The sequence below is a fragment of the Pezoporus wallicus genome, unplaced genomic scaffold (genome assembly GCF_028554395.1).
Source record: "Pezoporus wallicus isolate ANWC-B61680 ecotype Strahan unplaced genomic scaffold, APGP_CSIRO_Pwel_v1 contig_2012, whole genome shotgun sequence".
NCBI lineage: Eukaryota > Metazoa > Chordata > Aves > Psittaciformes > Psittacidae > Pezoporus > Pezoporus wallicus.
Window position 1 is genome coordinate 4871277 of NW_026639840.1, and position 72089 is coordinate 4943365.

At 38.6% G+C, this 72089-nt stretch overlaps 1 long non-coding RNA gene across 1 annotated transcript; it reads left to right on the forward strand.

The window, feature by feature from the left end:
- Positions 1-17775: 17775 nt before the first annotated feature.
- On the forward strand, positions 17776-27538 carry LOC130602988 (uncharacterized). Its single transcript, XR_008973035.1, has 3 exons — positions 17776-18211; positions 26396-26468; positions 27279-27538. It is a non-coding gene; the product is annotated as an uncharacterized LOC130602988 (long non-coding RNA).
- Positions 27539-72089: the final 44551 nt, after the last annotated feature.

Below are 72089 nucleotides of genomic sequence, written 5' to 3' on the forward strand. Positions count from 1 at the left end.
TTATCTGTGCCATGCACTTCTGAACTATCTTAACTTCCTAATACCTGTTCTGTTAATCATTTATTTCTAGTTTTCTTCAGATTATTTATTGAGCAATACCTCAAATCTTGCAGATTATGCAGAGCTTTGTTTTTATTTTCTACATATCTAATATTTGGAAACACTACCTTCTGAAAGCTCTTGTTAGAATGATGTCAATATAAATCAGACCCTACTAATAGCTGTGATACTGAGTAATTAACACATACTGTATTTAGGTTTCCAGGCCTCCCCCTCTTTGTTAAAAGGAGATAGGCATGAATGATAGCCATGTGATCTGCTTTGGCTGCCATTTCTGCCAATTGTGTGAAAGTTTCAGCAGTTTGAGATACAATTCATTAAGAACACACCAGGTTTACTAAATCTGTTACAGTTTAGACTGTTCTGTCTTCCGCAGTTTGGTAATCAGATGTGATGGTTTGTATTATAATTTTCGTATTCAGAAGTTGGATTCAAATGTGTGCAAGAATTCTAATAGTAAATCCCATTTTAATTTCATGAGAATGGTGTGAGAAGATATAGTACGAGAAGCACTTGTAACTGACAACTTGGCATATATGAAGTAATTTTCACCTTTGAAAATTTATTGCTTCATTAACTTCTGTTAAATGTAGTATATAATGGCAACTAAAATAATTGTTTCAGGAAATGTTAGTAGTGTAAAATAACAAAGCTCTGCATAAAACAAATTTGGGTGATTAGTGAATAAATAACCTGAAGAATAATAGAAATAAATGATATTTCTAATTCTCATATACATTATAGTCATTAAATAACAGGTTATGGAATGTTGTGGCAAACTGGTGTTGCAGAGAGGAATATCTTGTTTTGGTAGCATTTTACACTGGCAAAATCCAAATTGTTGATGACTTTATAAATTTCATATTTTTAGTCATTTTTTATTGCATCTTTTTTCCTCATGTAATGTTTAATATATTGCTATTTAAAAAGAATCAGCTCTAGAAATATGTGGGATTTTCAGGCATTTAAATTGCTATTTCAAGAGCAAGTCACATAATAGAGGATGAATAGCAGCTTCTACTCCACTGCTCATCCTCTGTCCCAGAATTGGGATGCACTGAGCTGTTCAGTTTGATTAACAACAAGCAAAAGCTGAAATATCACCATTTCAGAGCACAGTGTACTGAGGTAAACCGAAACTGACCTTTGGTTTTCTATAATACATCAGGCTGTAATTTGTGGTCATTCAGTAGCTGTCACACAAGTAGCTGCGCTTTCACTATAGTCAGCTGGAGGAGGATTCCACAACTGCCATCTCCCTGGTCAGGAATCAGACCCTGAATATTTTAGAAACCTAAGATTGAGCAAATTATTGCTCTCACTCTTCTCTCCTGACTAGTTTTAACAAGTGATGAGGTGAATAATGCTTTGGGGTTTTTTTTGTGACTATAAGTAGTTCATGCGCAGAAGCTTTGTCCAGCTGAAATGTCAGAGAGAAAAGTGTAAAACATTGTGATATGTAAACTGTGCTTCAAAGAGAACCACTGCTCAGGTCACATAGTTTAAACCAGATTGGGATCAAAACGCTTTACTGAATACTTAACAGCATGTAGTTAATATACAATCAGTGAACTATACTCAGGATCAATATCAGATAAGCCCCAAAACTAGACACAAAATGTTTCTAAATACCCTTATGTAAGGAATCCACAAAGTTTTCATATCCCCAGTGATCAGCTGAGAATCCCCCAACCTTTCCACCCTCCCCCAGGGATATACACCCACTCCAAGTGTGGGTCCCTACTTTGTGCACCACGAGGTCTCACTCTCCTGGCTGGCGTGTCATGGGTCAGCATGTCTGATAATGAAGATTCTCTGTCAGGCCTTGATAGAGGATGCTTCGCTTGTGGGACAACTTGTGGCAGCATCAACGCAGGTTTTGATTACCTCTGTGTCATCCTCAAGGTTTCCTCTCTCTTATAAATGTTCAGGCTTGTATAATCCTTTTCAGGCTGACTTCTTTGTTTCAGAAGTCTCTGCAATTTCTCAGTTAATCCAGCTGATGGTTCTCCTTTGCTTTATCATGAACACTTTGGGGCAAATGTCCTCCCAGATAGTTTTGTGTAATTTGATTCACTCATCCTGTTTACACCTGCATTCCTACCTTTACAAGTGATGTTATCCAGGCTGTTTGTCAAAGGTGGAACATAGGAGCACTCTCATACTATACAGTTGAAAAGAAATATTGACAGTAAGTGTTTTGAAAGCTTTTGGTTAGTTTTCAGCTGTGGGCAGATGAAAGCATTGGTGTTGAAAATGTTGATTTAGATCTTAAAAGATGGATTTAGATCTTAAAAGATGAATGTGAATGCTTTGGAAATTTTCACCCTGTCATAGCTTTGTCATGTACTTGCCCATGCTTGTCTGTTGGCACATTTCATCCTTCTGTTCTTAATAGAACAGAACTATATTGAAAAATCAAGGATATATGTAGGTGGTTTTGTGTGTCCTTGATAATAGCTATATGGCTCCTATACTAGCCAATTGTAGTAACTGTTACGTTAACATACTTCCCAGTTTGGTCTTTAATTTATATTTTACAGTGCACTAGGGCACTTCATGTCTTGCATCATGTTTACATAATAAGCTGTTGATAAGATGTATTATGCTGCATTCTATGGCTTAGATGAATTAATTAACATTGTATTTTCCACCTGGAAGGACATTTGCTATCTGTTCTATTGTAACTTTCCTGTGTCTGCTTTGTAGTGGTATTTTGTAAAAGCTTCCAAATTGAATTCTATCTGTGTGTTCAGACATATGTATTACAGTAATATCAAAATCTCTTTTCACCCCTGAGTAGGAGCCCTTTTAAGTCACTTTTTGCTTAGCAGAGGCAAATAAAGGGATATTTAAATGCTTGGTCAAGTTAATTTGCACTTTCTTGTGTTTTACAAATTTGTTTATTTATAAAAGTTAAATGGTGAGTAGGAAAGAGCAAGTGTAGAACTCATGAGAGTCTTGCTTTTTTCCTAGCTTACCTGTGTAGGCACATTAAAGGATATAGAAAGGTGAACAGAGACTCATTTCTGTATTTTATTTTAGCTCCAGGCCTTTAGTACATTACCTAGAGGAGAATTTAGGTATTATTTGCAGTGTCAGTAATATGTAGGAGTGAAAGAACTCATGTTTAGCACAAGGCTGAGTACATTCAACACTCATGATAATATTATAGCTAGAAAATATTACAGCCTCTATTAGGGACACCATGAAAATTGTCTGCAGTGTTTTGGTAAAAGACTGAAAAAAAATGCGTGCAAAGAGAAAGGCTTCAAATAAATGTGAAGAGCAAAACAAAGTCATGGACTTTACAGTCCAGAGCAGTGAACTTTTCTTCTCTCTATACCAAAAGAGTCAGAAAATAGGAGGAATACATTTGTGTTGTAAAAGCAGTTGAAGTACCTTGGGAGTAAAGAAAACTGCTCTCTCCAGTGCTGTCAGAAGAGGGAATAATGTACCTTGCTGCAACAAGGCAAGTACTTTTTCCTTTGGTTCATGGCTGGCATTTTTGCAACAGTGTGTATATCATATGTTCTAGTAGGAGAAATAACTTTCTGGCTTCTTGAGGCTTCCAGGGTATTTTTCAGTCCCTAGTATTGCTGTGTATTTCTTGTTTTACTTTAGGCAAAGCAACTGATAGCTTTTTATCTCCTTAGTCTGTAAAATGGATTCTACAGCATTTCCTTTGTCTTTTTCTATTGTAAACTCTTGTGCATGTAAAAGAGAGCTGTTTGTTTTAGCTTCTTATATTTATTTTAGTATAAATTACAAAAAAAAAAAAATCCAGGAGGAAAGGAATGATCTTCATTATTTTGCTTTAGTCTGTTCTATATAGCAAATCTGACAGGACCAAAGGCCCCCATCATCAGCTTCCAGAAAATTCAGTTCAAGCGGTCTCTATGCATCACTGGCCAACACTGGGCTCATTATAAAGTCCTTCTCTATCCAAACTAGCTTATCTTTAACAAGTAAGTCCACTAGAGTTCATAGAGAATATACATGATTAAAGCAGGCATTACAGTAGATATTACAAGGCAATGCAGATAATACATCTGAAAATAGTAATGCAAAAGACACAGCCGTGAAACACTACTGTGACTCTCATACTGCAATTGATGTTGATGTAGGAAGAACTTATCCATGGTCACGGGAACAAGCGCCTGACAAATGTATCTTTTCTTCCTTTAAAAAATGTGCTCAATGATAGCTAACCGTGAAAGACATGAAAAGTTTCCGTGATCTAAAGTGAATCAAAAAACATCTCCTCACAAGTTATGGAGAAGAATAAATACTGTAAATAATAAAAATGAAAGAATTTTTTATGTGGCAATTTCTGGATACCCAGACTTATAATTTTAATTTGTGGATGCAGTAGACATTTAAATAGCTCTTTAGGAAACAAATAATATTAGTATATCAAAGATGAATAACCTTGGTAATAATTTTTATGCTGTTGCACTCTTAATTATATTTTTCCATGCATCTTGTTGGGGTTGGTTATGGTGGTTTTTGTTCGTTTGGTGGTTTGTTTTTATTTTTTTACTTCAGCAGTCCATGTTGTTGGTAAATTCTTAATGTATTCTAATGAAGTCAAGTTTCATGTTAGCACAGAAAACTGTGATGATTGCACACATTCTATATTCAAGACTCCACCTTCTCTTTTCCTTCCCCATACCAAGAATAAAAGAAATAACTGTGAAAACTAAGCTTATGATACTATTACAACACATACTGCAAATAATGCTAAGAAATTGTCATTTTTTCTGTTTAATATCTTGAGAATTTGTCTATTAACATAGAAGTTATTAAGATAATAAGGAATGCTGAGATGTGGATAGCACATTTGCTGAGATGTAAAGAGCAGAGTGTAAAAGGTATGTGGTTTCACTTGGAACTTTTTGTGTCAGCTTGGTAGTGACAAGGGAATAGAAAGTTAACTGACAAATGGGATAGTTTTTTAAAGGAAATTAATCAATAGGGTGAGGTGAGAAAACCGTAGGAAGGGAGAGTGTTCACAGAGAAGAAGAAGATGGACTTTCAAGTATGTTTTCATGGGTGGGTTGTGGGGCCTTATCTCTCACACAATTCAAATATCTCAGAAGATGATAAAAAAATTATGTCCCCAGTTTGATAGACAGTTTTATTGTTCATTTACATCTTCATCAATTAAACTGTGGTAGATCCATGAGGATAAATTGATATTTCTCCCTTGCATTGGTTTATTTTTTGAGAATTAGTTAGAATCAGTTTGATTTTGTTACCACACTTAAAATGATCAATGGACTTACTGATGTTCCTTTTGCTGAAAATCATTAAAAGGCAGTAGTACATGACAAAATTATTTAATTTAGAGATTATAATTTCAATATTACATCATAGAATCATAGACTGGTTAGGGTTGGAAAGGACCTTAAAATCATCTAGTTCATGGGCAGGGACACCTCCTACTAGGCAAGGTTCCTCAAGGGTCTGTGCAGCCTGGCCTTGAACGTGGAAAAGGATGGAGCATTCACAGCTTCCTTGGGCAGCCTGTTCCACTCCTCACCACTCTCATAGTAAAGAATTTCTTCTTTATAGCTAACCTAAACTTCCTTTGCTTTATTTTGAATCCATTACCTCTTGTCCTATTGCTACAGTCCCTAATGAAGAGTCCCTCTTCGGCATCCTTGCAGCCCTCCTTCAGATACTGGAAGGCTGCTATGAGGTCTCCACACAGCCTTCTCTTCTCCAGGCTGAACAGCCCCAACTTTCTCAGCCTGTCTTCATAAGGGAGGTGCTTCAGTCCCCTGATCATCCTCGTGGACCTCCCCCAGAAGTTAATTTTGCTAAACTTCTGTTAAGGATCAATACTGAAAGCTGCAACAACATCAAAATGGTATATTTTATTTTGCCGTTTTGAAGTGCATTTTTGTGTTGATTATTTTTGCTATTATATAGTAACAATTCCATATGTGCACTGACTTTTTTTTTTTGTGTTAGGAATTTTAAAGACTTTAATCTTCACTTAGAGCTTGAATGAATTTGTATTTTTAAAGCTCACTTTTTCAGAGAAATAACCATTTTGCCCTCTCTTCTCTAGTGCTATATTATGCAGTGGTTCTTGATTATACTGTTTGAAATAATGCCTAATTTGTATACAGAGATCTGTAAATATGTCGTTTTCAGCCTCTCTAACTACTGAAATGGAACAACTCCTTTCTTCTTGTTTGCAAACCTCCCTTATTTTCATCAAGGAACCAGCATCATTTTTTTTTCGTAAGTTAACTTTCCCTGATGCGTTTTTTTTTCTCCATGAATTTCCTATACTTCTTGATCCTTACTGTAACCAGAGAAGCTTGCTAAACTGTAAACAGAACATGTACAGGTGATTTATGTTTTTGTAGCCACTGAAATTCAAGGACAGTCCAAAGACAGTGTCAGATGAGAGCAATGTTTTCAAGACAAAACTGTGAAAGACTAGGAATGGCCTAGCTGCAGAGCTCACCGCTCTTCGCTTACCCACTTTTATTACTCTGGAGCATATTTTGGATGATGGTGTTTATCCAAAAGCATTGGCTCCCTGTTCAGGATCGAGTCTGAATTTCAACTCTGATGCATTGCTGACACTAGAAGCAGATGGCTGTGAAGCCACTGGTATAAAATAGCTGCTTAGAGAGAGGTGAGCTGGGCTTCTGTCATGTTTTGAAAAGAGGAAAGTCAAGAGCCAAGGAGATTTCTTATTTTCTGAATTGAAACGAACTAGTATCTTATATAACTTCTTTTTGATACACAATCTACATTTTAAAGTCATTTAGACAATTCCTTCTAGTTGGTATTTCTCCAAGTAACAGTATGGAAGAGGTGGAAAAACTGATGCCCTGTCTTATGGGAATCAGTGCATCCTCACACTTTTCAGAATGTTTTGAAGCTAAAAGCTTTGACTTGCATTTATATCGGGGAAAAAAAAAAAAAGTGATGTCACTATGATATAGACAGGGATAAACGTTGGGATTTTAGCAGTATAAATAAAACAGCATCTAAACTGGAGATCAAGGGCTCAAGCAGCTTTCTAATGTAAATCTTTATAAACTGTTGCTGGGAAGTTTTTCTAGCCTCAACATGTGTTTATATATTAATTTGTTTTTAAAAATAAGTGTATTAGAACATGCAGTACAAAACTCAGTCCTTGGGACTAAACGATACTGGGAAATTATGCCAGGAAAATAGTGTTGGTTTTTTTGAGGGGGGGGCAGAAGTATCTGTAGGCCTCAATTACTATCAGATTTCAGTACCTAGAAAAAAAGTATAATAAGAAAGAACCTGTGCCTCAAGAAGTGTATGGTTTACAGTAATGAACTGAACCCAGGTAAGAGCGAGGTGGCAAAAGCAAAGAGGGACATAAAACTGGAAGGTGCCCATCTTTCCTGCAGGCACAGGTGAGTTCCCTGAACTCTGCTCCAGCCCTGGAGTACATGCAGACAAGCTGGCATGAGCTAGTCAGAGGATTGCTGCACCTGAATGCTCCCTTGTCTACTATGTCTTCAGATGACACCTTTCACCAGCACTGTATTACTTTAAATAAGTGTGGAGAACAGTGAATTTAATTCTTTCTGAAGAGTCTTTCCCGAAACTCATAGGATTTTCTGGTTATCTGCCTCTCCACCCCTGCTACTTCTGAGCCTCCAAGGACACCATAAGATTACAGTGCCAAACTAGAAGCCTCTGATGATAGATTTAAAGTGTGCATGTTAGTGAAGCTTGTTTGGGTTTTCGTTCTTGACTTAGATAACCAAATATCCTGGAAATGGTTTTCAGAGGCCTTTAAAATATTTTCTAGATCTACTCTGAAAATGTAAAGCTGTTCATATTTTTTTGTAATACAGTGAAATAGGAAATATTATCAAACTTTATGCTGCAAAACTGTTTCAGCAAGCATAAAGAAGGTTGTTGAGGAAAATACTGATAGACAAAACATATAGTAAGGTTATTAGTATTCATTACACTGACAAAGCTCACTTCTATTAGCACACTGCCTGCATAGGAATGACTTATGCTTTAAAGAAAGTGTCTAGATTAGGGTAAAAAAAAGATCTCAGTGCACTGACACTGTCTCAAAATCATCATTTGTTAACAGTTTCATTTGAAAAATATCCCATAATTAAAAAAAAAGGCAAGAAAAAACCCAAACCCCTCTGCTCTGCTCTCATGAGACCTCACCTGGAGTATTGTGTACAGTTCTGGTGTCCTCAACATAAAAAGAACATGGAACTGTTGGAACAAGTCCAGAGGAGGGCCAGGAGGATGATCAGGGGACTGGAGCACCTCCCATATGAAGACAGGCTGAGAAAGTTGGGGCTGTTCAGCCTGGAGAAGAGAAGGCTGTGTGGAGACCTCATAGCAGCCTTCCAGTACCTGAAGAGGGGCTATAAGGATGCTGGGGAGGGACTCTTCATTAGGGACTGTAGTGATAGGACAAGGGATAATGGGTTCAAACTTAAAGAGGGGAAGTTTAGATTGGATATAAGGAATAAATTCTTTACTGTAAGGGTGGTGAAGCACTGGAATGGGTTGCCCAGGGAAGTTGTGAATGCTCCATCCCTGGCAGCTTTCAAGGCCAGGTTGGATGAAGCCTTGGGTGATGTGATTTAGTGTGAGGTGTCCCTGCCCATGGCAGGTGGGTTGGAACAAAGAAACAAAAAAAAAAACCCAACCTGAAAAAAACTGCAAAAGAAATGTTTCAAAGTGGATTTTTTAAAGGGAACAGATTAGCAGATTTCAAGATAGACTTCAAACCTGAAATTTTACAAAAATTAAAAATTTATATTTTTTTGGGAAAAAGCATAATCAAACTTTGTATCAATTGTTTTTCCTTAAATTTATCTCTTTTTTTCAATTTGCTTTTGATTTAGTTGCTATAACAAAAAAATAGTGATACATAGTGTTCAGCCTCACACCGAGTTTATGTAGTTCTTTCATGATGCCTATTCCTTGTGGAAGTAATATCATCAAGCCTATAAAATCCGGTGGTTTTCATCTGCTGGAATCTTGGATTCCTGTGAGAAGCACAACCTCCTTTATTGAAATGGAAGCTGAAGTTGTCTTTTTTGCAGAGCAAAATATGGCAGTGTTTCTCAGAAGTTCAAACAGCAGATGAAAGGAACCCATGCACTGTATTTGCAAGATGCCGATTGCTATTTTCTGGAAGGCAAGCATGAATTTGATTCATGATTCTCGAATGCTTACAGTTTCTCTAGCATGTCAGTTTTCTGTGGCTCAGGCAATTGCATCCTTATTGAGTGCCTAACAGACAGTGATGGCATAGACTGAGTATAAATCCAAAAGGGGTATTGGTTCCAGGTTTATCCAACTCTCCTCTCCAGATCTGTAGCAAAAGCAGAGTTTTATGCAAGAGAACTGGATGGGACAGAAATCATTGCGGCATCAAAGCTGTAGGCTGGGATTTTAAAAATCTGGATTTAAGCAAATTAGTATACCCAAGCAGCATATCCACCATCGCAACCATAACCTCTTGTGGAAACAAAATAGATAACATTTCCTATACTTTTGCAGGCCTTGCTAGTTAAAAAATGTTTGTAGCTAATTGTCTTGCCAGTCAGCAGAATTTAGTTAACAAATGACTTATTCACAAAAGGTATGGATTCTTGTAAAAGGGTGTGCTGTCTACAGTCTCTTTATCTGAAGTGTTTCAATTGCTGTTATTTAGCATATACAGCTAATCTGACTAACTTTTGGTAAAGGAGTTGTATTACCTAGAGGTATATAAATCCTTTAACTGCCTCATTTTGGCTGAGTTCATATCAGCAGTCTGTCAGTCCATTGCTCACTGTTGCCTCCTATACCTATAGTAATAGGCTCCTTCTGTTCTGATCTGCTCTAAATTGTAATTCTGGTTATTTCCATGACATTCTTACAAATAAAAAAGTGATGCTGTGCAATTCGTTGAGTGCATTCAGATAGGTTCCTTCTGTTTTGTTATTTGTCTCTGTAGAAATGGTTATGCAAACTGGATTTAAATGAAGTTCCAAATACGTCTTTGATATCTTTCCAAGTACCTGCAAAGCTCCATTGTTCACTGTCATCCCTTGACCACAAAGTCACAGTGACACCTTACCACCAGCGTATGCTAGAGTACATGTAACACACCTCTCCCTGATTATTTTCTTCTTGCTGTCAATTGCCATATTCTCAGGAGAGATACTGCTTTTTATTCATGCCTGAGTGTTCAGTAGATTTCACAAATCAAGCATATCTGATGCTGAATTCTTCATTACGTTTATACAAAAAAGTCACAAAGTAATACACTCCCAGTTATACTGGTTGCTCAGTATTTTGCATATAATTATAATCTTTACTGTGTCATTCTTCCTAATCATTGCTCATGCTTTCTGGGGGTCTTGGATGATTGTCAGTGGTCATTTAATGAGGTTTTCGCTAAAAGTTCTCTGCCAAGGTTCAGTTATTTGTCACCTTCATGCTATTTGAATAGCCTTCTTGATTCAACATCAGTTTTCCTGGGTTATGTCCAAAAGTTCTTAGATCCAGGGCCAGGTACCTCTGCTAATTTCATACCAACAATGCACTGCTATCCCTCAACATCAACTGACTAGTACAAGGTTATCCAAACAGAAATAAAATAATCACTCTTCTAGTCTGTAAATTCTCTAGCAGTTCCTATCCTAGGAAATCACATGTATATTCTCTTTGTTAAACACTTCTCTCTTTTGTGCTAAGCATACCTATTTCCTCATTCTCATCACTAAAGAAGCAGGATAAAGCATGGCTTCTTCTGGAGCTGCTAGCACAGAAGAGATGGAATGTCAGCATCACATTAGAAGAGTGACAGTATCTGTTCAATGCGCCAAAGGGTTTACAGACCAATGTCCTTGTCTGTAGGACAAAGTTTCTTTCAGAAGTTTTGAAAGACCATCTAGCAATTCTTGCCTGCAGTTCCTGCTGTTGTAATTGGCCCTGGTACAAACAGCAAGTGAGGGAGAGAGGTGTCCTCGTGTCGTGGTTTAAACCCCGCCAGACAGCTTGTTCACTCACTTCCCCAACTTCTTGCCCTCCCCCTGCTCCTGGAGGGACAGAGAGGAGAATCGAAAAGAATGCAGCTCCCAGGGGTTGAGATAAGAACAGTTTAGTAACTAAGGTATAACGCAAATCACTACTGCTACCACCAGTAATAATAACGATAAAGGAAATAACAAGGGAAGAGAGTACAACACCTCACCACTTGCCCCCCCAGCCTGACCAAGCACCGACCAATACCTCCCCCAACCCTGCAGTCTCCCAGCCCTTCCGGGTAACTCTCCGTTACATCCTGGGCATGACGTGCTGTGGTATGGAGTACGTCTTTGGTCAGTTTGGGTCAGGTGTCCTGTCTCTGCTTCCTCCTGGCTTCCCCTGCTCCCTGGCAGAGCATGAGGCTCACAAAGTCCTTGGCCAAACCAAAACATCATTGTTATCAGCTCTGTTCCCAGGCTGAAAGTCAAAACACAGCACTGCACCAGCTACCAAGAAGGAGAAAAATGACTGCTACTGCTGAACCCAGGACACCTCAGTAGTCTCAGAGAGCCTTACTGTTACTTTATGGTTCATCCTAATATGAAGTAGCCTGTTTGGCTCTTTCTGGCAGTAGATACCTTAACCTGGCATTCCGCAAGTGGGCATGGTCAGTGCTCCACTGTGGAGGCAATGATTTTTCATTTCATGCCTCATTTATATACTGTATCACTGAGCCTATGAAATAGAAGCTATTTTAAAAAGGAAACAAAGTTAATGAGCATGAGAAGCTGTATTTATTTTGGATTCTCAGTACAAGGAAACATACACAGACATATGTTTACTTTTGTATCGGTTTTGAGTCCTTTAACGGAAGTTACAGGTTGTAGCCTATGATGAAAAATAACTGAATTTCTCAAATCAAAGTATTATTGTGCAATTCAGGACTTGTCTGATAAAGTCTTACTTGTATCACTGGGTAAATTTTTTTTTTTTGTATTCTTATCTGAACTGAAGATTGGTACTGCTGAATCAGTGGGAACTCTGATGATGGCTTGCTTGGAAATAAGACTCTCCTTCTCCCCTTGCATCCTGTGATGTGTGGCAGGCAGATCACATTCCATGTGCAAACAGCAGCACATTTTTTCTGACTGCATAAATTGCCTCTATTCTGCTCCACGGCAACAACAATTTGCAGATTAAAATGCCCAAATGTTGCACTTGTATCTTATCAGTGATAGGAAGATTAGCATACCCTAAAGCCAGTGAAATTTTTGAGCTGTTGTGTGAATTACCCTGATGTGTATGAGAACATAGACCAGTAGGTTTGAGCTCCATCATAGCCTGTAATTATGCCCCTGTTTTTAATGGTCACTCTTCATAAAACAATTCAGTTGAAATAATCAGAAGCTATGACTCAAGATTTCCCTTTTAGAAAGAGCTCTCTGACCACTATGCTGTTTTTTTAACCTTCCTGGTGTCCTCTGGATTGCATCCTTGTACCTCATCTTCTGTCTCTGTTTTGTAAGAATGGATGCAGAAACTTTCAGAAGAGGATTCTAGGCTGTGATTCTATGTTGAAAGCAGCACCTTTTTTCAGCCCTCATTTAGGCTTTATCAATGGATTCACTGGAGAATTTTCAGCAAAATAAGTAAGAAACAGGTCAAGCTTTTTACGAGATATAGATCATTACCCCTCTGAGACACCGACCCATTCAGTTGCTGCTTTTTAAAACAAGTGACTGTCCTCTGCTTTCCATGGGAGTTCAGTGTGGTTCAATGATAATGCAGGAAGTATGTTGTACCTCTTCTCCACAACAAAGTGCAAGTCTGCTATTTAGTTTTAAATATGTAAACTAGTAACAAAACATACATAAATAGAGTAGGCAAAAGAAGGCAAGACAAACGTAATTAATTAACTATGAAAGTTTCCCCCTTAAATTAAGATCCAGTTTTTGAGAGAATGAAAAAATGATTGCACCATGGATTGTTTTATTTTGTTTTTAGTCTTCTGCTTCCAGTTACTGTAAGCCTGTATTTTCCTTCACTATTGAGTGTCTTAAGGGAAAATACAACTGAGTATCTTTCAGGTACTCATTAGAAGCAGCAATCACTTTTTTAACCTTTGACAGTTAACACTGTGGAATTTAATCTCAGATGTAGCCTTTAGAACAATAAAGGTTAATAAAATCTTGTTGTCAAGGCTCTATTGGTTTCTGTGATGAAACCATTGGAACTTGAAAATTGAGTTCTACAGGTGGAGGAAAGTATAGGAGGGAGAAAAATATTGCATGTGTATGAAATGTAATTCAAAGGCAAGAGAAATACTGAAGTCATACCTAGCTGAGCTGTCCTACTCCATTTATTGATTTATTAAGCAAAGCATTAAACCAGGAATTGCCTATGGAATGTTCAATTTTTATGGATATTCTCAGACATGAAAAAGCATTCATTATGCTCAGCTCTCAAAAAACAAATGCGCCATACAATGCAAACAAAGTTTTTTTGAATAAAAGGCATCTCTTAGTATTTGTTTTTAATGTATTTATTACAACAGCTCAAAGCTTTTGTCTTTTGGGTGTGTATATGTAGGTATATATGCAAGTATACATGCCAGTAATAATAACTTGTTATTTTTGTGTTATATAATGCAAAACTTGTTTGGTCACTTTTGCTAAGTTTCATAGAATCATCAAATCAACTAGGTTGTAAAAGACCATAAAGATCAGCAAGTCCAACAGTTACCCCAGGACTGCCAAGTCCACCACTAAACCATGTCACTAAGTTTGGGAAAAGCTGAAAAACCTGTCTTTAAGTAATGGTATGGATGAGACACTTGTAACAGCAGGGATATACTCCACCTATTGACAGGGGAAATATTACACCATCCTTTAATTTGAAGTGAGATTACAGTTTTACAACTCCAGAAGAGGGTTACATTGTGATTGCATTAATGTCAGAGCTATGTTGTGATGCTGATCTCTGTAAGACTGCATAGAGGGTAAGCAAATATGAAAGTGAAGCATCAGGTTAGACACCTAAATTATGTTTCCATAGAGGAATAAAATACGTTTAAACATAAACTAGAGCTCTTGGGGTGATAGTTACAAAATAATAACATGTACGGATTATATTTGTGGTATATTCCATGTAGACAAACAGTACCCATGTATGTCTTTATGATGATAGTTTAAGACTGGAATGCCAGGGTTTTGACTGATGAGGTATCATTGCTGCTACTGACAGCAAAGGTTATATTTTTACAGAATGCAGGGTGGTATTTTGATAAATTTATTTGCAAGGAGCAAATGCATGCAGCTGTGCTCTAGACCTTTACCCAGGGAGTGCTGCACTTTCCTCTTCCCCTGTATTATTCACTATTCTTTTCAAGTTTTTCAGTTTCCTTCACTCCTCCCACCCCCATTCATTCAAGTGCTGTTTTCATTTTTTTATTACATACCTGCTAATCACAAAGAATATGCAAATAAGACAGTATTAATATTCAGAAACACTCAATGTGTTAACCTATTTTATTAATAAGATGAAATTGATTATCTTTTAGCAACAGCTAAAATTAAGGTTAGATAATTAAGACTTTCCTTTAGTCTCAGGAAATGATTTTAGTAAAACCATCATGAATACAGGATAACTATTTCCCCTGACTGAAGAAGGAAGGAGGTAAAAAAGCAGGCAACCTGAAGATGACTACTGAATTACTAATACTGCAGGGTTTTTTTTCCAAGTTTTAATTAAAATATTTAATGTGATGGTTAAACTACAAATCACAGTCAGAGATGCACCACAGTTGGTGTTTATTTCCCCATTTTAAGTCCATCTTAAAAGGGAGAGAGAATTTTTGCTCTGTTAAAACAATTGACAGCTGTAGTAAATCTGATCTTTTCAATACCATATAACAATTAAGGATAAACCAATGTTCCTGCTGAAAGCACATTATTAGAAATTGTTTCCTACAGGAAGAGAATAATTGTTCTGCCATTTCTGTTGTGTTTTTTTTTAATAACCTTTTTAAAAAAAAAAGTTTTGTCCCGTTTTCTCACTTTTTTTTTTTTTTTCCCCTTTAGGTCCCCAGATCCTTAAAAGGAAAGTTTAAAAGAGCTGAGAAACCTGTGCTGAACTTTGCATATTAGAGGGGGTGGGACTCATCTTGCATTTAACTCTAAATAGGAGTAATCACCACCATAATATGAGATACCTTCAATATAGGGTCTGTAATGACTTTTCTATATCCCCAGAAGGATACATTACCAGAATCTGCTTTTGGAGCATATCAGTATAAGAGGCAAAACCAAACCCTGGAGGGTATCATAAAGAACTATGAAAGTAGTATCTCTGTACAGTTACATGACAGCAAAGTCAAGAGAAAGATGATGTTCCATGTCCATAGGAGTAATAGTAATCTAAACCATCTCCTAGCAGTTTCTTTAGACTAGTTTGGAACTACAGTAAGTGACCAGATTCAAAAAGCTGTTTTAATTGATTAGCACTTTTACTCACTCATATGCACACATGCCAGAACATAAAGAAAGAGCAAGTTAACAATCTTAGATTTCACCCATTTACCTTTTCTTGGTGTATCTACTGAGAATGACAAAGCTTAGCGTCCTGAATTTTAGTTTCACTGCTTATTAGCAGTACCACAAACTCTGCAATCGGGTTTGATAAAGACACAAAGGAAGTTGTGATACCTACTATGAGGCAATTGCAACCTACATGTATCAGAGGAAGAAACCTCAGTATCATTCTTTAAGTATGTGATATTTTCAGTAAAGCAATCTCAAATGGTAAATGATAAAGTTCACAGTAATATCTATATGAAGTATCTATAATAAAAATGAGTACAGTTTGTCCTTTACCAACAGTATAAACATAAGGTAAAAAAATGCTATGTCAAATCTTTGCATACATAATAGAGATTATAAAAATTGATGTTTATTTTATCCTGACAGTCATTGAACAGTGTTTTTTCTTAAAATAAATAAGATGTCTTCTTAAGATGGCAACAATGTGGACAGCTGCTAATAGGAATAGAGGTAAAATTAATGTTAAAAGCTGTATATCTCAACAGTGCTCAAATGCCTTGGGATCATTTAATATCACTTCCTATGAGTCAATTAGACCTCCAGTTAGAGAAATATTATGTGGTTCAATGTCCATTAGCCTGACAGTTGCAAATTAAGTGCTTATAGTTTATGCACAGTTTAATCCCAGGGTTATGGAAGTGTAGGAGAATGTGAAGGCATTTGTGCCTCTATATGTTTGGAATTTTGATTGACAAACAGTATTTTAGGAATATTCTTACAGTAATAACATAGGTGGCCAAATCTTGTTTTTCTGCAGAGGTTATCTGCTTTGTGGATATTTTAATTGACCTTTTAATTTATTTTGTACAAGGTAATGTACTCCTGGAAAATTGTGAATGCTCTCACTTCCAAGTAATTTTCATGATAAATGATGTAGCTTGCTTCCTTTCAGGAGTGAAAACTTACATTTCAAATTCTAACATAGCAAAAGAGTAAGTTTTGAAAAAATGATCCAGTGTCTAGAGAATGGTATTGGGATTTGAAGTGTCCACATGTCCCTTCTGAATTTAGTCACACTATCACAGGCTGTGATCTTGGGAGAAGATGTTGCAGTCTCTTTCAGATGAAAAGGCAGGGGTATTTTGCTTTCATACCTTACCTGAGTCAAGCCAATATTGTGTTTCAGATAATTTTCTCACTGACTAAATAAGGACTACATTAGTTCCTGTCTCATGTGCAGGGTGGTCAACTCAGTAATGGTTAAGAGATTGTATTAGTGATTTTGTTGTTTCAAAAAAGCTGAAGTCAGTGTGTAGAAGAGCTGTGAAATACAAAAATATTGTTCAAGTCATTGACACAATGAAGGTCAGCACATTGCAAGCTGTCAGACATGCCAAGTGTAATATTTTGACAGAGCAGATTGACATTGACAAAATCTCTGAATGGGTTTTTGCTTAGGAGTTCATAAAAGATAATGGTGGGAAACAGATGTCAGAAGCATATAGATTTTTCTGAGAAGGGAAGAAGAAATATTAAGAGAAATGAAGATTACTTGAGAACAGGTGATCATGAAATTTAGAATGTCTGCAGGCTGACAGCCATAGGAACAGATGGAAATAGAATTCAGACTGAAGTAGAAAGGAAATAAAGTAAAAAAGCAGAAGGTCTTAGAGTTTAGTGCACATATGATCCTCTGTACTATACATATGTAGGTGTGAATACAAAAATAAAAGGAAAAACCAAGCCCTACACATGCAAAGGAACGTGTGGATTAAAATGTTACAGAACTCTATAATGTTCAAGTCAATTAGCCCAATTCTTGCTTGTTTTTCAGATTTCTAAGTGGAGATAAAGCCTTACTCTACTGATGTGGTCCAGAATAAATTACTTCCAAAAGGGAGAACAATGGAGCAATAAAAAAATCCAACACAGTGTCAATACGAGTGAGATTTGCATAATTAGAATTTTGTACAGCATCTAGCTCTATGATCCAAGTTCTCTTGAGCTGCACAGTTACATTGGAGTGATGAAGAAAGGAAGTTAAATGATGTGACTAAGACGAATGAGGAAGGGAGAGGGTTGCCATGTCCCTTGTAGTTATGGTCGTGTGGATATGAAACATTCACAGTTTCCACTGATATTCCTGTATTTGTGGAACTGCTATGGAAGAAGAGAGCTGAAGTACATAAGCCATCAAAAAGACTTACATTGCTGTAACATTCTGATTTTCCATGAGAAAGTCTCCCAGCCCAGTTAAAACAGCAGAAGTTTTAGGATATCAGTAAGCCCTCCAGAGCTAGGTGCCTAACTGCCTCTGAATCTGTAAGCATAGCAGGGTAAGACTAATAGGCTCTTCCTGGTATTACAAAGGCATTTGGAGGTTACATTCATTAAAGGCTGAAAGGTGCGGGGGTATAATCAGGCAATGAGAGCTATGTGGGCCCTTTTCTTAGATTGTTGCCACCTGGGAGTTAAGAGAGAAACTCAGAATCCTCTGATTTCCCCTGGCCTGTTTGAGTGAGTTTGCAGGTCTCGGTTAAAACTCAAGAGCATAGTATTTAAAAAACCTTGTCATAATAGGCAGACTTGATGGAAGACTCAACAGAAAAGTAAGGATTCTTGTTTCTCTCTTTAAAAAAACCTACTTTTTCTGCTCTGCTAGAAGTGTGCTAAACTGGAATTCTGTGAGCAGATTTCATTTCATTAATCCAGTATAAAAATGTCAATGTGTTAGCTGATTTTATGTGTGTCTCTAAAGTCCTTCCTCCCATTGTCCTTCTCAAATCTGTGAGTCTGTGTTAGCCCAATATGACTAATCCTATGTAGGTCAATGGTATTTCAACCAGTTTTTCTCAACATGGGCACATGGATAATTTATATTGTCACAGAAAACAAGTTTTGTTATCCTCCAACAGAGGCGCAGGAAAATTGTGAGGACACAGCTTTGGATATGTCTGCAATATTCAGGTTAACCTATTAATAAAAACTGTTTAGGCTAGCATGCTGCCTTTGTGTGTCTAGCAGAGTGTGATATTCAATACCAGTTACTGGCAGATATGATCAAATTGCAGGTTTTTGTTAGTGACTGCCTCTTTCACATGGACCCTTTCCTATTCTACTTGTTTCTCATGACTACATCTGCTTACTGAAAGTAGTCCTTTATAACTTTGCATTTCATTTAAAACAATCTTCTTGGAGGTCTGTGTGTTCTCTGCATAGGGCAGGACTGAAGACAAACACATCCTGAGTACCCTGTTTTCTTGTATTTAATATCACAGTGATGTGTGACGAGTATATTGTTGAATTATTTGTATGTGGATATTATAGACTTAATAGAGCTAATTACAAACATGGAGAATGAGAAAAAGTTTAATGTGAATGTCTTTTGTGATTTGCAATTGTGAAGCAGTATTTCATGGTACTATGGTTATGAGGATCACCTGAAAGCTTAGGAACAATTCTGTGGTAACAGCTGTCATGCTTATTTTAAATTACAATTAAATTTGTCCATTCCATCATAGGATTTAGTGTGTCTATGTGGACAGCTGTTTAAAGAAGTAGCATAGCATCATTTGAACTACAGAAGTGTGTTTTCTACTTAGGAAACTGCTTCAATTTGTTATTTCACATTCTCATTATTGTGAGATGGAAATGGAGGTTTTTCTTACTATTATTAAGTACTTTCCTACCTTAAGAGTTGCAAGACAAACTGCTTCTATGAATGAATTTGAGAGACACATATCAGTTATAGCAAGTATTTACAATGCAAGGTAGACAATAACCGTTTTTTCCTGTAGTAAGGGAAACATCATTGAATGAGGTATGGGAGTTCATCAGATTGCTGCAGTTCTGTGCTTTGGTGTAAAGTGTGGTAAGTGGTATAAGTTTCAGAGCCAGGGTGTTCAACACTGTGGTCAAATAGTACAATAAATATAGAGGAATATAATTTGCATCTAACATCTTTCAGCATAAGCTTGGCAAATGTAATTCTCGCCCCTAGGGAATGGTGTGCTCAGAGAGACTTTTAAAGCACCTAGCAAAACATCTATATTTTTATTTCTATAGACTTGACAGTGGTGGTGCTTTGCTGTACATATTCTCATGGGTTTCTCACTGTATTTCTTATTATCTCAGTATTCTATGATTGTTCCTTATCAGAGGAGGAAAGAGAGACACATCGTTTTTTAGCAGGGCTTTTAGGGAAAAGGATAATGACAGCACTAACTTCCTGTACATGGAGTAGTATAACTTTTCTTGGCTTTTCTAAAAATTTACAGTCCATTTTCTACAGGTATCTTTAAAGTAGCTAGAGAATAAAAAGAGGATTTCCAGGGGGAATTTGAAGGGCATACGTGCTTCTGTTCTGTATTGTATTGTTCAGTGTTTCTGCTCTGATTTCTGGTATGTGGTACTCTGAATTGACTGCTGCCTAAACTTCTTTTTTAACAAAGAATGACTACAGTCATACCCACCAATGTAAGATGCTGCTCACTAATGGTCTAATCCATTAAAATATCCTTCTCTGTATAGTTGCTGACAATCCAGATAAAGAAATCTCTATCTTTAGCCTCCCACAAGCTACGGTGTCAGACTGCTGCCTCTATTCCCTACCTTCTAGTTTTCTCATCTTATTTTTCTGATTGCTCTCCATCCCAATTTTGTAAAAGTAATAGGTTAAAAAATCTTAAATGCTAACTTTTCTTCCTTTTCTTATTTGTTTTGTATAATCCTTATTATATTATAAAATGATGTTAGGCAGAAAGCATATGAGCAGAGGTGAGTGGACAGCAATCTTCATAAGATGCAAAGGCTAGCAGGGTGAAGAAATTGATAACTAGATTAACCACACATCAGATCAATTATTTGACTGTATTGTAACCGTTGTTTGTTATAATTTAGGTACCCTCTACTGTCTGTTATGATTCCAGCCCACCTCTCACTGCTCTTTTGGCAGTCGTAGCTCTGGTTTCTGGATAGAAACCCACGTAGCAGATGATGATTGGAATAGGGATGAAAAGCAAAAGGGATGGAGGAGTGAGCAAGAGGGGAGAAAGAGGTCTGAGGGAGAGAATGAATCACGCTGATTCAAGTGAAGGAGGACAAACAAGGAGGATGAAACAGCAGGGAGAGAAACCACATGAAGTCTTTAACCTGTAATGAATCAGTTATTCCACACCATGGAAAATACCAGAAATGTCATTACATTGCTATGCAAGTCAAAATGTCTTTCAGAGATTGCTCTGGGGGGAGAGGAAGAAGTCCACCGTGATCTAAGAGTAATGTGATTTCATGCAACTACTTGCGTGTCAGCTTAATTTAAGGTAAATGCCTCTCAAAGTACTGGAGAAAACTACCTAATGAAATTAAAATATTTTTTTGTGAATACTGGAAGAGGAATACATTCTAAAACTTAGCTGTAATTGAGGAATAAATCTCTCAGTGCCTCGCATGTTAATATGCAGGCAGTTTAATTAAAACTATATAAATTTTTTTTTGAGATTTCAAGGTGGATTATGGGTATTGCACCAAAATAAGGGTTCTTAATATCTTGTTTGGATATCCAAAATTCAATTACTATTGGCATTCATTAGAAAAATAATGAAAACAAAGCAGAAAGAACTTAGATCTTTAAAAATTAAGAGATAACCATTAGAATCCTTTTGTAATATTCACATTATTCAGTTTTTTGAAAATGCTTGCCAATATATTTTTCTAGCTAAGGATATTCATAAAAGATTAGAAGAGAGAAATGAGCACATTAAAAGTATCTCTCTATATAAATGAAGAGATGTATGTATAATATATACTGTGTAATATGTATAATTATCTATAATAATACATATAATATACATATACAAATACCAGTCCTTCTAAGATATTGCCGAACTGTACATGACCCATGATAATACTGGGAGGATGTTACAGAATTGTTACAAGAAAGACGTATACCTCCTGTAGCAAAATGGTTAAAGAAGGTGGTTTACTGGAAAATGGTAGTCTACAATCCTGTTATAGTGCAGTAGACGGAAGCACATAGGCATTTCAATACAAAGCAGTGAAATGGTGATTTATCTGATAAAACATGCATGTAAATTTTCAGGTACTGAAAAATACCATTTCTGACACAGTTTTGTCTGCGTATGTATGAGGCATGGTTGTTTTTTTTTCTTACTTGAAAGTTGTAAAAGATTTACAGCTATTGCTAACACACAAGGCATGATGATAGCCTGAATTACCCTAGGTAAAGATAATGTACAATTTATTGATTTTTTTTTTTTATCTTTTTTATTTAGGGAAAGAGCAGTGCTAGACTACAGAAATTACATACAACATTTTCTAGACACTGAGATTTTGTTTACCAATATCTCTTCATTCACTTAAAAAGCCCCCCAAAACCAAAACACAACAAAAACCCCAAACACCTCAAAATCCTTCACTCTAAATTCATAAGTAAAACCTTCAAGAAAACATGTTCAGTGATGGCTTTCTCACCCTGCAGTGTTTCTGAATAAAGTTTTCATTTTTCTGTGCTGTCTGTCCTTCTGTGATATTTATGGAATTTGTGTGGAATATGGTATGGAAGATGATTGGGTAAATGGCTGATAATAAGTTCTCTTTTACTTTCTTTTTTTTTTCTTCCTCCAAAAATGGGAAGAGTGATTTTTGCAATGAATATTACAAAATATTCAGTAAATAACATTTTATTATTATTTTTATTTTATTATTATTATTTTGAATCTAATTTTTTGGAGAAAGATTTTCAGTTAATTTTTTAAGAACTGCATATAACAGAAGGCTTGCCCAAAAGTTCCATAGGAATTTAAATACATTATAAGATCAAGTTCTTATTCCCAGTTTTTCTATGGATTTTCAAAGAAATGAAACTAATCTATACTCTGCCAACTGCCTAAGAGATAAACTAATTCCCATAGGTTATGAGCATTTGGCTTTGCTTTTCTTGTATCTATTGGAACTGCCATGCAAGTCACCTACAATTTTAATCCACATCTGTATACATATTTCATCTTTCATTTATGAAATGCATTCTGTTGTGTCATGAGAACCAAGTTAATACTGCTGTTATAGCCCATAACCACTTCTCAAGAATAAAATATCTTGAATAAGTATAAACAAGGGTAATAGCCTCTTGGGATGTTTGGGTTATATTGCAAGTGAAATGCTATAATGCAATTCCTGTCTATTGTAGCTACTGGTTTCACTATTCAGTCTCAGTGTGTGTGGTAATGCATGCTTTATATAGTTAAATAATAGGACATAGTATTAAAAAGTACGTTTATGGTGGTGAGCTAACACATAGTTGTGCTGATCTTTTAGTTTAGGATCTATCTCTGTTCTAAAATTTTGGGACAGATTTCTGCAGCTGTTTAGTCTTGAAAGATGTAAATACCCCTCTAGCAACATTCTCCAAAGCTTATATATGTCTAACTACCTCATTGAGCATTGGGCATGTTTTTATTCTACTTACCAGCTCTGTAAACTGTCAGGTATGCATCTAGTTTTAATTGTCACCTAAATGCTTTTCAGTGGCAAATATGCATTGAATTTAAAGAAAAAGAAAAAAAAAATTAATGCCTGTACTGGAAAATAGATGCAATATGAATTTCACGGGTGTGAAGCATACACAGATTTGTTTGATATCGGTGGCAGCTGAGGTTCCTCAGCATCTCTAAAAATGAAGCAAAAGAACAGTTACCATGGAAATAATATTTTTGTAAGTGCTAACTTAGGTGGAAGACAGGTCAAGATAAAATGTTTCAGAAAAAGAAGATATTTTTCCTTTCTGGAATATTTTCTTTTTAAGTCAATTTCAGGCCTAGTTTAATCCTTTTGTGTAGTTTGAGTTGGAAAAGAAACTATTTGCACTAATCACAATTAGTCCGTATGTCCAGGTAGTGTTCAGTCTAGTCTGGAAGCGCACCTATTTTAAAAGCAAATGGTACATGTAGTTTCTTAGTTAAAGATAAGATATCACGAAATTAACTAGAAATGCAAAATTGAAGGAATATACACTGTAAATGGTGATGTTGAGCTGCATTTCTAATTAATTGTGGTTTTATATATACACAGATAAAACATCATTCTAAATTGTGTAGAGCATCATATTTGCATGAAATGTTGCGAATACTTTTTATAGAGGTGTAAATTGCTGAGAGTGAAAATGGGAAAAAACCCCCACATAATCTAAAATCTTGGTAACACGGAATACTGATATTACTGTTACTTTGTTATTTCAGTTATGTTTGTGTTCTGTATTTGTTAAAGGGGAAAAAAAAAGTCATGTGAACCATATTAAAGAATTATTTGTTAGGTGTGTATCTCAGGCTTTGTCTTTATCAGCTGATAGAGCAGATGACAGAGGTATTCCTTCGTACAGGAGGCACCTAGAGACTCATGTCCAATTTGCAGTCAGTGAGACTGTAAAGTAACTGCTGTCCAGCCCTCCTGTGAGCTGTGTCTGCCAGAAGCACTTCCTTTTGCTTTCCTTAGACTGCTGAGTGTCAAGGGTTACATTAGCATTTTAGATTTAATCTGTTAGTACAACCCAGTGTTGAATTACAGTCTACTCTAGAATTTAAGCTGTTTTGGCAAGAACGGCCTGTAAATTACAAAGCTGTTGTCACTAACAGTGAGAACATTTCTAGGATGGCCAACTAAGTATAGAAAGTCCCATTTCTGTTGGCTTTTTTTTTTTCCCTCCCAAACTAGTAAGCTCTATTTTGAGTAAGCTTATGATAGCATCGCAGAGGATGTGCCTTGATTTCTTCAGTAGCTGGGCTTCTGTTTAGAGAGGTTTCAACCTGGTTGAGTTGACAGTACTGCTAGTTCAGCTTGCTTGCTTGCAGCAGAGTCCGTAAATAATCCAGCAAGTTCCCTGATGATGAAATGGAGTCAGAGTCAAGCTGTAGGCAGTATGAGCCATCAGGAGGTTTGAGGTTGATTAGAAAGCAACCCACAAGGTGAATGTGAAATGATGAATGTACCAATAACACATCTGTATTGCAGGAAGGAAGTACAAGGTGGAGTTTACTTCCCTTACATCCCCATTTTGCAATCTTATTTTCTTACTAAGGTAACTCGCTAGTTTGTTACTTCCCTTACATCCCCATTTTGCAATCTTATTTTCTTACTAAGGTAACTCGCTAGTTTGTGAGAGCTTGCAAGGGAACTAGGACACTTGTAGTTATGGGTGACAACAGGGGTCAGCCAGGAATCTGGAATGTGCTAGGTACTGCAAAATTGTCAATAGAGATTCATATACAAAATACCAGAGAGATCCAAGAGCATCAAACAGTACAGGAATACAGATTTGGAGACTCCTTTCTTTTACAAGGAACGACATGGAACTGACAAGGGGTCCAAGTTACTACCAGGGAAGTTCCAGTTGTTCAGAAGAGGAGATTTTTTTCACAATGAGAAAAATCATTGTATTATCTTCCCAAGGAAGTGGTGGATTCTTTAGTGTCGGCTGGACAGCATTCTGGGACATCTGTCCAAGACAATGCTTTGCCAAGAAAGGCTGGATCAGATGATTCTTGAGGTCCCTTTCAACTTGGTATTATATGATTCTGTGATGCACCATTTTCATGAAATCAGTTCCTTGTTCTTTGAGCAACTTGCTTCTGCCATCAGCCAGCTTCCTAGAACTTGGCAGCTCAGCATGCAGCAGGCAGGTATGGGCTTCTTCCAGGATTTACTTATACCACGAGATTAATCCCACATGTTGTGAGAAGGAAGACAAGGATGCATCTTGTTGCATACACATTGTGGTGTGTTCTTCACCCATAATAAGGAGCTAAAACTTTTAGCCTTTATTTGCTTACCCTGTCAGGATAGCCTATTTGGGCAGATGCAGAGGAGACCAGTGGAAACTTCAACTCCTGTTAATAGAGATGGAGTCCCATTCCTCAAACACTCCTCATGCAAACTCATGATTGTAAAAGGAAGGTGCCAAATTCTTCCCTTCTCTCCAGCTGACCCCAAAATCTGCCACTTTCTTTCTTTTCATTAGGCTTTTTGAGGTTCCTTTGTCACTTGCAGGAAAAGCCATTTGAATAATGTTTTACAATGCATCTATTAATCAGCTCCCTTTTCTTTCATAAAGAGGAGTAAACATGACTGAAAATGGATTCAGCTTGCATCTTAAAGAGCAAAGGCTTTGAGGGATCCCGCTACTTAGATGCAGCGTACATAATGTGACAGAGAGGTTGCAGTAATTAGTGTTCTCTTTCATTAAATATGTAACTTGGTGAGATTGTTTCCCTTTTCTTAGAAAAAGCTCATAGCCTGTAATGAAGACCATTTTTATGACACAAAATATTTAAATAGTGCTTCAGTAAAGTGGGTGAGGATATCATTCCTGACTGGAATATTTTGCTTTCTTTGAATCATAGAATAGAATTGTAGAATAGTTAGGGTTGGAAAGGAGCTTAAGATCATCAGGGGCAGGGACACCTTACGCTAAATCATATCACCCAAGGCCTCGTCCAACCTGGTCTTGAACACTGCCAGGGATGGAGCATTCACAACCTCCCTGGGCAACCCATTACAGTGCCTCACCACCCTAACAGGAAAGAATTTCCTCCTTATATCCAATCAAAACTTCCCCTGTTTAAGTTTTAACCCGTTACCCTTTGTCCTATCACTACAGTCCCTAATGAAGAGTCCCTCTCCAGCATCCCTATAGGCCCCCTTCAAATACTGGAAGGCTGCTATGAGGTCTCCACACAGCCTTCTCTTCTCCAGGCTGAACAGCCCCAACTTCCTCAGCACAGGACAAAACTCCCCAGGCAAAATGGGGAAGTGAGACTGGTAGAAGGCACATGGGAAGCACCAGTTAAGGCACAGGTGTGTGCTCCTGGCTAGTCCTGTTACCTTACCTTAGCATCTGACCCATCCTGATAATGACAGGTTACTCTGTGGACTAAAGAGCGAGCCCTCAGCAGGCACGTGCATATTTGCTCATTGTTGATGGTATTCAGGATCTTTTGGGGTCCTGACTTCTATTACTCTGGCTTACCCACCCCTGCTAGAGCCTATCATATGGATTTAAAATAAGGATGTAGTAGGGAGCATAGTTAGAACAGAGCAGCATTATATGACCAGTTCACCTCAGGGAGGAAGGGGAGAGGATCTGATGGAGCTGTTTATGAAGAGCAGGATTCTTATTTCATGCTGCAAATGTATAAAATAGATTTAGGAGGAAAGGTGGTTAGAGCAGTAAAAAGATTTGGACATCCTGAAACAGACAAAAGACAAGTTTAGAGGAATTAATCTGTGAAAAATAATTAGCTGTTAAGTTCTTAGGAAAATGCTTTTCTCCATCACTTTTATCATTCTCTATTTTGTTTTCAACTGTACCTGTAAGCAACATGCTATTTTTATGCTATAAAGTGCATGTTTCTTCCCAGAACAGTAGCATGAAACTGCCTCTGGAGTAGAAGTACTGTGGCTGTTTCTTAGAAATGAGGCTTCTTTTTCCACTGCTAGTTATTCTGTCGTGTCTAAAATTAATTCTGGCACAGTTCTGATTTATACTCTCTTTTGGAGAGGGGGGTGTGGTAAGCTCAGTTTTGGGTAAATAAGTTGAGTAAAATAAGAATACATCAAATGATAAGCAACACGAAACAGTAACTCTAATTAGTATTTATTTTACAGAGTATTCTATTTAATTGCAACTGGAGAGAAAGGCTGCTTTGCAGCCATAAATTGCAGCCTTCCTCAGTTATCCTGGTACTCTAAGATCTTCAAAAATTGTTCTTTTTGGCTATGAAAATGTTATCAGAATATTTCTGTACTACTTTGTACCTTTAATAAGAGTATTTAAAACAAAAAAATCAACACTATTAATACAAAATAAAAAGTCTTGCGGGACTACAATTAGAGTTTTGCAGTTTTGCTTTCCAATGTGTACTAATGTCTCTTAATCATTGTGTACGGACTTGCTGTTAAGTGCTTAAACTTGGGAATTCCTATGCAGAAAGTCTGTAAGTTTCTGTCATTGTTGCATGTTCTATCATAGTAAAGGCAAAGATTTTCAATTAACAGACATGATTTGCTTTTCTTATAATGCGTTTATCCTTCTATGTAAAGAATTTTAAAGCAGCTTTACCTAGATCGTTCTTCAATCAGTTAATTCAGTAGACGTCTAATTAAAAAATAAAACAAAAACCCAACAAACCGAATTACAAACATAAACACAACCTCAGTTTATGTAGAAACAACGTAAGCAATAGCCTGGGGTTCCTCTGTTAGAGTATAATAGAAATGCCCAGCAGATTTCAGGAGCATAAATTTCAATGGAAGACTCAAGCATATGCAGAGTAACATCTTCAAAATGTATTAAGTAATTCAGTCTTGAAATATAACAAAAATAATGCTTTGATGCAAATCCTGTTGCATTCATGAGATTTTACATAGTCTTTTGAAAACTTGACTTTCATTTGTTTCTGTGTGAAGCAGGAGATTTAAGGTAGAAATTTACCCCAAGTCCAGACTGGGATTCAAATTATCTGCAAGAAACAATTTGTTTGAAGTGGGGGCTCTCCAGTAAATCCAATAAATTAGTATTTTTCTCTCTCTGACTTCCAATGCATTGCAGTAATACTTTATTAGTTTTCAGCAGTTCCCAAGAACTTTCAGTGGATTTTCATTCAGAGTATAAATTATTGTAGCACTTCTGGAATATATAGGGGTGGGCTAAGCTTGTGATATTTAAGAAATTCTGTAGCATTAGAAAAAAATGAAACAACTGCTTTTTCTCTGGCATCTTGTGTTTCCCAGTGTCCAGTACATTAGTCTAGGAAATAATAAGAGCTTTATAGTTGAGGAGTTCATTCTACTATATCGGTCACAGGCACACTGGAATCTTGAATTAAGAGTATCAAAGCATTTGTCAGATCACTGCAGGATAAAATGCTTATACAATGGAGGTATATCAGGCATCCTGTTTCCCCAGGCAGATTTCTTTCTTGCTGCATTTTGGTCCTACTGCAAGATCTGTAAAAGCAGTGCTGGCAAATCTGCAAACAAAGAATTACTATGATCTGGGTGCAACAAAAAACAATCAGGCTGTAACAAAACATTTTCTAAATCCTCTGAATTTGAGCAACATTTAATCCTTGTTACTTCTGTAAGATGACATCAAGCTGCTTTAAAATGCAGCTGCAATGACTTAGTGGGTGATAATGTTGGAATGGGTGCATTTGTTTTTGAGTCATCACGTAACAGAATGAGGCAGGTTTTAGGCAATAATAATGGCAGTCACTGAGAATCTTCAGATTTTTCTGGACTAGCATTTCCCTCTATATCTTTTCCAGGAGAAAGGTGCATGTGTGACTTGATTTGTTTGAGCTGCTACATTGCCATGGAACCTCCCTGTCCTTTTTCCAGCCCTACACATAAAATAGAAACTGATACTGAAAATCCACGGAGGAGACTTTCCTAAAACCAACAGCAGTGAAGAGCTGTGTAACAGACTTGAAGCTTGCCTATCAAAATGCTATTTTTTTTTTTTTTTTGGGGGGGGGGGGTGCTGTTGATCATTTTCACATTACAAACTTTTGGTCAGTTCTATTTTGGTTCATTGTCTATTACAAAATTTTGTTTCTAATTATATTTTATATTTCCAAGACACTCTACAAAGCCAGAATTATTTGATACTAAAGTGAAAATACAATGTCTTGCTGTCACTTGCATCTGTGAAGATGGAGAAATCTGTATGCAAATTACCATGAATAGATTCAAGGAGCAGCCTGTACATAGAAAAGGAAAGCATAAACAAAAAGAGATTAGAGCCTTGTGGCATATTCTTGATTTGTAAAAATTGTTTTAATGAAGTGCATGAAAATTAAAATTATTGAATTCATACTTAGACAAAACCAGCAAATTCAGTTTTCAGTGATTAACCGTTGCAAGGTAGACTATTGTTATTGTCTGCAGAGCTTGAATGATTCAAAGCCTTATCTAAACTGACCAGGAAGGCAGTTTCTGAAGCACAGGCATGATACCTGGTCTTGGATAAATTACAGAGAAGAGACTGCACCTCATCTGTTACTGTATATGTGGAAAACTCAAAGCCTGAATATTTGGAGATGAATTTTACCTCCTTAGTTTTCATAGAATCATTTTTTTTATTAAAAATGTTCTTAATGTTTGTTTTTTTGAGGTGCTATTTTGTTGCTGTTTGGTTTTGGTTGGGTTTTTTTTGTTTTTGTTTGTTAGCACCATTTTGTTTTTAGCACCATTTAGAGAACTAGCTTTGGAGCTTTTTTACAAATTCTAGTTTTTCCACACTTGATTGCTTAATGTAAGCAATGGTAAGAATTGCTTAATGTAAGAATGGTTTTCCCCCTTCCTTCCCACCCAGCTTTTTGATAAGCAAATAAAATGTTAAAATACTGCTCCCAGTGTGCAGGGATTGGCATGGGGATGGTCTTCCCAGGGAGCACATAGTGTTTTGAACCCTTACTGAATGTAGTTCTAAAGTTGCTACTGAAATACAGACAGCATATTATATAGTATGTTATCAGCAGCTTTGTCATCATTACCTAAAGGGTATTACAGCAAACCAAAAAAGCCATTTATACCTTTATGGAAGGAGACTGCAACACATTTTGTGTAAATGTCTATGGGTTAATGAAAGCTTAATTATAGCAGATGAAGAGCACATTTGCAGCCTTCACTGGAGGAAACTAATTAGAAATGGCCAGCCAGAGGAGGCTATAAAGGAACAATCGATAGTGTTAAAGTGGGGAAAATGGCTCATTTTTCTTTTTAAAAAGAGCAAAAAGCAAAAAAGTTATGTTAGTGTTGGAAGTTACATTCTGGTAAGATGATAGATTCTGTTTTCAAGTTTTAAAACTGACAGCATGATCTAAGAGGTCCCATTTACTTTCTAATCTTGACCTAAAGCTTTCAGTTTAGCAGGTGTATCAGTGACCCATAGTGATCTAATTTAAGTGTTATTAGAATTACAGCATTGTAATGTGAGGGTATAAATAATCCAAGAAAGAGAACAATTACAACAATTAACCATGGCATGCACCACAGAAAAATCACACTGCAGCAACTTAGAATTCATTTAAAGTAGCAGAGAAATTATTGAGTTGTCAAAACCTAGTGCTGTAGTGTTGCGAAGGAGAAGAAAGCTTGATAGTATTAGAAGAATGAGACTAAAGAGAAACTTTTTGTGACCAGAGAGGCATACAAAAATAAAAGGAACTTATTAGGCAAGAATAAAGTTAAAAGTATGTGAAAAATGCAATATTTTCTTAGACTTGAGTAAGTAATAACGTGTAGATACTGAATTAAAGACCTCTTGATACAAAGGTGAGACTACATAAGCCAACTGTAATGGAAGATTGCCAGTGAGTCTGACATCCCTAGTGACTGACAGTGCAGTAAATGTAAATACTGTTTGAAAAGAACATATCCCTGTGAGAATAAGAATTATGTATTAATGGAGAGGTGGCAAACAAAGCAAGAAATCTCACAGACTTGTAGGTTTAGGTTGGTTTTGTTTCTTGTTTCTGTTGCAAGACAACTTTTAGTGACCAGATATTAACTAAAGTCAGACTGGTACCATGCTAATGATGAGGAAAGACAGGCAAAAACTAAAATTGCCCACATCACCTTGACATATTTGATAGGTCTGGAGATAGATCAGTACTAACTCAAAGGGTGAAGCCTCCATCTTTTCTTTTCCATTTTTTCTTTTTCTCCATCTTTTCCTTTTCTTTCTTTTTTCTTCTTTTCTCCACCTTTTTCTTTTCTGAAGCCTCATCTTTTCTTGGATGACCATTTCCAAATGTTCATCCTCCATACTGCTGGATGACCAGTATGATAAGTACATGAGTATTTCAAAAGGTGTAATTTTTCTCAGAATTAGTGAGTTCCTTAGTGCATGGTTCTTGTACCTATTTTAACCAGGTCTTAATAACAGAATGATTAAAAAATTGCTCGTGTCCTAGTTGAGGTTGTGTCACGCTTTCCCCTCTGCCCTTTTCATTAAGTTAGAATTGCACTGAGCCAGCTTGGCAGCAGGAAGGCACAGGGAACAGATCAGTGTGTTTGAACAGATAATAGGAAAACATGTGCAAATGAAGTGTGCTCCAAAGGCATATTAAGCATTGCAAACAAAGCTGCTGTTTTGGAACTAGGATAAGGACAAAATAAAAATTAATACAGTAATAAGCTGTTCCAGTGAGTTCACTGTCTATTCACTTCACATTCCAGTGAAGTCTGCAGAATGTGGCTGGTTTATACCCTGTGGAAATACATTACGTGGTACCTTATACAGCAAGAAAACCATGATGTAGATTGTATATTCAATACATGAGTCAAGAAATGTAAGGACAGATATTTATACCCTTATATTATGAATAAGGGTAGAAAAGACATAGAACCAGACTGTGTGGCAGGGGCGAGAAGGGCACAATGCGGAATACTCAGCTGCAGAGGCTGATGTGTTTTCATCATGTGATTATTAGTGCTAGATTCAGAGGCTGCTGTTATTCACTCATGGAATACCATCACCCAAGACTACCACACACTTTTTACACTCCCTAAATACAAAGTGGGATATAAACTTACTGGACAAATAGCTGTTTGGCCAGACTCTACATTTCCTTAGCACTTGAAAAAGAGAAGATATATATGTGGAGTTTTGTAAGTTTTATTGAAATGAGGTGAGCTAGACTTTAGTCCATAATAATATCTAAAAATTAACAAAGCTGATAACCAGAAGTCGGAGACACATCATTGCAGGCGGACTACTTGAGTGTGCTAGAAGGCGTTTATATATTTAATTGTTTTTATGGTTTCAGGTGTGAAAGCAATAAGCTTTATTGTCTCTTCAGATACTCCTAGTAAGGTCACAGTGCCGTAAATTATGTAAGATTCTTTCACTGATGTTTCCCTCCTGTTTTCTCTATTACATTCTTGGCTTCTCATATCCCTATGCGCATTTCCTTGATTTTTTTTTTTTTTTTTTTTTAAGATCATTGAAGTTGACAATTCTTGTATTATTACATTCAAAATTACAGTCTGTTTTTCTTAACTGTTTTTCTCTTCAGGGCCCAAACCCATGTGATAACTTGAGAACCTTGCTTTTCATTTGAAAAAGTAATTAACTTTTTAGCCTTGATGAAATCTTGATGATTTCAGAGAAAATTTTGAAATTGTAAGGTAAAGACTGAGTAACTATAAAATCCATTTTTGAAGATGTAAAAATTTTTAAACTATTACATGATATTTTTCCTTTTTATGCATTTAAGATAAGCAATGTTATTTAAAAAAGTTTTCGATGCAGATGGCTCTCATGAAACATAGAATCATAGAATCCTAGAATGATTAGGGTGGGAAAGGAGCTTAAGATCATCTTGTTCTAACCTTGCTACCATGGGCAGGAAGACCTCACACTAAACCGTGCCACCCAAGGCTCTGTCCAACCTGGACTTGAACACCACCAGGGATGGAGCATTTACCACTTCTCTGGGTAACCCATTCCAGTGCCTCACCACCCTCACAATAAAGAACTTATATCTAATGGGAACTTCCCCTGCTGAAGTTTAAACCCATTATCCCTTGTCCTATCACTACAGCCCTAATGAAGAGTCCCTCTCCAACATCCTTGTAGGCCCCCTTCTGATACTGGAAGGCTGCTATGAGGTCTCCACGCAGCCCTCTCTTCTCCAGGCTGAACAGCCCCAACTTTCTCAGCCTGTCTTCATACAGAAGGTGCTCCAGTCCCCTGATCACCCTCGTGGCCCTCCTCTGGACTTGTTCCAACAGTTCCATGTTCTTCTTATGTTGAGGACACCAGAACTGCACACAATACTCCAGGTGAGGTCTCACGAGAGCAGAGTAGAGGGGCAGGATCACCTCCTTTGACCTGCTGGTCACGTTCCTTTGCATGCAGCCCAGAATACGATTGGCTTTCTGGGCTGCGAGTGCACACTGCTGGCTCATGTTCGGTTTTTGTCAGCCAGCACCTCAAGTCCTTCTCCACAGGGCTGCTCTGGTTCACTTCTCTGCCCAATCTGTACCTGGGATTGCCCCGACATATCTACATTTCCTTAGTAACAGGTATATGAGCGTGTGAGGTCATCCCTATAGTTAAGTGTAGTCTGCATGGGTCCTGTCTGTTTAATATTTTATGGGTGCATCATGTATTGGACTCTCTGAGTAGTCTCTTGGATGCAGATTTTTCAGGGCAGAGTAATCAAAGTGAAGCATCTTCCTATCTAGGTACATATTTACTTATTTACATATTTACATTCATATTTACTTCTGTGAAAAGTCCTAATCCTACTTCTAGATTTCTTCCAGGGTTGAGGCAGTATTGAACATCTCTTGACATCTGCTCCTTGCCAGAGAAACACTATTTTGTATTTGTCGGAGTAATTATTGTTACAAGCTTGCATAGTAATGCTGTTTCCGGAAACACTGGCCTTTGGATCTTGGAGGGAAACATTCCTTATTTCCAGATTTGTAAAGTAAAAAAAAAAATAATATATATATATAAAAATCTGTAATATGCTTATTGAGAGAGTATATGCCTACATCTGACTTTACTGCATTTACTGCCACTGCAGAGGCAGAAATCCCAGTTTGTTAATGGCACCCAAATTCACCTTGCTTAGGAATAAGGCACAGTAACTCAGAAGTAAACCTAGTAGTGTTAAGGTTCATCTTTTTGTGTAATCCTGGCATAAGCTTTCACAAATAGATGCCTAGCTGCCTAACTTCTCTCACTTAAAATCTGTAAGTAGTAGAGCTGAAGTTTCAAAGCAGTGTATTTTCCCCTCTGCTCTGAATGGCTGGTGTACAAAACTACAAGGGCTTGTATTTTTTACGTTACCTTTTGTAATACAAATGCACTTGCTTGTGATGACCCATTCTATAAAGTTATTGGGCAGTGTAATTTCCTTGTCTTGGTTTGTTCTTAGTTAAGAGAAAGTGAATGTTACTAATAGCTCTACTCGGTGACATTTGGACTTGAAAACTTAAGTTTTTGACTTCAGTCAATTTCCCAGTCAGCATTTCCCATACTGTCTTATACAGGGCTGTTAAACTATTTGTAGGAATTGTTGTTCAGCATAACAGCAAACATCTGTGAAACACACCATATACAGTTTGGTCCAGCTTTTTAAAGAGATTAGGTGCTTCCAGAAGGACCTGGGCCCAAATGCCTGTTTATTTTAACTTCATAAATATTGCAACTGTGTGATACTCATGTGGCATGTTGGTGGTCCTACATCAAGTATCATTAATATAGACAGACTGGCATTGAAAACACCTCTCATATGTCACTGGCCACCTCAGAATACTGCCAATGAATAGTAATCATAGAATCAACCAAGCTGGAAAAGACCTTTAAGATCGTTAAGACCAGCCTCTACCCTAAGATTGCCAAGTCTATCACTAAACCATGTCACCCAGGGCCTCATCCACACATTTTTTTGAACACTTCCGGTGATGGTGATTCCACCACTTCCCTGGGCAGCCTGTTCCAATGCTTGATCACACTTTTGGTGATGAATTTTTTCCTAATACTCAATCTAAACCTCCCCTGGTGCAGCTTGAGGCTGTTACCTCATGCACCTATGATAGTAGGTACAGAATTTTCAGCACAAAGTTTTATGCAAAGTTGTATAAATTTCTCTATAGGTTAAACTGTCTAGATCAATGCAGCATCAGTTCAGAAAGGATACCTTTTTTATTTTCTGTAAACGAGATACTGGCTACCTCAAAGACCTGACAATATGTGCTGTATGCAGCGAATACAATTGAAAAATACACAGTTTTGAAGAAGGGGCTTGAATTTGCATCAAATTCTAAAAATCTTGGCATTCACCTCTCTTAAGTGGGTAGTGGGTGTTTTACTGCTATTTGATATTATGATACTGTTGAGGAGGTTCTGTAGTGACCTATTTGATTGTAAATTTCAAAAATTATTTAAAAATTTTAAATTGTTAAATTATTTACTGTCCTTTACAGTTTGTTGGAGCAATTACAATATATTTTATATTACTCAGGAGATTTCCTTTAGAGAACAAATCATATTTATCCACCTTCCATTGGCACATATAAGAAATACAACAGAAGAAACTGCCTAGGTCATAAACCACCAACTGTTCAAGACTGGCTCCGGGAAAAAAACACAATAAATCCCAATTGATAGGGAAAGAAACATGTATGTGGCTTCCAACCAGAGGAATTCACAGTCTGAAGTATTGCCCTGGAATACAATTCAAGTTAGCCAGTATAGCTCAAATTTTCAATATCAGCTATTTAACCTAATCTATTAGGAAATGACAGACCAGGAATTTATAATCTCTGTATTATTACAGAAATTATTCTGCAATAACCAGTATGTTCAGAAATAGTAAAGAATTCTGAACATATAGGAACAAATTATTAAATTGAGGAGTGTAATTAAGCCGGTCTGGTATGGCAGCCAGCATCTTGATTTGATTTGAAGTCATGTGGCCACCTCTAGCCTGGTGCTGAGCTCATTAACATGTGTTCCCCTAACCTTGATTTGATGACTTTCAGGCAGCTCCAACCAGACCAACCTGTCTTGCAGCTATATATAGAACGTCACATCAATATAACCTTATTTAACCGTTAAGTGTCAATAGTATTACAAAAAGCAGTGTGTGTGTTTGTATATACATATATGGAAATAAAAGAGAGTGTATGTGTAAATATTATATATTCACAAATAGAAAATACAGAATTCAGTTTTGGAATATGAAAACAAGTTTTGATTTCTGGGCTAATGTAAATCTCAAAAAGGCATAACAATGAACTAGTAGTTTTGAGTTTGCACGAGGTAGAATGAAAATCATAAGACATTTAATCTCTTCTGTTTTAGCAATAAAGTGAATCACTAATACTAATTGATGTTGTTTAAAGGAAACAGTGTGTGTGGTACTAAGTGCTGCAACAGGCTAAAGAAATAAATATCCTTGCTTTTGACAGCAGTTAGCAGTCTGCAGGGTAGGGTGCTATTTTTTGGCTCTTCAAGAAGTATAGACAGATGCGAAGGAGCACTCACAAGACAGAGATTCTGGGTACTCTATCCATAATTTCTTGCAGCACTGGAAGTCTGAATAAATTTTGTGATACACCTATGGATTTCAGTTTTGTTATTCATTCTTCAGCATGCTTTGGATACACTTCCTTGTGACATTTTTTAGTCACAGCACCCATGCTTGTGGAGGTGATGGCTGGTCGCAGAAAGGAGTCTGCCGTATTGTATACTGGGACTGATATGCATGAGTATCAGACATTGTTAGGGACAGGAGATGGCACTGTCACTAAAAAGGCAAAAGTAGGGATTAATTTCAAAGCAGTCAACTGAAGACAGACAGAGGGCACTGAAGAGAGTTTGAATGGGCTGGGGAACTTGTAAAAGAAGCAAGTCAGCAAACATCAGAGACTGTACAGAATCTGTCTGTAGGAAATACTTGATGATACCATCTGTGTTCTACATTTTGTTGCTTATCCCCTTTAACAAAACCTATGTGAATGAGTGGTGAGGCAGTGTGAATGACATGCTGTAAGATGTGTGATTCCTAGTGTTTGGGACTAGGCCTCCTGGTGTACATATACATAGCAGGCAGCCTCAGTAGCTTTCTTCCATTCTTGCACTAAACCAATCTGTTGTGTAGGACAAAGCATATTGCTGTACAGGGGAAACTTGGAGCCATAATGGCTACTGGATGCAACTTGAAGTTATTGAAAAGGCTCATGTATTCTGAGAGAAATGTTTGTACTATAATTTCTGGTGTTCTGTCTGCAAATAGTATTAATAGTCCTACTTTTTCATGTGAAAAAGGTTATTAACTGTTACTGGAGTAAATACAGAAAATGTTATGATCAGCTCATCACTAATGGGCTTTGTTGCATCAGTATAACCTGCAGATGACAAAAATGGCTACAGAGAAAAGTTATCCTTGCTACTTAATATTTAGGCTTTATTATTTATTTACACTTCATTAAATAGAAGGTTTTTATTTACTGCTGTTTGAATAACAGAAAAATACTCACAGGAACAAGCCCCATTTCAAAATGGTGAACTATGGGGTTTTTTTTGGGGGGTGTTTTCCCCTCCCTTACCAGGAATTCACTGTGCAATCTCAAGAAAAATGTGGTGTCCTGGGTTCAGCAGTAGCAGTCATGTTTTTTCCTTTGTGTTAACTGGTGCAGTGCTGTGTTTTGACTTCTAGTTTTGAGAACAGCGTTGGTGAAGCCGATGTTGTCGGTTGTTGCTAAGTGATGTTTACCCTGACCAAGGACTCTGTGAGGCTCATGGTCTGCCAGGGAGGAGGGGAAGCTGTGAGGAAGCAGAGACGGGGCGCCTGACCCGGGCTAGCCGGGGAGGTATTCCATACCACAGCACGTCATGCCCGGGGTGGGGGGTAACTGGGAGTTACCCGGAAGGACAGGAGCTTCCGGGTGGAACTCGTTTTCTTGGCCGGTGGTATCGTATTCTCTTCCCTTGTTATTTTCCCTTATCATTGTTTTAGCTGATAGTAGCGGTGGTGATTTGTTGCTGGACTGTTCTTGTCTCAACCCGTAGGAGTTGCACTCTCTCGATCCTCCTCCCCGTTCCTCCGGGAGCGGGGAAGGGGAGAGCCCCGGTGCAGGGAGGGGGGGAGACGAACACGGACCTTGATTGTTGTCAGCTCGGCACCACTCACTGGGAGTGAGTGAACAAGTTACCTGACTGGGTTTAAACCACGACAGTTCTTTTTGGCGCCCAACGTGGGGCACGAGGGGTTGAGATAAGAACAGATCTGACTGGATTGATAGTCACTCGTCACAATGCTGATTTATTGGCTCTCAAGGTTTTTCCTCTTGATCTCACAGTTTCAGTATACCATATCTTACGTCCATCCGGTATTGGCTGTATTAGTGTTTTTCAAGTGTGGGGCTTGGGCTAAGGTTTTTATCCCATTGTACTTTATGGTAATGACTTGTAATACAATAGAATCATTGATCATGAAACTGATCTGGCTTATGTTCCCAGTGTGGTCACCACCTTTATACTTTGGGAGGTATATGATGGAGGTGCTTAGCAATTACACATCTTTTTTCTCCTTCTCAGGTGCTCAACCTGTGAAGGAGACATCCTTTTACCCTCCTAGTCGTCCCCCCAGACCATTTACATTTGAGAGTTTTGAATTTTTTAAATGGCCTTTTAATGCTCTTGAGACTTGTTTACTGATGGTGATGGGAATCACCATGCTAACACGCATACAGAGTGTGTTTTGCCCACTACTGATTTCAAGAGTTAAGCAGATTCAGGTTTGGGTCTTGTCTGGGGTCAAACGACGATGTAGGAGGACCGAGAGATTTTCCCAGAGGCTGGACAGCCATGAGTGGCAGGGTGTGTGGGATAGTATGGGCAAGTATCTAGGTCAGTGGGCCCTCCAGTATTTTGGAATTTCACTACCGAACAACTGCAAAATCCAGAAGAATTAGTAAAACACTTAAATGAGGTGTGTGGTCATTCTGGCCATACCAGAGATGGACAAATCACGGCAACGTGCTGGGGCTTGGCCTATGCTTACAGGGCCTTGTTCAACACTATCCAGCACCTTCAAAAGGAAAAGAATGTCGGCAGATTTGAGGGCAAAGTAACAGTCGCTACTCAAACTTTGGCTGCAATGAACTGCGCAGCTACCCCAGTGGCAAGTACAGCAGCTGCTCAAACTTCAACTGCAACAGACAGCACGGTTACCCCAGCTCCAAGCACGGTAGCTACACCACCCCCAGCAACAAGTACAGTCGCTACTCAAACCACAGTGATAATCACTGCAGCCAAACCAGAGGACCAATTCGTACCAATATCAGTTGCCCCTGTACGGAAGAGAACAAGCAAAAAGGAGGCAAAAAGGGTGAAGCGAGATGAAGAACCAATGAATTCACCACCCGGTCCAGAATCTGATCAGGAGTCATCCTCACATGACGAAGAAGAAGAAGAAGAGGTAACTTCTCGACCTCGGACCTCAACCGAGCTGCGGAATATGCGAAAAGATTTTACCCGTCAACCAGGGGAGCACATCATCACCTGGTTACTCCGATGCTGGGACAATGGGGCCGATGGTCACGAACTAGAAGGTACAGAAGCCAAGCAGCTGGGATCACTTGCTAGAGAAGGGGGAATTGACAAAGCAATTGCAAGAGAGAAAAAGTCCCTCAGCCTTTGGAGGAGGCTCTTGGCAGCTGTGAAAGAAAGGTTTCCGTACAAGGACGATGTTACGAGTCGTTCGGCCAAGTGGACTACTATAGACAAAGGCATCCAGTCTCTGAGGGAATCGGCCATCGTAGAGATGATCTATCACATCAAGCCGAATAACGGGGATACACCTATAGATCCAGATGAAGTTGAATGTACACGACCCATGTGGCGAAAACTTACACGGAATGCACCGTCATCATATGCCCATTCATTGGCAACAGTGACCTGGAATGACATAGTACCACTAACAGTGGATGAAATGGTTCATAAACTCCGAGAGTTCGAAGACAATCTCACTCCTTCCATCATCTCAGCTGTGAAAAAACTGTCCCAGGACCTCGACAAATTGAGGGACGATGTATCTGATTTATCCAGCTCCTCACGTGTACCAACACACGTCTCAGCTATTAACAAAAGACGTCCTATTGTTCAAGAGAGGAGATACAGAAGGTATACGCCACGGGGTACCCTATGGTTTTACCTGCTGGATCACGGAGAAGACATGACAAAGTGGGATGGAAAACCTACTTCAGCTTTGGAGGAACGGGTGAGTGAACTGAAGAGGGGAGCAAGGGCCAAGACTGATCGTCCCATGAGAGCTACGGCTTCAGTCTCTGGTGAGCAGTTTCCCAGATGGAGTGGAAGAGCTGATTTTACTCCAGCTCCTGTGATAACGAAGAATAATCCCTTTCAACACGACTTAAGTGTCCAATGCTGTGACGACCATTAGAGGGGCCCTGCCTCCAGCCAGGTGGAGGTAGGGGACAATCGGATTTACTGGACTGTGTGGATCAGATGGCCTGGCACATCAGTCCCACAGAAGTATAAGGCTCTAGTAGATACCGGTGCACAGTGTACCCTGATGCCATCAAGCTGTCAAGGGGTGGAACCCATCTATATTTCTGGAGTAACAGGAGGATCCCAAGAGTTGACTGTGCTGGAGGCTGAAATCAGCCTGACTGGGAGGGAGTGGCAAAAGCACCCTATTGTGACTGGCCCAGAGGCTCCATGCATCCTCGGCATAGACTACCTCAAGAGAGGGTACTTCAAAGACCCAAAAGGGTACCGGTGGGCTTTTGGTATTGCTGCTTTGGAGACTGAGGAAATTGAGCAGCTGTCCACCTTGCCTGGTCTCTCAGAAGATCCCTCTGCTGTGGGGTTGCTGAAAGTTGAAGAACAACAAGTGCCAATTGCGACCACAACAGTGCACCGGCGGCAATATCGCACCAACCGAGACTCCCTGATTCCCATCCATCAGCTGATCCGTAGACTGGAGAGTCAGGGGGTGATCAGCAGGACCCGCTCACCCTTCAATAGCCCCATATGGCCAGTGCGAAAGTCTAATGGAGAATGGAGACTAACAGTAGACTATCGTGGCCTGAATGAAGTCACACCACCATTGAGTGCTGCCGTACCGGACATGCTAGAACTTCAGTATGAACCAGAGTCAAAAGCAGCCAAGTGGTATGCCACGATTGATATTGCCAATGCATTTTTCTCCATTCCTTTGGCAGCAGAGTGCAGGCCACAGTTTGCTTTTACTTGGGGGGGTGTCCAGTTCACTTGGAACCGACTGCCCCAGGGGTGGAAACACAGCCCTACCATTTGCCATGGACTGATCCAGACTGCACTGGAACAGGGGCAAGCTCCAGAACACCTGCAATACATTGATGACATTATTGTGTGGGGCGATACAGCGGAAGAAGTCTTTGAGAAAGGGAGGAAAATAATCCAAATCCTGCTGAAAGCCGGTTTTGCCATAAAACGGAGTAAGGTCAAGGGACCTGCACAGGAGATTCAATTTTTGGGAATAAAATGGCAAGATGGACGTAGACAGATCCCCACAGATGTGATCAACAAGATAACAGCAATGTCTCCACCAACTAATAAGAAAGAAACGCAAGCTTTTGTGGGTGCAGTGGGGTTCTGGAGAATGCACATCCCAAATTACAGTTCGATTGTAAGCCCTCTCTATCATGTGACCCGGAAGAAGAATGATTTTAAATGGGGCCCTGAGCAGCAACAAGCCTTTGAGCAAATTAAACGCGAGATAGTTCATGCAGTAGCCCTTGGACCAGTCCGAACCGGACCAGATGTAAAAAATGTGCTGTACACTGCAGCTGGGGAGAACGGTCCTACCTGGAGCCTCTGGCAGAAAGCTCCAGGGGAGACTCGAGGTCGACCCCTCGGCTTTTGGAGTCGGGGATACAAAGGATCTGAGGCCAGCTATACCCCAACTGAGAAAGAGATACTGGCAGCGTATGAAGGGGTTCGAGCTGCTTCGGAAGTGATTGGCACTGAAGCACAGCTCCTCCTGGCACCCCGGCTGCCCGTGCTGGGCTGGATGTTCAAAGGCAGGGTCTCCTCTACACATCATGCAACTGATGCTACATGGAGTAAATGGGCTGCACTAATTACACAACGAACTCGAATAGGAAATCCCAGTCGTCCAGGCATTCTAGAAGTCATCATGGACTGGCCAGAGGGCAAAGATTTCGGAATGTCACCAGAGGAGGAGGTGGTGCGTGCTGAAGAGGCCCCACCATATAATAAACTGTCAGAAAGTGAAAAGCAGTATGCCTTGTTTACTGATGGCTCTTGCCGTATTGTGGGAAAGCATCGGAGATGGAAGGCAGCTGTATGGAGTCCTGGACGACAAGTTGCAGAAACTGCTGAAGGAGAGGGTGAATCGAGTCAATTTGCCGAGGTGAAAGCCATCCAGCTGGCCCTGGACATTGCTGAACGAGAAAAGTGGCCAGTTCTTTATCTCTATACTGACTCATGGATGGTGGCAAATGCCCTGTGGGGGTGGTTGAAGCAATGGAAGCAGAGCAACTGGCAACGCAGAGGTAAACCCATCTGGGCTGCTGCACTGTGGAAAGATATTGCTGCCCGGGTGCAGAACCTGGTGGTGAAGGTACGTCATGTAGATGCCCATGTACCCAAGAGTCGGGCCACTGAGGAACACCAGAACAACCAACAAGTGGATAAAGCGGCTAAGATTGAAGGGGCTCAGATGGACTTAGATTGGCAACATAAAGGTGAATTATTTTTGGCCCGGTGGGCCCATGACACTTCAGGCCATCAGGGCAGAGATGCAACATATAGATGGGCCCGTGACCGAGGGGTGGACTTAACAATGGACACTATTGCCCAGGTTATTCATGAGTGTGAAACATGTGCTGCAATTAAACAAGCCAAGCGGTTAAAGCCTCTTTGGTATGGAGGACAATGGTTGAAGTATAAATATGGGGAGGCCTGGCAGATTGACTATATCACACTGCCACCAACCCGCCAAGGCAAGCGCCATGTGCTTACCATGGTGGAAGCAACCACCGGGTGGCTGGAAACATACGCTGTGCCCCATGCCACTGCCCGGAACACCATCCTGGGCCTTGAGAAACAGATTTTGTGGCGACACGGCACCCCAGAGAGAATTGAGTCAGACAATGGGACTCATTTCCGCAATAACCTTATAGATATTTGGGCCAAAGAGCATGGCATTGAGTGGGTATATCACATCCCCTACCATGCACCAGCCTCTGGGAAAATCGAACGGTACAATGGGCTGTTAAAAACTACACTGAGAGCGATGGGTGGGGGAACTTTCAAGCATTGGGATACACATTTACCAAAGGCCACCTGGTTGGTCAACACCAGAGGATCTGCCAACAGGGCTGGCCCAGCCCAGTCAGAACTTTTACATATTGTAGAGGGGGACAAAGTTCCCGTGGTGCATATGAAGAATTTGCTGGGGAAGACAGTCTGGGTTATTCCTGCTTCAGGTAAAGGCAAACCCACTCGTGGGATTGCTTTTGCTCAGGGACCTGGATATACTTGGTGGGTAATGCAGGAAGATGGGGAAGTCCGATGTATACCTCAAGGGGATTTGATTTTAGGGGAAAACAGCCAGTGAACTCAATTGTATGCTGTTGCCTGCTGTGTAATGCTTTTATAGCCCATCAACTAGATGTCTCCAGGTCACCAGCGACTGGCCCTGACTTCCCTCCAGCCATCATCCCAACAGAGAATGAACTTGGAACATCATGGACCGAATGGACTCGGCAGCATTATAGGGATTGGTCCATGCACTAAGAAAATGATTTTTTTCCTCTTGGTCTGTATGTATATGGATGTATATATGTGGGAGAGCGATGGTGTATTGAAAATGTGGGATCTGAGCACGACGTGAATGGTATGGAATAAGGGGTGGATAATGTCCTGGGTTCAGCAGTAGCAGTCATGTTTTTTCCTTTGTGTTAACTGGTGCAGTGCTGTGTTTTGACTTCTAGTTTTGAGAACAGCGTTGGTGAAGCCGATGTTGTCGGTTGTTGCTAAGTGATGTTTACCCTGACCAAGGACTCTGTGAGGCTCATGCTCTGCCAGGGAAGAGGGGAAGCTGTGAGGAAGCAGAGACGGGGCGCCTGACCCGGGCTAGCCGGGGAGGTATTCCATACCACAGCACGTCATGCCCGGGGTGGGGGGTAACTGGGAGTTACCCGGAAGGACAGGAGCTTCCGGGTGGAACTCGTTTTCTTGGCCGGTGGTATCGTATTCTCTTCCCTTGTTATTTTCCCTTATCATTGTTTTAGCTGATAGTAGCGGTGGTGATTTGTTGCTGGACTGTTCTTGTCTCAACCCGTAGGAGTTGCACTCTCTCGATCCTCCTCCCCGTTCCTCCGGGAGCGGGGAAGGGGAGAGCCCCGGTGCAGGGAGGGTGGGGAGACGAACACGGACCTTGATTGTTGTCAGCTCGGCACCACTCACTGGGAGTGAGTGAACAAGTTACCTGACTGGGTTTAAACCACGACATGTGGTTAAATTACTTTTTTTTTAACTCTGTATTAAAAATCTGTGCTAGCTTTAGATTTAGTTATAACTCTATTTAAGTCTATTTATTAAAATGTCTAAAAATTTATCTTTTTTTATGCTCTCAGGGAGCACTTGATCAGACTACTTATAGTCACTGAATTACCAAATGGTATAAATAATATGATATTCCAGTTGAAAGGTGAACAAAACAGTAGTTCAGTTCTCTATAGGTAAAATAGAAACACAGCTGTAGTAATCTTCATAGCAACAAAGAGGATTTTATCTACTAAATTCTCATAGAATAATTAGTAGCTTTGGATGAATTATTGATTCCTCAGATGAATGGCTGAACTGGAAAATGAAGGAAAATCTTGAAGGAACTGGAACAGCAGGGTTCTACGTTTGTATGTGTGGTTTTGTTAGCGTCTGCCCTAGTTGAAGAAAACCTGTCCATTAAAGTCATCTGGAAATACATTTTTCCATCTAAAGGAAAGTGGTTTGGGGTGATTTATTACTTTGGGGTTTTTATTGTGGTAATTCAGGTCATCTTGTCAATGAAGTCTGTTGTTTCAAAAAGAATCTAAATGTTCTATTTAAAAACTATTAAAATCACATGTTTTTTTTTTGGTTTTGGTGTGGGTTTTTTTCCATCCTGTAAGGAAAAAAAAAAAAAGGAACACGAGTCCAGATTGATTCATGTCCATGAAAACTATTGCTTCCTACCCAAAATTATTTTTCATGTGAATTTAGATTTTCTTAGAAATTATTACAATAATTATTTCCTGGCTGTTCACTGACTATTGACTTTTAGCTTCAGTTTTCAATACAGTCTCAAGATGCTGTGCAATGCCACAGTTGTTTGTACTTATGGTGTAGACAAGACTTTTGCTTCTCTGTTGGTTTTTTTCTTTTTTTTGTTTTTATTTTTCCTATGCATGTCTGTAACATTGCATAACTAATTAAGAATGCAAATAATTATCTTGCCACTTTTCCTTTCTTTCTCCACACCCTCTGGAGTCCCATTTGTCGAAATATAGTTAACAGCTAGCTAATTTTGGCAGAAATTTTTCATTTTGAATTGTAAATGATGGTAACCCAGGATTCAGGGAGTTGTTTTGTTAGCAAAATCCCTTAGCGCAGGAGAGGTTGTAGAGTGGAATTTTACTGGTTGTATTTAAGAATAAGGCCAACTGAATATAAGATGTGTTGAAAGTAGGATTGCTTGAGAATTTGGAGTGCTAAGGATTTATAAATTTTTAACCAAGATACTGTATGCAATACAAGATATTCATCAAATAAAAACAGTTCCCCTTCTCTCTTTCAAAGTTTTCTGTTGCAAATGTGCAATATAATTCTCTGAAGACGTAACAAATCAAGTGTCCCTTTAGGCTTAATTATATTGGTAAACTTGTTTGAGTCAGCTTCTCAGTTCTCTTCTAAGATTATGGTTGCTTCATTTAAAAGTTCCATGATCATGTAGTAGGTATGATGACATGCCCACTGCAGAAAGCAAAGGCTGTATGGCTGTTATCTTCACCCACTCCCCTTGTGCTTCTGCTGTGGCATCTTTCTGTTTGTCTTGATAAGACTATAGGCAGTACAAATGTTACATTGAATGGTCACTAAACTGCAAAATACTGCTGCTTTTCACAGATCTTATTACATCAACACAGGGCTTCTTGTGAAATCACAGAGGTATTTTATCAACTTAACACCTCAACTTTATACCACTGCAGTTACTTTTATTGTCTTGTATGTATTTCAGTTTATTTTTTTCAGACTGAAATTTTTTTTTTTTTGGTTGTTCTTCAGTTATACTCAGGCTCAAACTGGCAAATTTACAAAACAGAGTATTAATAATAGGCACGTACTCTAGGTGTACTGCTAGGTACTGGTAAATTATAACACCTAAACATGATACTTCTTCATACTGCAAACATTGTGTGTTCTCTCTCCAGCTCTTTTTATTCATTTGAATGTAATTTTAGGATATGATCTGGGTATCATATTCTCAGGGTACAGCCCTGTGAGCATCCCATTCCTTTGCCCCTGTGACTGCTATTATGTTTGAATTACGTTTGAGCTCCCAGTGGAAAAATGGTTGCTGATCCTCCTTTCCAGGGGGATGGTGAGCTGTAAAAGAACCCTTGAGAGAGATAATTACCATTTGTCAATAAACTAAATTGGGGATCTAAGTAAACTAGCAAAATCTGTGCCTCATATCTTCTAAATCTCATATTACATGAACCACTTATTATGGCAACAAGTAATAATCTTGTATGGATGGTAATGGGGAAAAAACTCCCCCTGTATTGTTGTGCATCTTGTGTTTCATTACCACAGTATTGTGGAAAAGCACTATCAAGTGATTACGTAGCAAAGTTAACAAAGGCTTAATCTCTTTCATAAATTGCCATGGAAAAGAGATGTCTTTTATGCATAGCTGTGAAAAATACCATCTCCAAGTGTTAAATGATATGTTTCAAGTGAAACATGGCACTCCAAAGCTCTGACATTCAAAAGGCATAAAAAAAATATCAGGATTCAGTGGTTTGAAAGTAATCCTAGCCAAGGTATCTGAATGCCAGCTTGGAGATTGTTTGCATTAGCCACTATTAGGAGCACTTCTGTGTGGCTGGTCCTTTGTGATATTTCAAGATCTTGCAATTATATCTTTGGTTTTAGGTTTCTATGGCTGCCATAGATTTTGTGACATGAAAATGTACAGAAAACACAAGCTATTTCACAGATGGGTAGGAAACGGCTTCATTGCACGTAGCAGAAGTAGGTGTTTACCTACGTAAGCCAGGAATTGTCCAGGAAAAATAGATGCAAAGAACATTTTATTCATTAACTTAACTGAGGTACTACAGAAAGGAATAAGGAAATTTAATTATAAAGACTATTACCAATCTTAAATGTTTACTCTCACTAACTGCTGTGGTGTTTGCCTATGGCTCCTTTGTGTAGGAGACATTTGTGCTGTGCAAAAAAATGAAGTGTCAAAAGTGTTGCGTACAGGGTAAAATTAAGGTTATAGGCAATATTAATAGTAAAATGGAAGTCAGCAAGCACTTCTGGAGACTGGGTATCCCATTTGCCATTAAATAATTCACCTTGCTTTTAATTTTAATTAGGTATAGATTTTGGGGAATGCGATCAACAAGCTCACTTACACTACCCCAGGGAACTTGAGTCATTTATTGATAGTCCAACTCCTGCATACCTTGTGCCACGCCACATCTATCCAGAAAGTGAATCCTTAGGAGAGCAAAGAAGCTGTGGAGCTGAGAAGTTCCCCATACTTTACATACAAGTGCCTAGTTGCAGCCCCATTCTGGGAGTTCGGCTGTGATGTGACCCGATACCCAGCATGGGACATGAGTGCTTGATGGACAATCTGTTGGAGCTGCTTTTATCAGAGTTCAAATGAATGCTTTCCTTTACTCTTTATTACTTTTTGGAGACACGAGTTATTGCTGTTCTTCCCTTTTCTATGGTGTCCCTCAGTGTTGTCTCCTCCTCTTGTTCTGTAGCTGAATGGTGGTAGTGCCTGGGTCTAGAAATTTTCTAGTGTTGACATAACTTTTATGTGAAATTTTCCTGTCTCCACCCCTCCTTCTTGTCCCTTTCTATTTCCAAGGAAAGGAGACATGCTTTGAAAAACTGTTGGTTTGTGTCATGGACCCCAAAGGCTGGATGCCCATTGTATTAACAACCTTGAAAACAAAGTAAAAAATGGTGATGTTGCATACATATGAAAATTAATTCCAATTCAGTCTTCTCACTAACTTGGAATAATCATTGCTGACAAAGACAGCAAATCTAAGCAGTGTTCTTATAGAATAGTTTGGGTTGGGAGGGACCTTCAAAGGTCATCTAGAACAATCCCCCTGCAATGAGCAGGGATATCTTCAACTAGACCAGGTTGCTCAGAACCACATCCAGCCTGCCCTTGAATGTCTCCAGGAATGGTGCATCCACCACCTCTCTGGGCAACCTGTTCCAATGATTTACCATGCTTATTGTAAAAAATATCTTCCTCACCCGAATCACCCCTCCTTTAGTTTAAAACTGTCCTGGGTTTCGATTCTCCTCCCCATCTCTTCGGGAGCGGGGAAGGGGAGAACCCCTGGCTGGGGCGGGGGAGGGGTGGCCTCAGTTGCTTCCAGCCCGGCACCACTCACTGAGAGTGAGTGAACTAGCTGTCTGGCTAGGGTTCAAACCACGACAAAACCATTGCCCCTTATCCTATTTTTGTAGCCACCTATATCAGACAGAGCAGGTGATGACAAAACTGACATCTACTCCTCATTCTTTCTTTGAATTAGAATCTGCCTTGTTTTACCTTTCTGTTAGCTCTGGCCTGTGTTAACAATTTTACTGTCTGAACATGGCTGAGAACTCCTTGATTAAATGCAGTATTGATGTCAGGGCAAACTGACAAGTTAATTTAGGATTGTGATACCTTAACTTGCTGAAATCTTTCTGTGATGTGCTGCTGAACACAATAAATGAATCTTTGTATAAATATATGTGTACAGTTTGCTGTTAAGTTTTATGCTAGTTCTCATGGTTGCTCACAACAAAAAGCATATGCATACATGGTAACATTCTGGAGTAGAGACCAGGCCATCTGGGATGAAATACTTTTTACCTTTGGAAGATGTTGTAAAACTTAATCATTTGGTAATTATAAAGTGCCTTATGTTCTTCAGATGAAATGTGCTATGTAAGTGTGAATTAGTATTATTGATGACCTTAAGCTGCAAGTTTGAATGCAAATGAGAACTTTTCAAGATAATACCCATTACTAATCATAAAGTATGATGAAAAAAATTGAATACCTTTCACAGAAGATAGCAAAAGTATGAACTTTAGCTATGATCTGAATCAAGTACTGTGGTTGAGTCAGCCCAAGTTTATTGTTACCCTTACACAGATGTGGGGGAAACCCCTGTGTAATGGGACAGACAGCAGAACAGAAACTCAAGGTTCATTCATGTCTGTGGTGCATCCTTTTTTACTGGTGGTATTTGAGATAAGCAGGTATGATGAAGGGAGAGATTATAAAGTGGCAGCCTGAAGCAATGGAAGCATGCACCTTAAACAAAAGTGGGACACTGTTGTTTTGGTTTTGTTGTTTTTGAAGCCATCCATTCATCTAGTTAATATCTATTTGCATTTGGCAATTGATTCTTCTATCCACCCATTTAATTTCTCTTGGTGATTTATTAGTTTCTTAAGAATTATTTGGATAGACAGTTCAACTGGATAGTTTCTTCTATTTTAGAACTCTATGCAGTAAGAAAAAAAATATTCCTTTCCAAAAGAGTCTGTGATCTAGATATGTGCAGGAACTGATGCGAGATTAAAAAGGGCAAGTATGAAGAAAGGAAGAACAGCATAAAAAGAGCATGGCTTTCCATGAGAGATTTCTTGTTGTTTGCCTTAAGACATTGCAGTTAGATTGCAGGCACTACAAGAGGAGTGAATGAACTGATTGGCAGAAAAGTAGATGTCAGAGAGACAAATCCATAAAGGTTATAAATTGCTCATGTATCATTTGTGTGGGATTCATCTGAATAAATATGAGTATCACAAGAAATATGTATGTACATCTAAGAAAGTCATCTTAGGCAGCCCATGTAATCAGTGATGCAGTTCATATGATCAGAAATTAATGTCTATTTTAAGGTGGGTTTAGCTTGAACCCTTGGCACCTTTTTATTATTGGGATCACAGTATAAGGGACCCTGTGATGATAAGCTTAGGTGCAGGTACCAACGCAGTAGGCTCCTAAAGTTAAATATGTTCATACACATGTTCCTGTAATAAATGCCTATCTTTGGTTGCTCTCTATGAGAAGACTGGTAACTCTCTAAGATAACTAACAGAAAATAGCTACTGCCTTCCTCCACTGCCTTGGTGGCATCTCCGCAAAACCAAGTGTCCTGGGTTCAGGAGTAGCAGTCATTTTTCTCCTTCTTGGTAGCTGGTGCAGTGCAGTGTTTTGACTTTCGGCTCGGGAACAGAGCTGATAACAAGGATGTTTTGGTCTGGACAAGGACTTTGTGAGCCTCATGCTCTGCCAGGGAGGAGGGGATGCCAGGAGGAAGCAGAGACAGGACACCTGACCCAAACTGACCAAAGAGATATTCTATACCACAGCACGTCATGCCCAGGATGTAACTGGGAGTTAGCCAGAAGGGCTGGTAGACTGCAGGGTTGGAAGAGGCATCGGTCAGAGCTTGGTCAGGCTGGGGGGGGCAAGTTATCAGTCGGCTGGTAGTGAGATGTTGTATTCTCTTCCCTTGTTATTTCCTTTATCATTATTATCATTGGTGGTAGCAGTAGTGATTTGTGTTATACCTTAGTTACTAAACTGTTCTTATCTCAACCCGTGGGAGTTGCATTCTTTTCGATTTTCCTCTCTGTCCCTCTGGGAGTAGGGGGAGGGCAAGAAGGGGGGGGGGGAAGTGAGTGAACAAGCTGTCTGGCTGGGTTTAAACCACGACACCAAGATAAGTGAATATGTGGCAAATCATAGCGTGAAAGTCCATCTTTTCTTCAGGAGGCTTATGTCTCAGTGCACAGCATTTCTCAGGTGTGAATTGCTCTGTATTCTGGGGGAAGCCACTGGAGAAATTAACCATACACACAACTTCAAATATGTTGGCAATAAAGCTAAAGTCAGTCTAATGCTGGCTAACTTTGTACACGTAGTTTTAAACTAGATCTTAGCATCTTTCTGGATTCAGGGATAGATGAGGTTCAGGCATCTGTGCTCTGATCCAAGTGTATTGCAAGTGTAATGACCCAGTTGTTCAGTGTTCCTAACACAGTACTATGTGTAAACCGTAAACCAGAAGCACTGAAGTCCATATTTAAATGGAATAAAACTTCTGTTAGAAACATTGCAGTTCACACAGCCTTGACACATTGAAGTCTGTCAGAAACATCTCCTTTCACTTATTTAAAAAACAAAAAGAAAAAAAAGTCCAATTCTGTCCTTTGTTTTTACTCGGAAATTTTCTTCTGACTTCCATGTTTTGCTTGCCTTGTGTCATATAGTTACACTGTATGTTGTTACAAGAATTCGTCTTTTGGTATGAGGCCTGTATTTTGACAGCATCGGGAGTATTAAAGCAAAACTAAATAGAACCAGGGCTCCAAGACCATCAGTTTAAACAGAAAGAAGTCCCTTTAGTCTTATAAAGTAAGAAAAAGTCTACAAGTAAGAAAAATTTAAAATCGGGCTACTTTAGTGATGCTGCTGAGTTAGGCTCCATATTGAGTGCCAAGATAGAGAAAATTAGTTTGGTCGTATTGCAGATGAAAGAACAGAATCATTCTTAACTAAGAAATTTTCTCCCTCAAAGAAAAAAAAAACAACCAAGCTTATGAATGGAAAGATTATACAGCTATTCTTTAATAACTGTTTCTGTTTATGCAGGACTGTTTGAAGGGTATGAATCATACACAGATCAGCTGGCATCTAGGCTGCTTTCCTGTTAGAACTATCCTCTTAAAAGTGGTGTGTCTTTCAGCATGAAAATATTATCCTTTTTTCAAATACTTCTATGCTCAACCAGCAGCTGTTCTAAGCAAATGGTTCTCTGATTTCAAATGAGTGTTTGTTTATATACTGCCAATACATGAAGCAGATTTTGCCTTCTATAAGAATGCTTCTCATCACTAGAGTTGAATGAATGTACAAGATAGGACTATGATTCTCCATTCCCAGGTGCTGAACTTAAGTAGCGCTTTCCTGAACAAACCTTATTTCTCACATTAACATTGAACATTCAGTTGATCCTAAGCCAAGAAGAAGGCAAATCTTAAGCACAATATATTCAAAACTCATCATTCCTCCTTACAATGACAGGCTGAAACCAGGAAATTCTCTTCCCATGAAGCCTCTGTGCATTTGGGGGTTATTTCAGCTACCCTAGTGGTACAAAAGGATTTTATCATTTGAAAACCCAGTTTTGCAATGGTAATCTGTGTTCTGCTTCCTCTTACTTAACAGAATGTCTCTTGGCCTTGCTGGAGAAAAACGATCCCTGTTGATGCTTGTGAGTGTTAGAGTAGCCTGAAAGAAGTAAAAGTTTTTCTGTGACTTTATATTGAAATTTACCCATACACAAATTCAATTGTGATGAAAAGGAGGAGAAAAAAATTTAAATATTTACACTTAAAATCCTACAGATTGGGATATTTTTTCCAAGTCTTTGTAACTTATATTAATGTCCATATAAATCTGATTATGTAAAATATAAAAGGCAATAGGATTAAGAGGTTAACATGCAGAAGGTAGCATGTGATGATGACTGTTACTATGTTTCTCAGCTAATCACATGACAGAATTTGTAAGTCATACTTTTCCTTTTAAATCGTAATAGCTTGTTGTGGTTTAAACTCTGTCAGCCATGCAGTCTCTCTCAGTCCCCCTTTTTCTTCCCCCCCCCACTCCTGGACAAATGGGAAGGAGAATCAAAAGAATGTCACTCCAGCAAGTTGAGATAAGAGCAGTTTAGTAACTAAGGTATAACACAAATCACTACTGCTACCACCAATAATGATAAAGGAAATAACAAAGGAAGAGAATACAATACCACCCGCCGACTGATAATACCTAGCCCGACCAAGTACCGACCGATACATAGTCCAACCTCTCAGTGAACTAACCCTTCCAGGCAACTCCCAGTTACATCCTGGGCATGACATGCAGTGGTATGGAATACCTCTTTGGCTAGTTTGGGTCAGGTGTCCTGTCTCTGCTTCCTCCCAGCTTCCCCTCCTACCTGGCAGACCATAAGGCTCAGAAAGTCCTTGGCCAGACTAAACATTTGAGCAGTAACTAAAAACATCAATGTTATCAGTGCTGTTCCCAGGCTGAAAGTCAAAAACATAGCACTGCACCAGCTACTAAGAAGGAGGGAAAATGACTACTACTGCTGAACCCAGGACATAGCTTTTCTTTCACATCTGGATGTTTGCATTTGTTTCGGAAAGTAGAACCAATCATCTAGAAAATCTTAGGTTTGTTTTTCATTATTCTATGCTTGTAGGTAACATTCATATATTCCACTGCAAAGAGAAAATGATCAAGAGATCAACTCATCCACCTGTTCATTTAAGACTAGTTTTGAGGTTAGAATAGTCTGGAAATGGTATCACGTGCTAAATGAAAATGCATTTGTAAATTCTTTCTTTCCTGCTACAGAACTAGTATTAGTCATAGAATCATAGAATGTTTGTATTGGAAGAGACCTTAAGGATCATCTGTTACAACCTGCCTGCTGTAGGCAGGGACACCTTTCACTAAACTAGGTTGCTCAAAGCCCTGTTCAACCTGGCCTTGAAAATTTCCAGGGATGGAGCATCCACACCTTCTCTGGGCAACCTCTGCCAGTAATTCACCAACCTCACAGTTAAGAATTTCTTCCTTATATCCAATCTAAATCTACTCTCTTTCAGTTCAAAACTATTCCCCCTTGTCCTATCCCTGCATGGCCCTGGAAAAAGTCCCACTCCAGGTTTTTTGTAGGCTTCCTTTAGGTACTGGAAGGCTGTTCTAAGGTCTCCCTGGAGCCTTCTCCAGGCTGAACAGGCCCAGCTCTCTCAGCCTGTCTTCACAGAGGAGGTGCTCCAACCTCAGGTCATCTTTGTGGTCCTCCTCTGGGCTTGCTTCAACAGCTCCATGTCCTTTTTATGTTGGAGACCCCAAAGCTGAACACAGTACTCCAAGTGGGGTCCCACGAGACCAGAGTAGAGAGGGAGAATTACGTCTCTCGACCTGCTGGTGTATGCTTCTTTTGATGCAGCCCAGGGTGATAATCTCTCATGTTTTTCCCATTCTTATCAAAAGAATCAAAAGAAGCATTAAAAAAAAAAAAAAAGCTGCATCAAAATAAGTGTAAATGGCAGGGGGGTTAGAACTAGATTGTCCTTTCCAACCCCAGCCATTCTAGGATTCTTTGTTATTATTACTATCTAATGTAGTTGGGGGTGGGGGGTGGGGGGGTGAGGTGGTGGGAGTGGTTCCAATTCTCTTCTCGCATTGTCCAAGTGAGAGCTTATCTCCCAATACATAGATTTTCAGGACATACACAATTCTCTGTTTCAAGATAATGAATTCTATTAGAATCTCTTAGGCATGAGCACAAATGGGTTACACAGATCATAGAATGATCTCTCAGTGTTATAATTTTCACATGTATATGTAATATATATGCATTTAAGTATTAAGGATAGTTATATCTGAAATGAATTTTAATTTCATATATTCATTAGTGAACAGTTTTGTGTCTGCCTTCTTCATCCCAGATTTTTTTTATTTCTTTTTTAAATTCATAAAATAGTGTTGTAGTCTATTTGATATCAATGGGACTCAAACATACTGAAATTTTGAATGAAGGAAAAGGCATGATCAGTCTCCTAGGAAAACAAATTCACCTCGCTGAATGCTTGGTATTTTCATATAGAGACTCCTAGTTAATGGCACAACTGAAAATTTTCATTCCAGGATTTTTCTTTATTTGACGTCAGAAAATTCATTGATCATTAGGAGCCTAGCCTTTATTTGATCCTTTCTTACACTTACACACTAGTTACTTTTTTCTTTTAAACAAAGTGGATTTCATCTGAGAAGAATAAATAATACTGTCCTGTATCTCTGTAATTATTTTTACTCTCTTGCTCTTACTGCTAAAGTTCACATTTAAGGTCAATTGCCTTTAACTACTGTAGGTTCCTGTCCTTGTCCTTCACTCTTCTAACTCTCTTTGGTTTCTTCAATTTGCTAATGTGTGCTTTCAGATACCTTAGAATTTAGTTGAGGACAGCTCTTCATTGCTGCTGTTCTGTATTTCCCTTCCAGCCTCCATCTTACCTTTTCCTCATTGCTATTTTGCAAGCAGTGTAAATGTTAACAGCAGATCTGATTATGACCCATTTTAAGGGGAAACTGTATGTGTGGGAAATTGATGAAACCAGCTGCCAAACCATGACTAACGGATGCTGTGTGAGAGGGGGTGGTATGAGAAAGAGTAAGCAGGGAAGAACTTCAGGTATATTGCCAGAGTCTGCAAAGTCAGTGCTGCATGAGTAGAATATTTTTGAAAGACTGAAATGCACTTCTAACCTTTGTCCTTTGCAAAAGATTATGATTCTCTTTTAAATAATAATCAAATGGCTTTAACTGATAAAGTGCAAAAAAAGGAATCTTTCTCAGTAGATCTTCAGAGACTCGAATCATGTCCCCAGATGTACTGTATTCTTAATTCAGTCAAAATCTCAGTGCAGTAGGCAGGTCTTTGATATACAACATTCTTGTCTCTCTTCTCTCCCTGCTAACTCTTTCCCCCCACCCCCTCCAATTTTCTAAGTCTATTTCACCGATAAAAAAGGGAAAGAAGTGGAAAAGTTAGAAATTTGTTGAAAATTACTTGGAGCCTGTCCTGGGTTCAGCAGTAGCAGTCATTTTTCTCCTTCTTAGTAGCTGGTGCAGTGCTGTGTTTTTGACTTTCAGCCTGGGAGGAACACTAATAACACCAATGGTTTTAGTTGCTGCTCAGTAATGTTTACTCTGACCAAGGACTTTCTGAGTCTCATGCCCTGCCAGGGAGGAGGGGAAGCTGGGAAGAAGCAGAGACAGGACACCTGACCCAAACTAGCCAAAGAGGTATTCCATACCACAGCACGTCATGCCCAGCATATAAACTGGGGGCAGTTAGCTGGAAGGGTTAGATCACTGCTCAGGCCAGGCTGGGTATCTGTCTGCGGGTGGTGAGCGGTTGTATTCTCTTCCCTTGTTATTTCCCTTATCATTATTATTATCGGTGGTAGCAGTAGTGATTTGTGTTATACCTTAGTTACTGGACTGTTCTTATCTCAACTTGTGGGAGTTGCATTCTTTTGATTCTCCTCCCCATCCCTCGGGGGGGGGGGGGGGGGAGGGAGCTTGCAGCTGTGTGGCTGGGTTGCCAACTGGGCTTAAACAATGACAGAGACAAAGATATGTGGCAAGTAGTTTTATTTGAAGGCTACTCGATTATAAATTCAGGTGGTACTTGCTATTGCAGGGCAAGTGCTAATGAACTCATTTGGTATTCATGAGAATGTCAATATCTATCTATTGGTACAAGTTTCATTGAAATTCAGATGCATGCCTAGGAACATTCAAGAATTATATTAAACACTGCAAGCAGCCAACTCTTCATAAGTTAATTAGTAGTATACTTTTTGAAGAAAGATTTTCATCTGTTCTAAATCTTTAACAGTCAATGAAGTTATACTGTGGATCTGACCAATTGCTTGTATTAAGCTCTAGGCACATATTGGAAAAAGAGCCTCCATTACACATAGAATTAATTACTACTTACAGGTTAAAAAAGGACATGAGGTAGAAGAGGAATTGGTATGGCTGTGGCTGCTGGAGGTTTGGGTTCATTAAGAAACTGGAGCAGAGCTTGAGTTACCGCTCTGTAAATTGTAAGAACAAGGGTCATGGAAGTAGTAACACTTGAGACAGCTTATTTGGTTCATAGTTTTGTCATTGCAACACATCACATCATTCGAGTACTACAGGCGCTGAAACCAGTTTAAGATAGGCTGGAGCTCTGCTTACATACAATATGTACTATGTGAACCTTTTGTGTCTTAGCAGGAATTAACTTAAAATCACAGGATTCTGAATAACTTATGGAAACTAAATTGACAAACCAGCTTGGAATGTTTTCTCAGTTACTTGAGAGATTTATTGTTTCTATTTATTTTCTATTCATAATACCCCTGCTATCCACCTTTCAGTTTCTAATGAGAAATCTGATATTTGATATTGTATGTCCATTTACTCTTGTGCTCTGTTTTTGCTCCACCCATATCCATTGTTCATGAAACCACAGTTCAAAGGCTATGCGGTATCAGGCTCAACTGAGCTTTCCAGAATAGTTTTGTTTTAAGAGACAGTCCTGTTTCTCTTAAACTATCTTTAAAAGCAAATGTACTTCTTCATGGTAATAGTTTAATTGAAGATCTAAGAGATATAATGTTTACTGTTTTGTTTTCACCTTGTCAATACAGGCTGAACTGAAGTTTGCTGTCAATTACGATAAGCCATGCATTTAATTTTTTCTTCATTTTCTTATGTACACTGACTTGGTGAGGGTAGATGTGCATTCTTTTGCAATCATGGGAAAGTACATTCCTTTTAAAGTCTTGCCTCTCAAACATGGATATATGCCAGGGAAAAACTAAAAGCCTCTTCTAAAGTCGGAAAGTTGACAGCATAGGCAAAAATCTGCATACTTGTCTGTCAGATTAAATCAGATTAAACAGTGATCTGTTTTTAAAGTAAATTCAGTGTAGGTCTCTGAGGTGCTTTAGCTCTATTTCACAAATGCCCTCTTTATTAACAGCAGCAGATTGTGTTTTTTCAAGAAAACTGGTTTACCTTCTGACACAATCTGGATTGTAATCAGTTTGTGTAGTACTGTACTCAGCTTACTTCAACATCAGCTGTCTGCACATCATTCAACTAGATGTATTCAAGAACCATTTATACAAAGTCACAGAATAATTCAGATTGGAAAGGTCCTCAGAAGGTGTCTCATCTAAATTCTCACTCAAAGCAAGTCAAACTATCAAATCGGACCAGGTTACTCTAGCTATTCAAGTTATTCTCTCTGATCTTGCAATATTCTGCAAAAAAATAACTTTTACTTTCCAGGATTCTTCTGATACAGGAAGTAACTATGTTTTTAAACGAAGATTTTCAAGGTTACCTAAGGAATTTGGATGCCTTAGTGGGCATCTGTAGATTCTGGTTTTGTTTTTGTTTTTTTTTTTTCTTTTATGACATAGTATCCAGTTATTAAGTCTCAAGGTTTCTACAGTAACCAAATTGAAGGTAAATCAGGCCTTACAGTGAAAATTATTATAGTTCTTTAGAACTATCAAATTTTAAAAAGGACTAGTTTAATAAACAGCACTTTACGATTTTTTTTTCCATTTAAGAATCTTTATAATTACAGTAATACTTCTTATGCAGTGGTGTCCAGGTTCTTTCTTACTTTTGCCTGTTTTGTCTCACTGTCAGATAACATTGTAACTCTTGAGGACTGTGCTGGGTCCGGCAGTAGCAGTCATTTTTACTCCTCTTAGTAGCTGGTGCAGTGCTATGTTTTTGACTTTTGGCCTGGGAACAGCACTGATAACACCAGTGTTTTTAGTTACTGCTCAAATGTTTAGTCTGACCAAGGACTTTGTGAGCCTTATGCTCTGCCAGGTAGGAGGGGAAGCTGGGAGGAAGCAGAGACAGGACACCTGACCCAAACTAGCCAAAGAGGTATTCCATACCACAACATGTCATGCCCAGGATGTAAACTGGGAGTTTACCGGGAAGGTCTGACTTACTGCTTGATTGGGCTGGGTATTATCGGTCGGTGGGTGGTATTGTATTCTCTTCCCTTGTTATTTCCCTTATCATTATTATTATTGGTGGTAGCAGCAGTGGTTTGTGTTATACTTTAGTTACTGGACTGTTCTTATCTCAACTTGTGGGAGTTACATTCTTTTGATTCTTCTCCCCATCCTCTGGGAGCCAGGGGGAAGAAAGGGGTGGGGGAGTAGACTGCGTGGTTCTGATTTATGGCCTGGGCTTAAACCATGACAAGAACTCACAAAGTATTGCTGATACCATGACGGAAATGTCTTTCAAATGTCTTTTCCAGTCTGTCTGTATTAAAAGAATGTGTTAACTAATTATTCTGTTTTGCCATTCCACTATTACATGTGTAAAATGTAAAGGAGTACATATAACAGAGTATCCCCCATAGAGGATCTCAATATGGTCTCCATAGCCTCATCAAAGGGTAGTTTGATAATCTTACTGTGGTGCTTTATAAGATATGATCAACTGTTATTTTATTTGATATAAACTTGGATACATCAGGAAAAAATGCAGTCTGGCTTAATAAGCCAATATGTATTTTTGAATGACCCTTCTTGTGGCTTAAAATGTTGGGTGACATTAAAATAAATTGAAAGGGATAAGTTAAAAAAGACCTAAAAGCTCTAAAGCAGAATGGGAATTGTAGATGCTACTTAGGTTTCTTTTTTTTTAATTGTTGAATGTAACATTTCTAGAAACCTGTTTTCTATAACACATTGAATGCAAATAGATTGTTTAGACTATGAAGTAGTTTTAATGTATGAGCTTAGAGTTTTTGTACTATTCAAATCATAACAGGAATACATCCTAGCTCTAAGTGGTGGATGTGGATCTATGGGCATCTGTACGGTGCTGATGAGGGGATACCAGTTATATGAACTAACACTTAAGTTCATATTTAGTTGTGTGTATAGTTTGCTTTGCATCTTCACTTTGGGATAAGTATATCAATTTTTTATCCTGGTTCTAAGAATGAAAGTCACTGGAATTTTGGCTTCAGCAGGTTGTATACTCTTGTGCTTTCAGCTCTATGGAATTCCTCAAGCCTGAGTTTTTGTGTTATCAAACTGGATAACTTCTGAAAGTGAATGTAAAAAAAGTGCTGTAGATTTCACTGCAAATAATGCAGGTATGAAGATGATATATTCTGGAGTGATTTTTAATTACCAGTGAATGTAGATTCCCTGCTGATGTGATATTTTTTTGTTATGGTGTCACCGGGAACACATTTCTAAACAAAAGAAATTCAAACCACAAGAGGGATTATTTGTATGAAAAATTAACTTTTCTGAATTTTCTGTATCTTCCATTAAATAAGGAATATTAAATAAGGGTAACAAAGAGTACCCTTTGGCTAAGAGAATTATTGAGGAAATGATGTTGTTTGAAAAACACTTGGTGTCTGTATAAAACATTTATAATGGATATTCTTTTACACTGAGTTCTGTGCAAGTTTTAGTTTGTCTCTCTTGTTTCCCTCAACCATTTAGTTCTTGTAATAAACAATATAGTTAATATTCCCAAAGTTTTCCTATATGGTTAAAATGATTCCAGTCTACTTCTGCAGAGCAGGTAGCTTCCTGTTCTACAAATGTTTACAGCATAATCCCATGCACGTGTATTTACTACATAATCCATTGCAGAGTTCAAAGCTGCTGAAAGGAAAATAACTGTTGATGAATGGTGTATGGCCTTGTTTAATTTCATTTTCAGCCCTCTACCCTAGTGCAGTTTGCTGGTTTACAGTAAATCTCATGAAAATTGCTGCATAATATTTTTACCAGCTGTTATTCCATTAAGAGCACATCAGCTTTCTGCTTTTTTTTGGGGGGCTTTTTTTTTTTTTCATATTTTGCATCAGGTGATAAGAGTTAACTTGCAGCAATGTACCACTCACCTTTCTTTGCCTTAGCTCCTTAATGAGTTGGAAAATTACACTTGTAGGGAGAACTAGAGAAACATGAGATTTGGCTTCTCTGAACTTAGATGCATAGCATCAATGCAATAAAATATAGCATATATTTGCTTGGCAATCTATTTTGCATATGTAGCAAAGAATGGAAAATTATTATATTATTTGCTTTGTTTGATTAGGTCTATCTACAGAGCTAGCATATGGTTTTATACAGATAGGGTTTTTATTAACTGGGACTGCCTCACTTATTTTAGGAATCAGCAGTTTGCTTGAAAAATAGTTTGTGGCTCTATGAAGTTAATTTCTTAAAAAGCTTTAAAATTTCAGATGCTTTGGAGAAGTGTAGATGGTTTGTGAATTCTTGGAAATGGCAATTGAAAGAAAAAATAGTCATTATGGCACTGAGCATGTCACCTTTTGATGCTTTCTGAGAAGAGGCAATGTCTTACGTTACATTCTGCTAGCAAATGCCTTTTTTTTTTTTTTTTTGCACAAGAGTGACACTTTTACCAAGGTAGCATTTGCTTAATTTTGAATATTTAAGGTAAAAGAGCAGCTTAAATTAAAATTCCTAACAGTCATCTATTTCCTGAAAATAGGTAGAAGGAGATCTATGTTGTGGTTTAAACTCTATTGGCAAGTCAGCCACGCAGTCCACTCCCCCTTTCCCTTCCCCCCTATTCCGGAGGGTTGGGGAGAAGAATCAAAAGAATGTAACTCCCACAAGTTGAGATAAGAACAGTTTGGTAACTAAGGTATAACACAAACCACTGCTGCTACCACAATAATAATAATGATAAGGGAAATAACAAGGGAAGAGAATACAATACCACCCACCGACTGATAATACCCAGCCCAATCAAGCAGTGAACCAGCCTTTCTGGGTAACTCTCAGTTTACATCCTGGGCATGAAGTGCTGTGTGAATACCTCTTTGGCTAGTTTGGGTCAGGTGTCCTGTCTCTGCTTCCTCCCAGCTTCCCCTCCTACCTGGCAGAGCATGAGGTTCACAAAGTCCTTGGTCAGACTAAACATTTGAGCAGTAACTAAAAATACTGGTGTTATCAGTGCTGTTCCCAGGCCAAAAGTCAAAAACACAGCACTGCACCAGCTACTAAGAGGAGAAAAATGACTGCTACTGCTGAACCCAGGACACTCTAATACTGAAAAATGAGTGTCTTGTTTTGACTTGGGAAGGAGGGACATGAAAACAGTTTGCCATCCATGAGTAGTTTTTCCATCTCCACATACTCATGTCTATGAACCACTGTTGTGCTTAACCTCAAACTGTTTTTGTAAGAGAGATGCACTTTCCATCACAGTCCAGGTATTAAAAACTTCAATTTATGGTGCTAATATGATAACAGGCTATGCATATGCTTGCTGTCAGGGCACCAGAAGGCATACAGTTTCCTACATTTAAGATGCAGATAAGACTTCTCCACAAAAAAAAAATAGTTTGTCAGAGTTGTTATAATCACTGCAAGGGTCATTTGATTACACTATGTATCAGAAGAAATTTTGTCAACTAGCTTTGTTTGTCAACAAAATATGCCATGTCATAAGTTCTCAATTATTTTGTCAAAGAAGGGTGTTTTGTCATGTCATTTACTACTGGCGGTTAAGAAAACCTCTTTAGGCTGACACTGTACTGCCTGTATGGACAGGTAAGGTCAACTCTACTGTTGAGTCACTGTGATGTGCCACAACTAGAATTATCAGGAGGAATTTTATTACAGAGAAGAAAGCATAATTTTCTGTATTTTAATTTCAACATTTATTATTAGTTTATTAATAATAATATTACTATTTCATAGTATTGTTTCACAGATCTAATAGTGCCCTCAGCAAAAACTTTAACTCATATATTATTGAAGTTACTTTAAATAGGTCTGAGACATGATCAGTAATTCTAACTGATTTAAACTTCATAATGGCTTCTAACCTTAAAACATTCTTTTCGGTACAGAGGATATGAAGGTGGAATTAAGTTTAATTTAAAGTGCTATTAGAAAGCCTGTGATTCTAAGCGAAGATACTGCATAAGGAAGGGAACACAGCCTGCATGGTAAATTTGGGCAGATCTAAACAACCTCCAGTATTTATTTTCTTGTATTTTTAGCATTAAATCTAAGATTGGTTTTTGGATTTCATTGTTTGAACAAGAAGATTAGATTTCACACATTTATTTGCCATGACAAATTTAAACCAACCCTTTATATTCTGTGAAGTGAGATGCCAGTGGACAGCAGAGACCTTCAGTATCTAAAATAAATAAATACTACCACTTAGGTACTTGCATAGTAAGAATTTGCCTGTGTCTGTTCATTAATTTATTTTTTTTTTACATTTATGTTACTTTTTTGTTCCCTTTATTTCTCTAAAAATACCTAAAGACATCCAAATTATCACTTATATTTAGCAGAGATGAATATTTACCAGAATGTTTAATGGGGGACTCCATGGGCATTCAGCTGAAATATTAACTGAACTTATTCCTACTGAATTGACATCTGTTAGGGGGTTCTGTCTGGAAAATGTACACCTAATATCTTCATTGTTAAGAAAATATGGAAAGCTCATTGGAAAGGAAAATGCCAAATATTTCTGCAAAGAAATCCTAGATGTAGGAACTTGATCTTGCCCAAAAAGGAAATCAAAGCACACCATGTAACCATAGAATTTAATTAGCATAGCTCATATTTCAAATAGCAGTTAACCATTCATCAATGGTAAACATAATCATGAATCATGCTGCTGAATAATTTTTATTAATGAATAATTTCTTTTAAAATGTTGATCTATTTGAGAATAAATCCTGAACACTAAGGAAAAAAAAAATCCTTGTCATTTACCATGTTATATACAGGTGTTAATGATAGTAAAGAACAATATGTAAAATTAGCTAGTTTTGTTTTCATTAAAAATTGCAAACCAGCTGTAGATTATTAATTTATAATGCAACAAGGCATCTGAAAACCTGTGCTTATTACTCTAACTAGAAGTGGTAAATTATTTTTGTTAAACAATAATTCACCAGCCATATCTATCTACAATCCGCTTTCCATACCTTTTCATCTTGTTTGCAAATTTGTGATCCGCACCACTGATGCTTAAAGGGGGTGCCGTACTTTTTCTCTGGCTCATTTCCCTGGTCTTTCATTGAAGTACTTGCTATGGAATGAGGCTACAAAGTGAGAAGGATGAACCTTAACCAACAAAAAGACCCAATGAAAAACAACTACAAATATCCCCCAGAAAACAAACAAATTTTGAGCTCTTCATTAAATTATGACCATAATTACGTCTGGCTGAAAAAAAACCCACAAGCAACAAACCAATAAACCAACAAAAAAACAAACAAAAAAAACCCAAAACACCAAACCCTTAACTCTTAAGATGCTATGTGTGAAATCCTTGTTCTCCATATGACTCCAAGTTCACTGAATCCAAGCCATTGCTGCTTTTTCAGTCTTTTCAGACCAACATTTTCATAAATCCTTAAAGTATTTTAATTTACTGCATTTGCATATATACTATATATATAAGTGATGACAGTTCCTATCGAGTAGTAACTACTTTTGTGCTTCTAAGTTTGCTGTATTTTTTTTGCATCTACAGTAGTTCTGTCTTTTTGAAAGTTATATGCCTATTGTATTCAAGAAGTGCAACTGTACCATCAGGACAACAAACTTGACTATGCCTTCAGTTTTAGTTATATCAAGAGTTAATAGTGATGAAGCTCAGGGACCTTTGCTTCAGGTCAGGCTCTAGCATTGTGTCTGTTGCACTGTTGTCCTGGGTTCAGCAGTAGCAGTCATTTTTTCTCCTTCTTGGTAGCTGATGCAGTGCAGTGTTTTGACTTTCAGCTCGGGAACAGAGCTGATAACAAAGATGTTTTGGTTTGGCCAAGGACTTTGTGAGCCTCATGCTCTGCCAGGGAGGAGGGGAAGCCGGGAGGAAGCAGAGACAGGACACCTGACCCAAACTGACCAAAGAGCTATTCCATACCACAGCACGTCATGCCCGGGATGTAACTGGGAGTTAGCTGGAAGGGCTGGGAGACTGCAGGGTTGGAGGAGGTATCGGTCGGAGCTTGGTCGGGCTTGGGGGGTGAGTGATCGGTCGGTTGGTGCTGAAGTGTTGTATTCTCTTCCCTTGTTATTTCCTTTATCATTATTATCATTTGTGGTAGCAGCAGTGATTTGTGTTATACCTTAGTTACTAAACTGTTCTTATCTCAACCCGTGGGAGTTGCATTCTTTTGATTCTCCTCTCCGTCCCTCCGAGAGCAGGGGGAGGGCAAGAAAGGGGGGGGGGAAGTGAGCGAACGAATTACCTGACTGGGTTTAAACCACAACAACTGTGTACTACAAAAAACTATAGGCTCTTTCCCTATGGTAATTAATCCCCTCAGTTAAATTTGTAACAGCTGGGAATTGGCTACAGGGAAGTTACAATATTTTGAAATATCTTTTTTTTCATGAAAGGTTTTGTTGTTTGTTGTTGTTTTTTTTTTTATCTTAACTATTGCTTGTATCATGTTTGGGTTTAATATGTTCATATAAATAACTATATAAAGCAAGGCTTTCTAATAGGTTTTTGGCATATGACAATGTGGAAGAATAACCCTTGATATGATGGCACTTCCCCTATAACAGTAGTACTGTATGATCAAAAAGATTGTAATTTCACTTTGATTTCAGCTAGTATCGCTTGGGATTGTCTGTCATAGTCTACCTTTTTCTAATTAAAAAAAATGCTCAAGAGACAAGAAAAACAGCAGTTTTCCTCTGTTAAAGAAGGTCAGCAGGGAATTCTCATACATCAGACAACTTGTCTTGGGAGATTACTTGCTTTGAAAGCCAAAATAATTTCAAGGTATATGTGCCATTACAAGCTGTGGAAGTTAATTTTTGTGATCAGAGGGATTATGCTTTGAGTATCAGAAGGATGATGGTGTAATAGAACACAGTGAATCTCCATGCTTGCTTCAAAATTGATTGTTGTTTCTCATCTATGCTGGAAATTGCAAATATCAACTGACTGGTGAAAGCAGATCTACACTGGCTGTTTTAGCAGCAGGTTTTCAAATGAGCAATGTGTGGTTCTATGTGACCGCTGAGAGGACACATCCCAGTGGAGTGTAAATCCTACTCAATAACACGGAGAGGATTTTAGTTCTTTTGACTGGGGCTGGTATTATCCTACTTGATCAGCTAAGAATTAGACACCTTCATAATAGATATTGGCCTGCCCAGAAGTAGAACAGTGTAAGTAAAATAACTGATGTTAGTCACTGTAAAGACATTCTCAGAAAGATGATTCCCACCCATCTACTCAGACATTTGTAGGGGAAGTCAGGTGGGTAGTTGCTTCCGTAAGAGGATGTTAATAGGAAGCTTCAGGGACACCTTATAGCAGTGTTCTAGTGCTTAATGGGGCCTACAAGACAGCTGGAATGGAACTTTTTACAAGGGCGTGTGGTGACAGGACAAGGGTGAATGGTTTTAAGTTGAAAGACGGGAGATTTAGATTAGATGTAAGGAAGAAATTCTTTACTGTGAGGGTGGTGAGGCACTGGAACAAGCTGCCCAGAGAAGTTGTGGATGCCCCATCCCTGGAAGCATTCAAGGCCAGGTTAGATGGGGCTTTGAGCAATGTCATCCAGTGGAAGGTGACCCTGCCCATGGCAGGGGGATTGTAATAGGTAATATTTAAGGTCCCTTCCAAACCAAACCATTCTATGATTAAGTGTGTTCATCTTTTAAAAGTGAACTGGAAAGATTTATTAGGACAGTTGTTTACCTTACAAGGTGAAACTCCTTTAAAAAAAAACCAACCAACCAACCAAAAAAAAGACCCCCCCAAAACTCCCAAAAATACCCCCAAACCAAAAAATCAAAACCTATATTTTGAAAATGAAAGTGATGGTTAAAAGAACTGAAAGCAGCACAGTTCACGAAGCCCAAGTGTAGTAAGCTTGTTTGTTTCTATTCATTGGCGAAATAGGGAAAGCAAGCTTTGTGCAGCAGTCTGGATGTTTATCATTCTCTGTCCATTTTTATTAAGCAAGTTGTTTAAAAATCATTGTTATTATGTTGCTTTCAAGAATATTTGTAGCTATACAAAGCCATGCTGAAGAAAATCAGACTAAAAGGATCTGTCTTCATTCTTAACTAAGTGATTTTGCAAATACAAATATGTCTATGTATTTCAGACTTTATATATAAATAAAAGATTCTATAGATAAAAAGTAGTATTTGTATATAAAACATAATATGTTTATAACTTTCACATGTCTGCTTTAGTAGGTCTTTAGCATTCAAATTAAATGCATTTGGAAAGCACAGCATCATTTTTTGAATCTCATATCTGAGTATGCATTCTATCTAGCCTTAGGGCTAGCCTTAGGCATATGTGATGTCTTCTATCTGCTAACTATTTAAATGCAGCATTTTATAGGACAGAAATATTGTTAAATATAATTGAGAAGTGATAGGTTTGGGAGTTACATTTGTTTCTACCAAAGAAAAAAATGTAAAGGAGTCTAAACATAGGTTATGGACCAGAAACTAGAGCAAATTCTGAATTTTGAGAGATCATGTAAATAAGAAGGGACCTATTTGATGAATAAAAAGCCTAACGGAACATTTAAAAGGACTTATGTACATAGCTCTCCTCAGTCCTGAGAAAATTCAAAATAGGGTATTTAAATTACCAGTGATTTTTTCTTTTTTTTCTTTTTTTTTTTTTTCCTATGTCATGCTAGCCTGGAATAATGGCCCTCTGAACAGTAACAAAGTCTGAAAGAGCTTAAATTCTAAATTTAAAATAAAAATATTTCCTGTCACTGTTAACGAGGTTGAATGGAAACTACCATACATACTGAAGGAAGGAAATGGAAACTGATTTGATAACAGTATCTGGAAAGATCTTTTTGTAAATGCTGAGTTTTAGGGGTTTTGTTCCTACACATATTTTTCTTCTCTCACCTCCATTCTTCCTTTCTGTTGCTTTCCTTTTATCAACTTAATTTCCTTCCCTCCTTCTCTTCTTTGCACTACTTTGTCCTTTTTCTTATATTTGTGTTTTGTTTTCTTTATCCTTGCCTGTTTCTTTCTTATGCCTGCTCTTCAATCTTCTTTTTTCCTCCTTTTCTTTCCTTTTAAAAAAAATAAAATATTTTTCCCCTAGAAACTATTCATAGAATAGTTAGGGTTAAAAAGAACCTTAAGATCATCTAGTTCCAGCACCCTTAAAAAGGACCTTAAGATCATCTAGTTCCAGCACCCTGCCATGGGCAGGGACACCTCACCCTTGACCGTGTCACCCAACCTGGCCTTGAACACTGCCATGGATGGAGCATTCACAACTTCCCTGGGCAACCCATTCCAGTGCCTCACCACCCTTACAGTAAAGAATTTCTTCCTTATATCCAATCTAAACTTCCCCTGTTTAAGTTTTAACCCATTACCCCTTGTCCTATCACTGCAGTCCCTAGTAAAGAGTTCTTCCAGAGCATCCTTATAAGCCCCCTTCAGATACTGGAAGGCTCCTATGAGGTCTGTTCTCTAATCATAACTTCTTGGTCTTATTTTAGTCATAAAGCCCGTATTCCTTCCCAAATATAGGGGAAAATGTGGAAAATAAAAAAAAAAAAATACCACCAAACCCATATATAATAGCATAAATAAAGGTGCAAGCCTAACAGCTGTAATTTGGAAAGAGAGAAAAATACCCAGTTTGCTTTTCATATCTTTACATATTCATCCAGAGGATTTGGATAATGAGAGTGATGAGACTTGCAGTGGTCTATGAACTGGTAAATTTATGCTAGAAATACATGTACAATGATGCAAAAATTTGTGTTGGGAGTATACTTACTGTTGTTTGCTGATCTGAATTCTGTAGTTAAGAGAGCAGAAAGCAGGCGTGGCACCATGCACACTAGGCTCCAAGATTGTTAGTGCTCCATCTGTGTACATTCAGAGCTCTGAATAGTACCGGTATGACCCAGATAACTCCACGTGATCAATTTTCTGTGGGAATACCCAGGACACTGTTAGAAAGATTATGCAGCCTGTACTTTTACTGAAGGAAGACCAAATAGCCCACGTAAGATTACAGTGGTGTTGGCTGCAAAACTGGGCTTGATTCAACCCTTGTGTCATAGTAGAAACAAAAATGCCTACACTCTCTCCATGCAACTCCCTGTAAAGCAATATAAGGAATTTACAGCAGATGGGTGCTTACTATTCTGTGACTCTATCATTTTCAGTCTGGGTCTAGGATTCTGAAAGTCAGGCTTGCTCTATTGTCAAACCATAGCCTTAGGTAAATCGCCAGCCAACAGGAGTAGTGAAATACTTTAAATGAATTGCTTTGCAAATAAATGCAAGTAATAGAGGAGCCGACAAGGAGAGGTGCCATGCTTGACCTCATGCTCACCAACAGGGAGGGGCTGGTTGGAAATGTGATGCTCCAGGGCAGCCTTGGTTGCAGCGATCAAGAGATGGTCGAATTTGAGATCCTCAGGACAGTGAGAAGAGCGTGCAGCAAACTCATTGCCCTGGACTTCAAGAGAGCAGACTTTGGCCTCTTCAGGAACCTGCTTAGTAAGGTTCCATGGGATATAGCCCTAGAGGGCAGGGGGGGCCAACACTGTTGGTTGATATTCAAGGATCACCTGCTACAAGCTCAGGAGTGTTGTGTCCCAACTAGAAGAAAGTGCAACAGGAGGGCCAGGAGACCTTGTGAGTCGATAAGGAGCTGCTAAGAAAACTTCAAGGGGAAAAAAGAGATTTATAAAAGGTGGAAGCAAGGACAGGTAGACTGGGAAGAATACAGGGATGTTGTCTAGGAAAGTAGAGACCAGGTTAAGAAAGCTAAGGCCCAGTTAGAATGAAATCTGGCAAGGGATGTGAAGGATAAGAAGAAGGGATTCTATAGGTGCATAGCAAATAAAAGACAGACTAAGGACAACATAGACCCTCTCCAGAAGCTATCGGGAGAACTGGCTACCCTGGATTTGGAGAAGGCTGAGGTTCTGAATGACTTCTTTGCCTCGGTCTTCACTGGCAAAGGCTCTGACCACACCATCCAAGTCTTGGAAGGCAGACGCAGGAACTGTGAGAATGAAGACCCTAGGCCCACTGTAGGAGAGGATCTGGTTTGAGACCATCTTAAAAATCTGAACGTCTACAAGTCCATGGGACCTGATGAAATCCATCCACAGGTCCTGAAGGAGCTGGTGAATGAAGTTGCAAAGCCACTGTCCATCATATTTGAAAAATCATGGCAGCCAGGTGAAGTTCCTGATGACTGGAAAAGGGGAAATATAACCCCCATTTTCAAGAAGGGGAGAATGGATGACGCGGGGAATTACAGACCAGTCAGTCTCACCTCTGTGCCTGGCAAAATCTTGGAGCAGATTCTCCTGGAAGGCATGCTAAGGCACATGAAAAACAACAAGGTGCTTGGTGACAGCCAGCATGGCTTCACTAAGGGGAAATCCTGCCTGACCTATTTGGTGGCCTTCTAGGATGGGGCTACAGAACTGATGGACAGGGGTAGAGCAGTTGACATTATCTACCTGGACTTGTGCAAAGTGTTTGAAACTGTCCCGCAGGACATCCTTGTCTCTGAATTGGAGAGACATCATTTTGATGGATGGACCACTTGGTGGACAAAGAACTACTGGATGGCTGCATGCAAAAAATTGTGTTCAATGGCTCAATATCCAGCTGGAGACCAGCAACAAGTGGTGTCCCTCAGCGATCGGTGTTGGGACCGGTCTTGTTTAACATCTTTGTCAGTGACATGGACAGTGGGATTAAGTGCACCCTCAGCAAGTTTGCTGATGACACCAAGCTGTGTGGTTTGGTTGATATGCTGGAGGGAAGGAATGCCATCCAGAGGGACCTTGACACGTTTGTGAGGCTAATGGCTGGGGGTTGGAACTAGGTGATCTTTAAAGTCCCTTCCTACCCAAGCCATTCTATGAGTCTGTGTTTTCCTAGAACTAATGATGGTCCTTAATGAGTGTTGTAGTGTGGCTTATTCACTAGTGTGCCTTCACTAGAAGTGACTGGTAAGGTTCACAGCTTACTGCCAGTGTTGCACAATACTTTATCTCTCCTTTAGCTTCCCAACCCGTGTAACATGTTCTATAACTATGCTTGACATCCTCCTCCCTGCTATGTATCAAATTAATTCAGTACGTGAAAATACTGTTTGTGACAAATACAGATATTTGGGCATTTATTTTTACAAAACTGATCATCTAAATTGTATTTTTACAAATAATACTTTCTGATAACTTGAATATGATTTTTTTTTTCTTTCTTGTGATAAGTACTAGGGAAAGATAAATATCTAAAATTAACGTATATATATTTGCTGGGGGAAAAAAAAACTTTCACAGGTATTTAGAAATATTTCTTCCCTCTATTCTCTATTCATTGGTCTGCTACTTTTTCCCTTTTGAATCAGTAGTCATCCTTGTAAACAAATTGGTTAGTGTTGGTATGACTTTCTTTTTTTTTTCCCAAGCCCCTCAAAATTGCGAGAATTGTTCATGGAAATAGCTTCTAATACTTCATTTCAGTTCACTGGGTTAGAAGATCTTAAAGTTTTTTAAGCAGAGAATTAACAAGTCCGTGCGACTGAGCTGTTCAGTCATACATGACGAGGAAGAGTTTGAGTGTATAGCTTCCATAAGAATGTAAGAATGAAGTAAATGGATTTAAGAATATGAAGAACTTTCAGTAATGAAAAAGAATTGAATAGTAATATATCAATTCATACATTTTGTATCAACAAATAGCATTAAAATAATTTTTTATTACAAATGATAATTCTATATTAAATGTATCATCTAGTTTAGCCCTAATATTTGATAGTGATGGAAGCAAAAAGATTGCATCAAAATCAGTATGGCATGGAAAAGCCATAGGTCTTGTAAAATTAACATTGATTTCTTTCACAGAGGAAAGCAGGGACAAATGTGATTAATAAATGATCATTT